This window comes from Zootoca vivipara, chromosome Z1, assembly GCF_965207765.1.
Source record: "Zootoca vivipara chromosome Z1, rZooViv2.hap1.1, whole genome shotgun sequence".
Classification (NCBI taxonomy): domain Eukaryota; kingdom Metazoa; phylum Chordata; class Lepidosauria; order Squamata; family Lacertidae; genus Zootoca; species Zootoca vivipara.
The window spans coordinates 72,899,223-72,957,960 of NC_142583.1; the positions used below are offsets into that span (position 1 = coordinate 72,899,223).

A 58,738-nucleotide genomic window follows, 5' to 3' on the forward strand; every position below is an offset into this window, starting at 1 on the left:
CTCCAGCTAGAAGAGCGGCAGACGGTGGTCTTCGGTCTGGGTCGGTGTCCTCGGGGGGCCTTGACTTTTTACCTGTAAAAGAAGCGAGTCGTTTGCGTCTCGACGTTCCCCGTGACTAATAAAAGCTGATCTCTGCCTAAACCAATATCTGGAACTTTCTTCATTCCCCCCCCCCCTCTCCTTTCCCCGCTCTGCCTAGTAAACACGTTTTGCGGGGTTTATTTTGATATCATTTCCGATTTCAACAAGAGACTTGAAAATAAAATGGCTTTTTAAAGCGCTTTTTAAAGTGGCTTTTTAAAGCGCTTGAAAAATGAAAGGAAAACGTCAAGAAAAATGTCTTGGTTTATTTTGGGGGTGTGTGTTAAATCTTTATTAATAATAATTATTGTCTTTCTTTCTCTGCAAGTCGATACAGGGAAGGAAGGAAGGAAGTAGCAGGGAGAAGCTTGAGCGCCGAAGTCCTTACGAGGCGCTGCAACCTTTGGGCCCAATTTAGAGGGAAGTTCTCCTGCGCAGTTCTCCCTCAGTCTTCGGAGGGAATGCACTGGAGCTGTGGGGGACCCGGGTCATTGCATCGGGGCTTGCGCAGGAGAACTTCTCGTTGGCGAGAGCCGGGTTCGAAACCGGCCTGCCTAGGTTTGGTTCACTCTTTCCCGGCTCGCTTTTTTAAAGCCAAGAACGAAGACGGCCTCTCCCCCGGTTTCTTTCAATTGGAGAGTTTTAACTGGTCTGGATACGCAAAGAGGCCGAGATTGTGCTCTGGGCTATACATTCTTGTGCACGCCTTGGACAATTTGGGCTTACACCCAAGTAGACCATCATAGGCTGGGCGAAGCAACTTTGGTTCCATCGTCATCTCCAGCAGAGTTTTTCGCATATATTTTAAATGCACAAAACGTAAACAACCGCACACTTCCAAATATTTTATAATTTTTTTGTGGAGAAACCATCCCAATCTCTGAAGTTAAGAATAATACTAGTAATTTAAGGCAGCGTTTTCCACAGTTTACTGCAAAGGGCCCGCTGCCTTGAATGCTGCGGGCAGGTCAAGCAAGGGCCATCCTCGGGCATTTCCTACGATGCAGCAAAAGCCCTCTAATAATTTCTAGGGCCTGAGGGAGGGTAAGTATCCGGGACAGAAAGGGATTCTTGGGATATATCCCTGGGAACGCTTACCAGGAAGCATGTAAACTGGATTTGCTTTTGAGTAAACATGCAGAAGAAACATGGCCTGTTTACTTGGCGAACGGAAAGTGAAATCTCCATGATCCTCAACTTGGCACGTGCATGAAAGCCGGAGCCACGCCAAGCCAGCTAGCGGAGGGTCCCAGTCTAGCTAAACCTGACCTTTACTGGCCTCCACTGAAAGCAATGGGGCTTCGGGGAGTCGAGACTGGCTTGTTCCCTCGACCGGGCTCCGAGTCCCGTTAGCTGGCTCAGGAGTCAGTCGGTGGAGGAGCGTTGCTGCGAATTACATCAGTGAAAGCAAGTTCATATAATGTATTTTAAGGCTGTGGCGTTTACCGCTCTGTAGATGCGCAGCCGATGAGGCCATACAAATAAAAGCAGAAGCGGGGAGCTGGACCTAATAGGCTGTATCATTTATTTCCAGAGTTGCTCATCTCCCCCTTTCCCACCACCCACAGTCCAGAAAGCAAATCACTCCGGGTGGAAGCGAAGGGGAGGGGAGAGGCACAAATCCCAGGATCACTTGTCAGTCAGGTGGAAGACTGTCACTCGAGAGGAGCAGGGATGAAAATACACACAAGCGGCCCATTTCGGTCCTGCAAAAACAGCTCCCTGTGTTGGAGCAACAGGGAGAAGGGGAAGCATTTGCAGAGATGGTGGGAGACGTTTGCGGGGGGGCTTATAGAAATCACTTCTCTCTGTAGACACACAATTCAATCCGCTCCCCACCCAAATAAACCCGCCTCACCCACATTATCCCCCTACCAGCACATATATATATATGCTTAGAAATCCGAAAAGCACCCTCGATTCCTCTGTCTCTTTTTCTTTCAAAAGGAAATGCTTCAGGATCACGCCAACCCTTCCATTTCCCTTTCAACCGCCCTGCTAATCATAATAATCACCGCTCCCCTAATGAAGCGGGAACAGAAGGCACCTTCCAAAGTGGGCGAGACGTTTTCACCCGTCTGTTGAAAAGAGCGACAACAAAAACACCCAGAAGCGCCATTCACCTCTCCATCCATCCATCCATTTCTCTCTCTGGAGGGGCCTTCCTCGCCCGCACGTCTGCCTTGGCGAGAGCAGGGCAGCGCCCGCCTGGTCCTGGCTCGGCCTGCTGAAACTGACTTTGCTGGCCAAGCATTCAGAGCCTGAAACTGACTAGCTGCCTTGTATTTGACAAGAGCAACAGCTTGAAAGTGGCGCACTTTAATTCACTTTACAGCAGGACAAAGAGAACGCATTCCTTCTTTTTTGTTTTGTGCTCACAGTTGCCCGAAAGGGAGCTTTAAACAAGCGCACCAATTGTTCCTTACGCTGCATTATTATTATTATTATTATTATTATTATTATTATTATTATTATTATTCCTTCCCTGGCGATGCTTCTTTTAACAAAGTCCAAACCCGGGGGGAGTTTTCCTCCTTTGCAGAGCGGGGGGTGAGAATGCGTGCAGAGCCGAGTGGCGATGCTTTGTTTTGCCAATGAATGGCGAGGGACTCGCGAGCAGGAAATTACGTGTGTGGCCGCCAGTCCATTTGAAATCGCTCCTTTCCCTTCCACGCCTGGCTCTTTATCCCCAGCTCGCTCTGCTCCCCCCTCCCCAGAGGAACATTAAAGTGCCAGGGACGGAATGTGTATGCGTGTAGGGTTGCGGGGTGGGGGAGAGAGAAGGATTTCCTTCCTTCAACAAATAAATCGGAATTGGGAATAGGAAAAAGCAGCCGCCACCACCAAGGGGTGGGTGGAGAGGAATTATGGATTGTCTCCTTGCCTTCCCTCTTCTTTTTCTTCTTCCTCCTCCTCCTCCTCCTCTTCAGCGCCGGCCGGATGCCTCCCACCTCCCCACCCCCACCCCCCTTTGCCCCCCCACGCCGAAATTCTCTCCACCCACGTTGCCAAAGACGCATCGATCTCCCATCCGCGGAAGGTCCAACCTGGAAGGTTGTGAAGTGCAAGGCGGGGGGAGAAGCCGGAGGGAGGGGGAGGGAGGGGGAGAGGGAGGGAGGGCTCGCTTAGCTGCGCTCTCGCCTCTCGCGCCTGGTCCTCCTTTTCTGCCTTTGCTCATCAGAGGGAGACGGAGGGAGAGAAAGAGAAAGAGGGAGAGGGAGAGAGAGAGAGAGAGAGAGAGAGAGGAAGGCAGGAAGGCAAGAGAGGGATGGAACCGGGCGGCAGGGAAGCTCTCGCCAGCAGGCCGGACCGGTGAAGTTTGGCCGGGGTTGCCGAGCCGAAGGGCACCGGCAGTTTCAATGGGGTTGGGGGCAGCTCAGGAGCCTGGATCCGAGCGGGGAAAGTTTTTAACTCTTCGCCTGCCCGATTGACATCCTTGGGCTCTGCACCTTTCCTAAAGGAGAGCATTCCCGGGAAAGCCGCAGCTTGGAAAAGGAAGAAACCAATCGAGGCGAGGGGTTTCTGGACGCCTCAAGACGGGGAAAACTGGGGGGCAGATCCGCCTCCCAGCACCATGCTGCTGCTGCTGCCGGCCTGGGTCGCCTGGCTGGGCTTCCCGGCCCCCGATTGCTGACCCTCCACTTTCGGGGAGCGCAAACGGGAGGCAGCAAGAGGAGCGGGGGAAAGTGGAGGGGGCAGCCGGCGGATGTTCCATCCCCGGGCCGGGGCGCCCCCAGGCATGAGCGATGGGGGGAGCGAGGCTGGCCGACGCGCCCTCCTCCTGGGGGACCCCGGCGGCGCCCCGGAGCGAGCCCGGGACAAGGAGGCGCGCGCAGGCGCGCTGGAGAGCGCAAAGTTGCGCGGAGGGGCTCCTGGAGGAGGAGGAGGTGGTGGAGGAGGAGGAATCAAAGACCTGACGGCGGGGACCTCGGCTGCCAGCCCCGGCTCCTCCAAGGAGTGCGCCCCGGAGACGGAGAGCCAGCCCTCGGCGGGCGAGGCGGACTACTGCCGCCGGATCCTGGTGCGAGGTAAGGGAAAGCCCCCCCCCCCTACTCGCGGAGGGGCGCGCAGCGGCTCTTGTACCCCGGCCTTCCATCCGATCCCAAACCCAACTCCTTCGACCAAAACACACACCTGCTGCATGTATCCCGACCCACCCCCCGCGCGGTCGCGATCTGCCTCCCCCTTCCCCACATCTGTCGCCAAAGTCCGGGTCCAGAGACTCCTTCACCTACCCCCATGTTGGACCCTTTTCACACGCTTCCTGCGCTACCTGATTGTTGTTGTTTTTTGGGGGGGATTTTAAAAACCAGAACACCTCTGTCCTTCTGCAAAGATGCGCACCTACCATCGCCCCCAGCCATACTCTGCCCCCCATTCCTTCTCCCTCTGCCCCTCGCTTCCTGCCCTTCCCCCTTGCTCTCCAGACCCCAAACCCCGCTGTGCGTTCGCTTCTCCTTGCCCCAACTCTGCTGCCAGTCTCCTTCGCCCTCTTGAGATCCGACCGGGTTTCGGCTGCCCAGTTCACTGTCTCCAACCGTGGCTGGGCTGCAATTGTGTCCTCCCACCGCCCAGCCAGCCAGCCATCATCTCCCCTCCCCCTCCGCATCTCACCCTCCTTGAATGCTTTCCCTTCTCCAAAAAAGCGGCCCTCCTCTCCCCCCATCTTTTCCTACTTCCCCTCACATCCCTACCCTACCCGCCCGCCCGCCCCCCAAAAATCTGGCCCCATATGCTCCTTTCCAGGACCCTCCCGATGGAGCTAGGAAGGGGCACGGCTAGCGATAGGAGTCCGATCGCTAAGGGCGCGGGTGGGCGGCTGATTTGGGCTGGGGGTTTTCTCTGGCGCGCGGGGGGGGGGGTTGGGACATTCCAAGCAGGCAATGGCACGGGGGCTGGGGGTGGCATTTGCAGCAGAAGCAGATGGAGACGATTTTTTTTAAAGGGAAACGGTCTTGCCCTTGTCTCTCTCTTCCCCGACTTAGCCCCTTTCCCGGAGCTGCACGTCTTTGGGGGGCAACGCGTGTGCGCGGATGATAATAATTCCAGGTGGCTGCCTTGGCTGGCAAGCTGTTGTCGCAGGAAAACAGCGTCACTGCAGCACCAGCAAGTCAAAAGCTATTTTCTCCCCCCCCCCCTTCCTCTCTCTCGCACACACATCCTGCACCGAGCTCTTGGAAGGAAGGCAGAGGCTGAAAACGTTCCCTTGGGTTCCCCTCTGCTCGTGACCCCCCCCCCCGGCTCTGCCCACTCAACCCTTTGCCCAAGGCTTTCGAGGATGGGAACGGGACCCCACAGAAAGTGGGTTGGGCAAGGGGGCGGGGGGGCCCTTTCACTGGAATCCAAGCCTGAGATTCCAAGCTGAAAATGCTTCCCCGAATTATTACCCTGTAGACGCACAATAGGCTGAATCCGAAGGAAGCACAAAGAATATTCTCTCAATTCAGAGCTGGTTTGGCTGAAGATGGCAGTAGCAGTTATGTAGGACTAGAAGATTCACACAGCCAGCAATTTGTCTCTCCCTTTTATCTTTCAATCTATCGGTCTTGGGGTGTGGGGGTGGGTGTGTAAATCCTAAAAACCATGACAATCTTCATTAGATGCACGCCATAAATCTCTGTCTTGGTTTGGCTTGTGTTTTCCCATTCTTTCTCTCGTCCCCCCCTCCCGCTTATCAGGTATCCTTGCTATGAGATTTAGTCTGGAGGCGCGTGAATCTATTTCTCACAAACACAACATTTCAGCTACATTTGCTACATTTTTTACTCGATTGACCCGTCCTCTTTTTCCGCCCGCCCGAATCTAATTATTTTCGTTTCGTGACGTTTCGTTGTTTTTCTCCTTCGTTGCGTTTCGCGATGATAGATAGATGAGTTGTTGTTGCTTGTGGAGAGTGCATGGGTGCTTCTCGCCCACAGTTGCGCTCAAAGGTGGGCAAAATTAAATAAAAGGAATCGCGGGTGAGAACTGAGAAATGCATCCATGCAACTTCTTGCTTTTCTTCCGATGCCTTTGGAGACACTCCGAAAGAAATCTCGGGCGGGCTGCAGGCCTTGCGCCTGGCGAGGGCCGGCTGGTGGTGACTTCTACAGCAGGGTCCGGATCCTCTCTAGAATTGGCCCGTTGCTCTTTGCAAAAAACACCCCAAAGGGCGGCGGGGGAGCCATAGCCAAGATGCATCCCCAAGAGAGCAGGGGCGGAGGGCGGGAGAGAAGGAAGGAAAGGAAAGGGCCGGAAAAGCCCTCCTTGTCTGGTGGGCCTGAAAAACCACGGCCCTTCATTGTTTGAGTTACTGCCGGGTTTTGCGCCCTAGAGACATCAGTCCTTCCACGTACACACACACACACACACACACACACACACACACACACACACACACACAACTTGCTTATCTCCTTTTGCAACGAGGTCTTCCCAACGAAACCTTAAAATATTTGAAGCGAATAGATGTATTCTCCTTGCAAAGATATTAAATATATTTTTGCAACGGCGGGAGCGAAAAGATCGGAGAGCTGTCTAAAGTGGCGACCGTCCCTGTGTCCCTCTCAAGCTCGCCCGCAACCCCTATGTCTTTCTCGCACCCACCCAAATTGAAGAGGAAGAACAGGCGGGAGAGGGGGTACGGCTTGAATTCTGCAGATTTGAAGTGTGTGTGTAGAAACATAATTTGCCCCTGAGAGATAGGCACGAAGCCTGGGCCTAAACGGCGAATATTTGCAGAAAATCCCACAGAAGGAGAAAGAGAAATGTGGGCCTTTCTTCTTCCTGGGTCCTGCCTATCCCTTGTTCTCCTGTCGCCGTCTGGGCCACCCAGCGAAGCCCCCAGCCATCTTTTCTTCATGGCGCCCTCGCTCTCATCCGTTTCTCTTTCCGTTCCCCCATCTTAGCCTCGAAGCCTGCGCGAATTCAAGGTGCTTTTTTAGAAAGATTTCCGCGTCACCGTCTCTTTCTCCGTCCTCCTCGCCTGCTTGCTGGGAATATATGGCCGATGCGTGTTTGAATTGGCGGATGGATGGATGGAAGGATGGCTAGATAACCCTAGAGCCATACCGTAGAGCTGAAGGCAAGTACTGTGCGTTTGTACACACCGCCGAGTCACTCTCGATGGTTAAACATGACGGATCCACACCGCCGCGCAGACTCCTGACATTTGCACGGAGAAAATTGCAAAAAAACAAAACAAAAACCGTGGCGCGTTCCAGAGCCACTGAGACAGGAATGTGCATTATTTGTTTAAAATAAGTGATTGATTTAAATTCACATGCACACACGTATGGAAACAAATTTAATAGGCAATAGAGAGAGGCTCGCTTGTACCCCAAGGCCTGGCCGTTTGGCACGCTTTGTTTGCAGTTATTTTCAATGGGAGTTGAAATCCACTTAGATCCAGATAACCTCAAATGGGTGATTGGATCTGGCCAGAAGGGGCAAGATCCAGTCGGATTCCCCAGGCACTTGGGAGAGTTTCGTTGGTTTCGGTGGGAGAGTCGAGTGTCTCCTATCGAAATCTACGCGAAGGCGCTTACTTTGGGGCTGAATCGTGCCCTGCTTTGGTTAGCCACCTTACAATGCAATTCTGCACGTGTCTACTCAGAAGTAAGTCCCATCGTTTCCCGTTAGGCTCTTTACCCTCAGGAAAGCGTGTGCAGGACTGCAGCCTTCGCGTTATCATAACCCTGCAGGGTGCGGTGGCTTTTGCCAAAGATAATATTTGTTCCACTGATGATTTTATTGGTTGTTTTTTTAAGTAGGGTTTGTATATTTGTATGCGTTGTTCACGTAAGAAAGCAGAAAGGGTGAGAGGTAATGGCAGGGGTTTGAGTTGACCTTCGCTGTCATTTGAGGACACAATCGAGGCTGAGAGGAAACAACTTTGAAAGTCATATTGATCCAAAGGCACCAATCCACCGGGAAGTAACCGGTAGAAGTAACTGCGCTTGTCTGTGCAGGAGACCTTCCGCGCTGATCTGCCCAGAGTTATCGCTTGGATCCCTTACACTGGAGAAACAGAGGGGAAATCTGGTCAGTAGAGCTGGCCTTGCTCAATAGAGCAGTTATAAAATATAGCTGGTTGTGTTTGTGTGTGTGCGTATTTGTAAGCCTCCCCTGCACCTTCCCCTTCTCTCAATTTCGCTTTCCACCTACATGTACCACCATTTGCTAGAGACAGTTGTGTAACCGAACATCTTAGGCCCGTGATCTTTTTATGTAAGTCGCATTAAAACGCGCGCGCACATGCTCCTCCCTGCGGTCCCCGAGTCTCGCTCACCTCTGCTTCTCCCTAACGCGGAGGCTCCCCTTAATTTTCTTCTCTAGAAAAATGCCCCTAACTACGAACCAACCTTCCTTCTTTCTCTTGCCTTCCTCTTTTAGTTCCTCCCTTCCCTCTCTGAAAGACACTTGTTTAAAAGCCACCCCACGTACCCTGTTTCTTTTCCTACTGACAGAGAACAGTAACAACAACAACAACAACAACAACAACAACAACAACAATATTACTTCCAGTAGCACCTCAGAGACCAACTAAGTTTCTCATTGGTATAATATTGTTATGTATTGCAACAAAAACATTAACACACATATATTCTTAGTAGGACCCCCACTCTCCCTCCCCCGGCTTGGTCGGTCAACAGATGACCTGCTTCTGAGGGCGTCTGGCCTGGCTCTGGCATCACACACAAGGGAGGGTGTGTGTGGCGGAACCAGCCAAGGAGGCCTCTTGTATGTTTCAGTTTCATTATGTCAATTTCGCCCTAGGACGTTATGGGGAGGTGGGGTTTGTTTCGTTTCCGCGAGGCACATGGCTTTGTGTAAGGGCAGATCTCAAATTTTGCATCTTGCGGGGGCGGGCTGCTGCTGCTGCTGCTGGGAATTTAGGGCGGGGAGGAAAGGGGACCCGAGTGTGTGTGTCTGTGTGTGTGCGCGCGCGCGTTTAATGTTTGCGTGCCTACGTGTGTGTGGAACTGGAGTGTGTTCCTGGGTTTGGCCTTATTTTAAAGCTGACGTTTGGAGGATGCACCGGATACCTTGACAGAAGCCGGGGTCATCCCGAGGGCACCAGGACGCTTATACTACAAGCTCCTGCGCTCCCTGCCAAACACTTTAGCAAGCAAAAGCCTGGACGCTCGTTGTGTTGGGACGTGCCTCATCAGATCCTAATCAGACTGGCTTGAAACTAAGTTATCGAGACAGATTAGGCCGGTAGGTGGGTCGGTAGGTAGGCCGACTGATTATTGCACAGTGGAATTAGAGGGGGAAACGAGGGTCTCATTGGTAGCTAGAATCCGCACTGGGCAGGCGCTACAGGCCGCAAAAGCCGGGCGACACTAAGTACTTTCAAGTCACATTGATTTAAACGAGAGGGTAAATTGAAATCCCACCCGTGGAAAGCGCTGAGCTCTGGATGGATCGGGCCCAGTGCTCGCTTGCCAGCAAAGCCAAGTGCTTTCGCCTACTTTCCTTGCCTACAAGACGCCCCCCAGAACACGTGATGCGGTTTTATTTCTGCTCAAGTTGTGTGCTATCTAAAATCCTGCCGTGTGTAAACAGAACGGTGATTTATTTGCAAATATCTAACATTGCCTTAGCGAGGTTTTGGGTGGGTGGGTGGGACACACGACTTCTTTAATTTAATTAAAAATTTTATATACTTTATATAGGACCCGTCCTATATCCACTGGTTTAAATCGCTTACAGTTCACAACTTTAATACAGTATGTGATTTTTAAAAAATGATAAAATGGAAATATTTAGGCCTTTTAAAATCACACACCACGAAAAGGCGTTTGAAAGTCTGTTGATTTCCTTCCGGGGATTGTGGCTGGACTTTACATCCGAGGAACCCAGCAGTGGAAGGCCCCTGGCATCCGAGGAGACCCTGCTCAGGAGCCCGACCAGCTGGGTTGGGCCCCAACTTGGTGTCGACCGAAGAGGAATAAAGGAACAAGCTCTAATTCTAACCATTTCTAGGGCGCCTTTCTCTGTTGCGCGAACGCCTGTCCCTTTTCGAAACCTGCTTCAAGTCGCCCCCGGTGCCATTTTGAGGACGTGGAGCCGCGTTTGGTCTTCCAAACAAGCAGCCAGAGGCCTTCGAGGACCATTTATCCCACACCACTTGCCTTCCCAACTCCTCGTCTCTTCCCCTTCTTCGAAACCGAAACGCGCCTCCCTTTTCCTGCAGCATCTGATTTTGATCCGAATTGCAAAAGTTAAAGGAGAAATGAAGAACCGGAGGAGATTCCGCTTCGCGCTGTCATATTTCCTCCATTTTGCCGCAAAGCCCCTCCACCCCCAGCTCTGACAAAATGGAGTCAAAAAAGGGGTCAGAATCACGAAGGGTGGTAATTCCATAAAAAGGACCCGGGCAGACAGTCCTAAGATCCCTTGGGATCAATGCCCAGAACTATGCAGGATTGTGATCAAGGCCCGAGGGCGCAAACGCAGCTCTACAACGCTTTTACGCAGAGGCGAAGACCCACTGATTTCAGTCACTTTCAAAACCACCGCAGGTTTATATATGTGTATCTGAGTGTGATTTATATTTATAACCTTTTTGGCGCAGCGACTCCAATACATGATCTCTATGGTTTCGAAATGTGCTTCGGTCTCAAGATCCAAGATTTGAGGATGTCTTCCTTCCAGAAATCCGGCCTGGAATTTTCTTCGGGAAGTAAATCCTCTCGCCCTCTTGCAATTTCCGCCCCTACTTTCTCCCTTTTAATTCCGATATAGATTTATTTGTTGGTGCATCTGCGAGAAAATGGAAAATTGTTGCGGATTCGGGGGATAAATGTACAAATTTCATATGAGGAAATATACACTCGGGGTGGATCTGTCCTCCAGGCCTGCTGCTCAAACCCACCCAGGAAACACCGCAGCGGTTTTGCGCAGTAATTTCCGCCGGGCTTGCGGAGACCTTCCCGCCCAGTCGCTTGAGAGCGCCGCTTCCTTATTTATATCAGATAATTTCATGAATTTCATATTCATATTCGAAAACTGTGTAAGAATAGTCACTATTAAATGATAGATCCCAGATTGTATATTTCTTTGTTTTTGAAACGATATAAATTGTGCCTGAGTGTGCGCGCGCTCGCGCGCGCGCTCCTACTTCCTATGGAGAGAGTCCCCCCCCTAACATGCTTTGCGGGGGGGGGGGAATTGAACACAATCCAGGGATGCAATTTATCCAGGGAAAAATTATTGGGCGTCACTGAAATAAGCAGGAATTCACTGAGACTCCCTTCATGCCTTCCTTTGTGGCATGAAAACAGAGCTTTAATTACTATTATTTCTTTCGAAATTATTTTTTTCCTATCTTCAAAAACTGCGGGTAACTGCTAAGAGAAAGCCGACTCCCCCTCTCCCCCCGTCATGTTATAACTGTTTTTATTTCACGTTTACAAGGGCACTATGAATATTTCTGGATAATTAATACACCCCAGTTTTGAAGACTTTTACTGAGTGATCCAAACGCAGCAAAGCAAAAAGCGGCTAGATATTCCTTCCAAACTTAAAGAAGTCCACTCCAAGATCAGTCAAAAGGATGGGGATATTTTCGTGGAAGCGAAGAGGGCTGATAGCAATGGGTATTCACATGTAATCAGAACCGAATAAAATCAAGTTTGCTAGGAACCTGCCAGTTACGAGTTTGCTTTTTTAAATATACACCAGCAACAACACCCGTAGCGGCGCAGTCCATTGGCTTATTTTATACTGTAGTGTATTCCCATGTGCCCGTGTATGTAGGCTAATCATTATATGGATAAATTGTGTGTGTTGAGAGAGAGAGATCATCTATCTATCTGGTGCTCAAGCAACATGAAAAGTGCTATACGTACATATGATAGTGCGGGAAATTCTGTAATACCACGCTGGCAGAAAATATACACATAGCGCACACACGACCTACAGGATTCGTGCACACGTATAATTTGCGAGCGCTTTTCTTCAGACGAGGCATCCACGCAGAACGGAAAGGACCCGAGGCTCGAAAATAAGCGCCAAGGGATCCAGTCGATCCAAGGCCTCGCGGCCACTTCTGTATGGGCCGGAGGAGCGATTTGCTCCACGAGAGGGCCTCTGGGCCTCTGCCCGGTCCACGGAGTCGTCGGGACGTCCCGTCCTATGGCCTAGCTTTGCTGAGCCCATCTCCCACAGAGGAACACCGGGCGCGGCGGACCCGGACCCTGCGAATCAGCTCTGCAAACTCCAGGGCTTCGGCTGGACTGATGAAAAAAAAAGAAACCCCCAAGAGTTTGGTAGCATCTAGAAAATGACATACAGTATATTTATTAGGGCAGGTATATTTCGGGGACCTCGTTACCCTTTGGTAAAAAGCAGAGCGGTACTAGGAATCTACAGGCTCCTCGCGGGAGAGAGATCTTTTCAGGGCCCTAATCTCCAGACTGTAAACTATTTTAACAGGCTTGAATCTTTAATTTTGATATTGTTGTCACCCGCCCTGGGGCCTTATAGTGAAAGACGGGGAAGAAATCCAACAAATGGCGTTATTATTTATTTATATTAGGATTATTCATAGGTGCCACGTACCGCGTTCTGCATTTGTAAGAACTAGGTATTTTAGTGTGGCAGCACCAGCACTCTGGAACTCCCTGCTTATTGATATCAGGCAGGCGCTTTCTTTGCATTTTCGGTGGCTGCTAAAAACATTCCTGTTTAGACAAACCCACCCAGATACTTAGAAAGTTGAGGGGAGTTTAAAATCGGCTTTTAGTCTCCTGTTATTTTAACTTTTGGAAAGTTTTATTGTTACCTTAAGTAACAAAATCAAGCGATGCGTAAAGCTTATGAAATTTATATTAATAATTATAGAGATAATATTTGTAATGATAGATAGATAGATGAAAGTGGTCCAACCCTTTCCACTTTCATCTGGAAATATTACTAGAGTTTCCTTCCTTCCCAGAGAGGTGATTTCGATCACAGGTGGGAAGTATTCAGTAATAAACAGGGAGATATAATAGACGATAGAAGAATAAAACAGAACCCACAGGCGAGGCGCCCCTTTCGATGCGCGAATATGTCAATATATGGTCGGCTGTCCCGCCACGTCCCTTGCTTTTTCTCGAAAGCGGATACACTTGGATGTCTCTGGACTTTCTCCTCAAAGTCAGATGAGATCTGGCCGTTGAAAGGGCCTGTGGATCGAAGCCTTTGCATTCTCCTCCCCCTCCGGCTTCAAGGGATCTAACTAGATAGCTGTCTGGGTTTTGCGCAGCGACCGCGTCATGTCCTCGTAACGGCCCCGATCCCCTGGAATGGCAAGATCTGCTTGCTAGGAGAGTTTTCCCATCACCCCCTTCGATCCTCGGCCCCATATTTCTCGTTTGGTGGGAAACTGATACAGTACCAGGAGAGACGAACTAGGGTCAGTCAAATCCAGACACGCGGATCACCAGTTTCCAGCGAGCGGGCGTTTGTGGATGTGGACAGGTAACTGTGAAGGTACCAAGGCCGCTGTCAGAGCACTTTTACTCCACGGACCTCCGTTCCAGGAATTTTGCATTTTTATTTTTATTTTACGCAATGTCTGCTCAGCGCCCGCTGCGCTAAGCGGCCCCTTTGCCCATAAAATACTCGTGTGTGCGTAAATAATACACCATCTGTAATTTATCAATCGATCGATCAATGTTTCCCTCCTCAAAAATCAAAGTTTTCACTGATCCTTCGGCCATAACTCCGAAATGCAAATTCCTTATGGCAATGGTTGTGGTTCCCACCACCGAGAAGAAACACCTCGTTTCTAGCGCAGAAACCATTATTTAGTTATGAAATTATTTGTATACCGCTAGGTCATCTCTCTCTCTCTCTCTCTCTTTCTCTCTCTCTCTCTCTCTCTCACACACACACACACAGGCGATTAACAGCAATTTAAACATCAAACCATGCAATAAGACCAGATACACACACACACACACACACACACACACACACACACACATGTATGTATAACATCAATTAAACATTGTGGAGAGATGTATTTTGAATTGCCTGCCCAGGCCTGGTGGAAAAGAAGAGTTCACAGCAGTCTTTAATAATAATAATAATAATAATAATAATAATAATAATAATAATAATAATAATATTTATACCCCGCCCAGACACTTTGGGCAGCTTACAGTACATATATAAAAACCTATAAGATGGCACGATTAAGTGGGGTAAATCAGTTTCCTTCTCCTCTGTTGTTAAGCAACTGATAGATCTCCCCAGACAAGCTGAATTCAAGAATTCGCTGGGAAATATCAGACAAGCTCTGCCGCCTTCGCGGTCCTGCGAGGGGGAAACTCTGCGCGGCCATAATTCCGGTTGGACAGCCGAATCCAAGCGGTTCCTGCGCCCCTTACGCTGTCTCCATTCCCAGTCCGGAGGAAGAATCCGCCTCCTTTGAAAATTGACAACAACCACAAGGTTTACTCAAAAAAGAAGAGAGGGAGTGAAAAGGAGGAGAGAAGGAGAAGCCAAACCGAAAATACTATTGCACCATCACCACGCACAAACACTCGTGGCGCCCCTACTTTTGAAAGATCTCTGTCTAGTTCTTGGCCCGGGGTGGGAGTAGCGGATTCACACGTGCGCCCGTGACCGCTGAACCTGGCGCATTCCCCCAGCTGGGAGACGATGGTTGCCGCTGGGTCCTTATTAGAATCATAGAATTGTAGAGATGGAAGCTTCTAGTCCACCCCCACCCCAAAAGTGCATTTATGGTGAAACGGCTTCCGGAAATTTTATTTCATTTTATGGGAAGCGATTGATGAATAACCCTTGGAGACCGTGGGCTTCACTGGGGTATTCCATCACGTGTGAAGCGCACCATTCAAATTTCATTACCCGCTTTACAACTTCCTGATATATTTGGGGCAGGGAGAGGGAGTGTCCCTGAGAAGCGAGGTGCGGGTCAGCTCCCCATGCCTGATTATTATTATTTTTTAGAAGAGCGCGGGGAATCCTCTGAGGCTGAGCATGTGCAGCTTGGCCTTTTAAACTCGCTTAAATTATAGCTCCATCCTGACTGTGGGAATTAAAAAGGGATCGGTTTCTGCAGCCTCGAGTACATTTCCTTTGGAATTAAGAGCCATTGTGTTGCACTGCAACAGTTGCAGGGCAGGGAAATATGTTTTAAAAGGAAAGATACTAAAAGGAGCATCTGTAGCTATATGTGCATTCCTGGCTGCTAACCGAGATGGCAAAGAGGCAGAATTCAGGCCGCAGCTGCACCGGTGAGCCTGGCCTGGAGTGTTCGCCTGGTGCTGCTGGCCGCTGCAAATTTTGGAAACGGCTGAGCTGCGAGGTCCTGGGTTCAGTCCTAGGGAAGAGTATACGGTAAAGGCCCCGACTTTACTCAAAGTAAGTGCAAGGTGGGGTGCTTCTTCTGTTTTGATTTGACCGTCTTTCTCATGAGCAAGCCCCCTTGAAGCGAATGAGAGATGCAGACGATGCATCTTTAATGCTTAGAATAGATTGATATAGCCTGCACTGATGAAGTGTGCATGCACACTAAAGCTCATACCAAAATAAAAACTTAGTTGGTCTTTAAGGTGCTACTGAAGGAATTTTTTAATTTTGTCTCTATATATTAGCATTCTATTAGGCTATATGTTTGAGCTTTGATTCCTGCATTGCTGCAGGAGTTTGGACCAAGCGATCCTAATTCTACAGTTCGATGATTCTATACCCCACCACAATGCACCCCAACAGGAAAAAAACAACAATTGCACCATAATAATAATATCAGCCACTTACTACACAGAAGGTCTCAAAGTGGCTTATAAAAATACCACACCTACAATCACCACAGGGAACTAACCAACTTCATTTACCAAGAGTGCCCATCTTGCAATATTATATAAAGGAAAAAGCCAGCCACACTCTGCTAAAATATGAACCCCCAAATAGGCAGGGTCACCCTAAAACATATGATCCCAATTAAAAGTCTAGCGTTTCTATCTTGTATTTTTATGTTGTGAACCACAGTTAGGGCAGTAATAAATTTAATAACAATCGTAATAATAATTAATAAAATGAATACTCATGAAAAGGCCTGTTCACAGCGGCCAGCTTCTGATCTCCACCTTCAGAGGGGGCACATGAAGAGGAGACTCCAGAGACACAGAGGGGCTGGCTTCGTTCATGTGGGGAGAAGCGGTCCTTCCTTGAGGTCCTGGACTCCTCTCAGGCACACCAAAGCTTTCTAAATCAAAACCAGCATTTTCAACTGAACCTGGAAACCAGTCATTTAACTCATGCAATTCAAGGCTGCTCTCTCTAAGCAGCCATAGAGCAGGATGATCAGGTTTTATATCACATCCGATATATATGTGGGGTTGGTGGAAGGGGCTTCACCAATTGACACCTTCAGCACCTCCAGTTTAATAATAATAATAATAATAATAATAATAATAATAATAATAATAATTTATTATTTATACCCCCGCCCATCTGGCTGGGCTTCCCCTGCCACTGTGGGCGGCTTCCAACAAACATTAACATACATCAAATATGACAGATTAAAAACTTCCCTAAACAGGGCTGCCTTTAGGTATTTTCTAAATGTCAGGTAGTTGTTTATCTCTCTGACGTCTGATGGGAGGGTGTTCCACAGGGCGGGCGCCACTACCGAGAAGGCCCTCTGCCTGGTTCCCTGTAGCTTTGCTTCTCGCAGTGAGGGAACCGCCAGAAGGCCCTCGGCGCTGGACCTCCATGTCTGGGCAGAACAATGAGGGTGGATAGTTACAGGTAGGTAGCCGTGTTGGTCTGAGTCGAAGCAAAAATAAAAAAATTCCTTCAGTAGCACCTTAAAGACCAACTAAGTTTTTATTTTGGTATGAGCTTTTGTGTGCATGCACACTTCCTCAGATACTCTTGAAATGAGGGTGGAGACGCTCCTTCAGGTATACTGGACCGAGTTTGGTATATTTGGGTTGTTGATTTTTTGACATGTACTGCTGGAACTGTGTAGATGAAGAAGTTAATAACATATTTGCAAATCTGCCTCTTCATGTATCTTTCTGTTCTTTACAGATGGCCAAAGCCACAGTAATTTTCAGTACATAAAATGCCAGTGGACAGCGTCTATTGGGAAGGTCTCCTGAGCAAGACCCATTGCTATGGATGGGAGATGTGTAGTAGTAGCACCTTCCACATGCATAGCATCCAGTGACTTGAAAGGGACTTGTGCAGGAGATGCTCCCAATTGACCATATCCAACAATTCCCCCTTAGCTACCACATGGAACACTTCAAGATGATTTGTTGATCGAGCATTCCTTATGATCTTTTTGCAGGGAATTTAGATATTTGTTCCTCCATGAGCATTTGTTCTGATAAGTTTGCAGGGAGGTTAGACAACAAAGAGTGTTAACTTCACACTTTCCAGTGTGGTTCTCCATCACATTCCTTATCACAAAACTCTGATCTCTTGAGATAGCAGGCTTGTTGTGCAAAAACCTCCTAATCAAGGGCCTATTTTCCTAGTTCGTTGCCAGTCATCTGTCTCGCTCAACTCTGCGGAATGAGCGACAAAATGTCCTGTTGTCTAGGCCAGACAAATAGCTGCAGAAGATTGCCTTGCTTCTGGAAACAACATTTGGAATCAATGGCATATTCTTCTGGGCTGTGTCTTTAGGATTGGAAGAAGTGGAACTTTAGTCCCACTAAAATGATCTGGGCTGCTCTCGATAGAGGTTTTTAGAGGCTTCCTCCAAAAATATTCTCTCTCTTTCTCTCCTCTCTCCTGCCCATTAGACTTAGAGACATTCTTCCTCCCCACAAGTTCATCCTTTGTACCCACATCCTTCTTATGGGGACATGTGGGTGCTGCCAAGTCATTGCTCACCGGCCACCCTCTCACTCTTGCGTTTTAAAATATTTTGCGTTTTTATATTGTATTTTTATGTTGTGAACCTCCCGGAGATCTAAGGGATGAAGGGCAGTATACAAACAAACATGCATTTTATGGACTTCCACGATGTTAAGAGAACCAGCAATTTATTTAAAAATTTCATTGTCACGACACTATAAACAAGAGCAGGCAGGCAAGAGAAGAGCATGATGAACATTTCAATCCAGATGAAGAGTTTTGAAAGGCAGGTGCAAAACTATCCAGCAGAAAAGAGGACCCTCTGCTAAGTCATAGAATCGTAGATTTGTAGAGTTGGAAGGGTCCCCCAAGGGTCATCTAGCCCCACCCTGTGCAATGCAGGAATCTCAACTAAAGCATCCGCGACAGGTGGCCACCTAACCTCTGCTTAAAAATCTCCAAGGAAGGGGAGTCTACCACCTTAAACAATGCCTCTGTTGTTACTAGGCTGCGGCCACTGCGGAAGGATAGAAAATCCAGGATTTGTTTCCAGGTAGATGGAGGCAGAAAATAACAAGCTAGATAAGGATAAAGCAGGCGGTGGGAATAGATGGGGAGGCTCAGATGGGAAGGGATGTTTTGGGGTGTCAGCTGAGCAAGGAATCTGATTAACAGATGACAAGTTGTTGAACTGGCCCACCTTCTTCTTCTTCTTCTTCTTTATTTGCATTTGTTAGTAACTTTATACAAAAGAATCTGGAGGCAACTGAGTAACAAGATAAAATACAAGCAGGTGAAATCAATGCTGTGAAGCCACATCAAATCAACAGCATGCAATGAAAAATTCCTATGATGCTCAGCCAACAATACAAGTCCTGCCTCCATCCTACCTATTAACTTAAACCCACAGAAGGGATTCTTTAGCTGTGATTCCTGCATTGCAGGGGGTTGGTCTAGATGACCATTGGGGCACCCTTCCACCTCTACGATTCTATGATTTTATGAAAAGCCCGAGAAGATGAACATACCTTAGCCCAGTGCCTTAAAACATTGCCAGGCTTGGAGCCATTACTGTACTCTTTTTGCTGCCTGCTTAAAACGTTTTTGCTCTCAACATGTAGAAGTTACGTTTGCTTTATTTATTTATTTTAATAATCTTTTCCAATATTTTAAAGACCCGCTTTAACAGCTTTTTAGCAATAATTTTCATCTTTAATTTTATATTCTTGTAAACCACTGAGACCTATTTGACACTCAAGAAGTATATACACTTTGTTAAATAAATAAAACTACGGTAAATAAAATAAATGGTGGCGGTGGGGATTTTCATTTAGCCCAACCAGGTTTGAGTGGAATTTGAGGAGCAGTCCTTGTGTGGGAGATCCTTGGGAGGGCAGGAATGAGAAATGCGAGGAGGGAAGTCAAGGTGGTGGAAGGGAAAGGGAATAGAAAACTCTCTCAATTTGTTTTGAGGAGATGAACTGAGAGCCCCTGAAGGTGAGAGGGAGCTAATATTTCCCTTGAACGAAGAAGGAAAGAATCTGGAAATAGATCGGAGCGGAATATTGTGAGATAGTTGGCGTATGAACTTGGATTAAGTTCTTGTACCCGTTTGTTGTTTCTTTTGCTGCACATTTTAATTGTGAGGTTTGCTTATGGAATTGCTTTCTTGCTTGCTTTAATTATGCACTTTTTTGTTAATTGGTATTTTATATTTGTAAACTGCTTAGAAGCCATTTTGGCACTTCAGGAGTATATAGAACAATAGTCCAAACATACGCAAGTCTGAGAAAACACACCGTGCAGAATTGAATATCTGAAAGCCCACTCTAATTTGTTTATTTATTTCATAAAATCTGTACACTGCTTGATTGTAAAATTTGAGATTTGGGATTTTGAGATTTGGTTGTTATCTCAAAAAAAGATAAAACAGTAAATAAAAATAATAAAAACAATAATTTAAGGCTTTTGGAAAGCTAAAATAACAGTAGACTTGAAACAGATTAAAACTCACACCAACCTTCTACGTACATAGGTGAACAGGCTTGTCTGAACAAACATGGGAAGTTCAGGATAGTGGAGATAGCAACCTAGGAGAGGGTACAGTTTTTGGCGGCGGCTGAGCTGTGGAATTTCCTCCCCCAGGTGTCTGTCTGGTGCCTAAACTGTACAGCTTTAATCATATTCTGAAGATGCACCACTTCCGCCTGCCTCTCTCCCCTGAGATAACCTATTTTTAGAGTCCACCTTAGTCTTCCCCATTGCAAATGGTTTTAACGGATCTTAATCTTGTATTTGTATATTGTGGCAACTCTACCTGGGACTTTATGGAGAAGGGCGGGTAAGAAATCAAAATCAGTAATGGTAATAATAATGTGGATTTGAAGATGCAAGCACATGGCTTGAGCCTTTCCAGATCCTCTGTCTCTTACGAAGTAAATGTTGTCCCTAAACCCAAATCCTTGTGGTGTGGCTCTCACTGAGACAGAAAGGTGTGTCTGCCTCAAATAATTCCCCATGCTCACATACCCTCCAATATTTGCCAAGGAGTGTGGTGGAGTCTCCTTGTTTGGAGGTCTTTAAGCAGAGGCTTGACAGGCATATGTCAAGAATGCTTTGATGGTGTTTCCTGCTTGGCAGGGGGTTGGACTGGATGGCCCTTGTGGTCTCTTCCAACTCTATGATTCTATGATTTCTTTGATGAAAATAGGGATGTCAAATATCATAATAATGTTAATAATAATAATAATAATAATTTTATTATTTATACCCTGCCCATCTGATTGAGTTGCCCCAGACACTCTGGGCGACTTCCAATATCTATCTATCTCGTTAAAAAAAACTTCAGATGTCTTCTAAAGGTTGTATAGCTACTTATCTCCTTGACTCAGGGGTTGCATAACTCCATACCCTCCAACATTTCCCCAAAGAAACTAGGGACACCCTAGGGAAAAATGGGACATTTCTGGATCAGATCAGAAACCGCAGCGGCTTCTGTAAATCTGGGAGTGTCCTTGGAAAATAGGGATAGTGGGCGGGTCTGTGGTCAACTTGCTAAGTAGGGGTATCGCTTTGTGAACTCCGGAATCTTTGCAGTGAAGTTCTGGTGGGGTTTCCAAGGCAGCTTATGAAAGGCTGATGGTGAATAAATGGGTTGTGTGCTATGCACACTGCAGTTCACTTATGTAATTGTTGATCTCTTCCCGTAAGAAATGGCTATCCCCCATAGCTCTTGAAAGCTGCGTGTATCAATTATATATATCTCCTTCAAATCGCATCAAATTTTCCATGACACAAACCCTCCCTCTCTCCTTTCCTCTGCAAAATTACCTCAAATGCTCGGCTTATCTTTTTCTGTCTCCCTGGACTGGCCGGGCCATCATACATTTTGCAAAGATGCAAATTCATATCACTAAAAATCTCCTGCTTTTACAGCGAGCTGAACCTGGGCTCATCTCATGTGGTGCCTCTGTTCATTCTGAAGCTTCAGTGTCAATGGCTTCAATGTACACATCTCAAATTTGCCCAAGGCCCTCAGTGACATTTGCACCGGAGGGTATAGCTAGCTCCACCTGCATTCATGATTTACTTACACATGTTGTTTCTGAAAGTTTTATAAATAACTTTAAGCCTGGTGCTGTTTCCGGGACTCCTTTTCTTTTGCACATTAAAACTTTTGTTTTTTTGCAGTGGATGAAACTTACTTCCAAGTAAATGGGCTTAGGGGGGCATATCTGGTGTACGTTCTCCTGCAAAAGTGCTTTCAAATGAGTGGGAAAGTCAGAAAAACTCAATTCCTGCATGGACTCCCCCTTCAGTCCTAAAAAGCCTCAGGAAAAGCATCATTTGGAGTTGTAATAATGAATCCAAAACTACTACTATATAGAAGAATTGGATGGGATCCAGACTTTGCTGTGCTTAGAGTAGGCCTATTGCATACCCTCCAAGTGTCCCTATTTTCCAGGAACAGTCCCGGAATTACAGAAGCCGTCCCGGTTTCTGATCAGATTGCGCAATGTCCCGGTTTTCCTTTTTCCTCCCCTCCACGTCTTGGAGAACAATTAAAAGTGCGTGTTTGTAGGTGCAACAACGAAGTTCCGTTCCTATGGAAAATAAAATCCCTGCACCAGATGAAGGAAATTGTGCAGCTGGCGTACAAAGCCCTTCCTATAATTTCAAAGGAAAAGGTCACCAATCCACTTTAAATTCTTTAACTCCAAGGCTTCCGCAGCCAGCCATTTCTTAGGAATCACCTTGGGTGTATATTCTTTTTTTGTAAATGGAGCCTTGCACCACAGGAGTATTTAAATAAATAAAAATACACAGCAAACCATGGTTCTGCCCCCCCCAAAGGCTTGCATCCCTAAAAAAGTCCTGGCTACGCCCATGCCTTAAACCAGGCACCCCCAAAATGCGGCCCTCCAGATGTTTTGGCCTACAACTCCCATGATCCCTAGCTAACAGAACCAGTGGTCGGGGAAGATGAGAATTGTAGTCCAAAACATCTGGAGGGCCGAAGTTTGGGGATGCCTGCCTTAAACTGTCTACTGAGAAGTACTTCCCACTGTATTCAGTGGAGTTTACTCACAGGTAATTTGGTAAAGACTGGGAAGCCTTACACAGTAACCCTAAGCATTTTTACTCAGAAGTAAGTCCCTACTCAGTTCAATAGGATTTACTCTCTGGTATGTTCCTGATCATTCTCACAGTTTCCATTACTACTACTACTACTAATTATTTCCTACCCTTTTTTCATTGACAGGGACTTAAGGCAAGCTCACAGCTAAAATTCCTTCAGTAGCACCTTAAAGACCAACTAAGTTTTTATTTTGGTATGAGCTTTTGTGTGCATGCACACTTCTTCAGGTATCTGAAGAAGTGTGCATGCACACGAAAGCTCATACCAAAATAAAAACTTAGTTGGTCTTTAAGGTGCTACTGAAGGAATTTTTTTTATTTTACTTCGATCCAGACCAACATGGCTACCTACCTGTAGCTAAAATTATATTTCATTCTGTTTATCTGTGGAAGGTGTTGTACACAATCCCTTCCCTTGCACAATTCTTCTTTGCAACGACCCTGGGAGGAAGGTTAGGTGGAGAGGTTGCAATTGGCTCAAGGTGACCGATATTCAGAGGCGTAGGAAGGGGGGTGCGTGCGGTGGGTGCGGTCTGCCCTGGGTGTCATCACTGAGAGGGGTGACAAAATGGCAAAATTTGTTTTTTTTTAAAAAAACAACTCCCGCTCCCACCACATGCCCCTTCCTACACCACTGCAGAAGCACTCTCCCTTTGAGTGATTTCCAGAAACCAGAAGCAATGCTGCCTCCATCTTTGCACATAGAGCTCCGGAGGCGCGCAGGGGGAGCGTGAGCCTGGGGCCACCTCGCTGCACCTCTCAGCTGTTCAGTTGAGGCGGCCTCAGCCTCCCACTCCCCACGCAAAGCTCCACAGGCACGCGGGGATCGCTGGGAGCGCGAGCCTAGGGGCGGGGCTGCCTCCTCCCGCTCTCTGCTCCGCTGCAGCCTGCAAGACCCTGCTGATCATGCTGGCTGGCGGGCCCCGCTCGCCCTTCTGCCGCTGCCGCTTCTCTGCCGCTCCCTGCGCACCTCCGGAACTTCTCGCCAGGAGTGCAAGCCTGGGGCCGCCTCGCCCGCCTTTCAGCTGTTCAGAGGAAGCAGCCCCAGGCCTGCGCTCCCTGCGCGCCTCCGGATAGCGGCCTGAGGCAGCCCCAGGCAGCACCGGCGGGCGGCCTGGTCAGCGCCCCCTCCATTTTGGCGCCCTAGGCCATGGCCTAGGGCGCCAAAATGGAAGCGCCGGCCCTGGCTGCAAGATGCACGCACCACACCGAGCATCTGAGCGGCTAGCTACACTGCTGCCGATATTGATGTCTACACGATCAGGGCCGGGTTTAGCTTTGATGAGGCCCCAAACTACTGAAGGTAATGGGGCCCTTTATATGTCCAGCTATCCTTTGTCAACAACAAATGGTCGCTGTTTTTAGTATTGAATATATGCTATATGGTAATTTATGGATGCAGAATGTATGCACCCTATATATAGAAATGAGCAAACCAGTGATATTTTAGGGAGCAGGCTAGCAGGCGGCGCCCATGACTTACATCATAGGAGCCCACACAACACAAAACAAAACACTGTTGCTGTATGTAGGCTTTATTTTTTTTTTATCTTCTAATTTGGAAATGTACATCCAGGATTTTTTCCCTTTAAATTTTTTTGGGGGGGCCCAAGAGAGTGGGGCCCTAAGCTATAGCTTGTTTAGCTTATACGTAACTCCAGCACTGACGATGCCAATGTGTGCGGGAGATCAAACACGGGAGAAGCTTCCTGATGTAGAATAGGATGTTCCTATTTTCATTGGAGAATTTTTTTCCCCATTGGAGAAATGTTGTTTTTTTTTTGGGGGGGGGGAGATGCTATTGAAACCTAACTGCATCTTAAGAGCTGCTTCTGACGCCCCAGTTAGCTGCCTGCATACAAAGGCAACTAGAGCGAGGAGCCCACAGAATAGGACCTTTTTGCTGGTGGCCCCACTGCTGTTATTTGATCCTGCTTGAAGTTTGACAGGTTCCATCTTTCTATCGGCTTTCAAGTCCTTTCTTGTAATGGCTAGTCTGCGATGGTGCCTGGGTGTTTTCATATGGTCATGTCAGTCCATGCTGACATGGACTTGAAAATAAAGTGTTGGGAATACAGCAGGGGGGGGGGAAGGGTTCAGCAAAATCTAGATTGGGACAGAGCAGGAGTGGGGTAAGGGGGAATTGGGCTAATTCTCATTGGTTGGTAAAACAGGGTTTGAATCCGGAAAGTATTAAGGAGCTGGCTGAAATCTCTGGAGACACCGATTCCAAGGAAAGGGGGTAGATTTAGTTTTGAGAGTGGGAATAAAAAGGGGGTAAAAGATTTTGAAAATTAGTTTGAATATTTTTGGGCAAAAGTGCAGAGAATATTGGGTAATTAAGGTAAAGAGAAGTATGAAGGGCCAATGGTAAAAAAGAAGTTATAAGTTGGAAGTAAGAATGTAATTTTAGAGCTGGAAACTGCAATAATTAGTGAATTATAAAGAACTCAAGGAGGGGGAATGAGGAAGTCCGAAATGTTTAGATTTGAAATTGAAAAAATATGATTATGTCTTTTTATTATTTTTAAGGGTTTTCTCTTTCCATTTTTTCTTTATTATCTATAATTAATAGAGCTAAATAATTATCTATAAATAAGAGAGCTAAGAGGTATCTTGATGATGTTTAGTTAAGACTCTGGAAATGTTATGGATTAATTATAAAAGAATGGTAAGGAAGATAAGTGAAGAACAATGAAGAAATAAGACGTGATGATATTGTTCTATATTTCTGTATTTTTTAAAAAAGTTTTTGTATTTTCTTTTTTCTTTTTCTCTCCCCCCCCTATTTTTCTTTCTCGTTTTATGTAAAACTCAATAAAAATTAATTTTTTTAAAAAAAGAATTGGACCTTTTTGCTGGTGGCCCCACTGCTGTTATTTGATCCTGCTTGAAGTTTGACAGGTTCCATCTTTCTATTGGCCTTTCAAGTCCTTTCTTGTAATGGCTAGTCTGCGATGGTGCCTGAGTGTTTTTGGTATGGTCATGTCAGTCCATGCTGGTTTTAGAAATATTTAGGACTGTTTTGAAATGCCTGTTTTTAGCTTGCTTTAAAAAATTGTATTATGTTTTTTTTGTGTGTATATTTTTGTAATCCACTTTGGGAAACGTTTTATTTGAAAAATGGTCTACACACACACGTATATATATATATGTGTGTGAATAATAATAATAATAATAATAATAATAATAATAATAATAGGAGTTAACAGGCCTACTACTTTCAAATATTTATTTAATGGCATCAATGAAGTGCTTTACATAAAATATCTCAAGGCCATTTCACAATAAAATCATCAGCTGCAAAACAATTACACAGCTTCATATGTAAAAACAATTACAACAATTTAAAAACAGAAACCTTTCACTGGTTAAAACAATTTAAAAATAATTTCATACATAAAAACAATTTAAAAAACAATTTTAAAAAAACAAGTTCATATGTAAAAACAGTTCCAAATCCAGTACAGAATACAGTTTGAGATGAAGAGCTCCACTTAAAAGGATTTTGGGGAGGCTAGCCATATTCTAAGCATGGCAAAATCAGGATCCAACCCTATATCATTAATTAGTTGTGGCTACCTTTCCTCCATGTTGGGAAAGATGGAGGGCACTAGGAGAAGGGGACGTCAGAGGACAAGATGGGTGGACAGTGTTCTCGAAGCTACGAACATGAGTTTGACCAAACTGCGGGAGGCAGTGCAAGACAGGAGTGCCTGGCGTGCTATGGTCCATGGGGTCACGAAGAGTCGGACACGACTAAACGACTAAACAACAACACCTTTCCTCCAAAGAATGTGAGGCAGGTTAACTTTTGAGGCAGGGCCTGCCTGAGAATTATCCCTTGAATGTTGTGTTAGAGTGACGATTCGAATCCGTATCTCCCTACTTGAAGCCCAGCACTTCAACCATTAAATCCCACTGGCACTACAAGATACATTGCCATTGCACACACAGAGAGAAATAAATATGTGGGGCATTTTCAGAATTCACACATGCCCCAAACAGGAACGAAAGGCGTTCTGCTTTCTAGTGTCTCCTATGAAAATGGCTTTTTCCTACAATCAGTTCATCAGTTTATCAATGTTTTTATTTTACAGCATCACACAATTGTTTTCTTTTAAGAATAATAGATCTGTCAACTCAGCCCAGGGCCTTGCTCAGAATAGAACACATATCACAGCATCCTGGATGTGGAGTGTATCAACATGATGATGATCAAATGATGATGATCATCATCATCATTTGTATGCCAGCCTTCATCCGTCGATCTCAGGGTGGTTCACTACCCCATTTGTAGCACAAAAGATTCCCATTCCAGAATCTTTCAGGCTTGTCCGCAACCTGCTTTCAGTCTAGATTGATTCTAGATCCCGCCACCCCTAAGAGTGGGGGTGGTGACTTGAAACATCCTCAAGTTGTCCATACTCTTTGCTCCCTGCACATGTCCCAGGTAAATGAAGAAGGAAGTGGGGGTCACGATTTCAGTCCAACCACAATGTTGTCAGATCCCACTGCTGGGACCACCAGCATCCGTTTTCAAATGCAGACACTGCAGAGCAATCACTGGTGGCTGGCAATATTTTGGCTTCTGTCATGGATTCTTTAGTTGTGATCGTAGAATTCCAGGGGGTTGGACTAAATGGCCCTTGGGGTTACTTCAAACTCTACAATTCTATGATCCTATCAATGACATAATTCTTGGAACCCATCAATTTGCACCCATCGTCCAAAACCTAAACGCAGAAAAACTTGTAAAAAGTGAAGAAAACTTGCTTCCAGTTGCATGCAGTTTCCGCCCCGCCTATTCATTATCCAAATCCCTTCCCCCTGAATTAAATGAATCCAGGGCACACAAGAACATTTATGCTTAGAGACACATGGCAGCGGCCGGGGGAGGAGGGGGGGGACACACCTCTTTGCTCTGCTTTTGGAATAGGATTGGCTGAGTCGTGCTAAGCGTTGAGGAGATTGACAGAAACGCCTTTCTTGATTCAATTTGTGCGCAATGTTGGGGGGGCAGGAAAAAAAGTGTGCGGCTTTGAGATTTGAAGGAGGAAATGTTTAAAAATGTCTTGGCATTTTGCAATGTAGGACAGCTGCGTCCCAGTAACTGAAGCGGATCAGCCTGCAGCATCAAACTGCAATGATATTGTATTTTTGGAATGAAACAGGTTCTCAGGATTTTATTTATTTATTTATTTATTTATTTATTTATTTTGCAGTAGATCTACACGAGTTGCTCCCATAGTAGGAGGGATGGCCCCTGGGGGCAATTCTGTAGTGGGCTGCTAAGAGGCAAAGGGGCAGCTTTGAAAAGCTGGTATGATAGGTGCCAAACTCCCTGGGGTCCTGGGTGCCCGAGCACCCACAAAATTCCCCATGAGGGGGCCGGGCACCCACAAATTACGGTGCCAGGGCCATGCATACCGCATGGCACCCACGGCTCTGGGCACCCATGGTCTCAGAGACAAGTTGGCACTCCAAGCTGGTATCACAGGTTCAAGTTCAGCAATTTTGTTGAATTAATCAAACTAAATAGATGCAAAGAAATGCAAAGAAATAGAGGGAAACAATAGAATGGGGGGGAAACCAGAGATCTGTTCCAGAAAATTGGAGATATGAAAGGAACTTTTCATACAAAGATTACCATAATAAAGGACAAAAGTGGAAAGGACCTAACAGAAGCAGAAGACATCAAGAAGAGGTGGCAAGAATATACAGAGGAATTATACCAGAAAGATATGGAGGTCTCGTACACCCCAGGTAGTGTGGTTGCTGACCTTGAGCCAGACATCTTGGAGAGTGAAGTCAAATGGGCCTTAGAAAGCACTGCTAATAACAAGGCCAGTGGAAGTGATGATATTCCAGCTGAACTATTTAAAATTTTTAAAAGATGATGCTGTTAAGGTGCTACACTCAATATGCCAGCAAATTTGGAAAACTCAGCAGTGGCCAGAGGATCGGAGAAGATCAGTCTACATCCCAATCCCAAAGAAGGGAAGTGCCAAAGAATGCTCCAACTACTGCACAATTGCCCTCATTTCACACGCTAGCAAGGTTATGCTTAAAATTCTACAAGGCAGGCTTAGGCAGTATGTGGACCGAGAACTCCCAGAAGTGCAAGCTGGATTTCGAAGGGGCAGAGGAACCAGAGACCAAATAGCAAACATGCGCTGGATTATGGAGAAAGCTAGACAGTTCCAGAAAAACATCTACTTCTGTTTCATTGACTACACAAAAGCATTTGACTGTGTCGACCACAGCAAACTATGGCAAGTTCTTAAAGAAATGGGAGTGCCTGATCACCACATCTGTCTCTTGAGAAATCTCTATGTGGGACAAGAAGCTACAGTTAGAACTGGATATGGACCAGCTGACTGGTTCAAAATTGGGAAAGGAGTACAATAAGGTTGTAAATTGTCTCTGTGCTTATTTAACTTATATGCACAATTCATCATGTGAAAGGTGGAATAGATGAATCCCAAACTGGATTTAAGATTGCCGGAAGAAATATCAACAACCTCAGATTTGCTGATGACACAACCTTGATGGCAGAAAGTGAGGAGGAATTAAAGAACCTTTTAATGAGGGTGAAAGAGGAGAGCGCAAAATATGGTCTGAAGCTCAACATCAAAAAACCAAGATCATGGCCACTGGTCCAATCACCTCCTGGCAAATAGGAGGGGAAGAAATGGAGGCAGTGAGAGATTTTACTTTCTTGGGCTCCTTGATCACTGCAGATGGTGACAGCAGTCACGAAATTAAAAGACGCCTGTTTCTTGGTAGAAAAGCAATGACAAACCTAGACAACATCTTAAAAAGCAGAGACATCACCTTGCCTACAAAGGTCCGTATAGTTAAAGCTATAGTTTTCCCAGTAGTGATATATGGAAGTGAGAGCTGGACCATAAAGAAGGCTGATCGCCAAAGAATTGATGCTTTTGAATTATGGTGCTGGAGGAGACTCTTGAGAGTCCCATGGACTGCAAGAAGATCAAACCTATCCATTCTGAAGGAAATCAGCCCTGAGTGCTCACTGGAAGGACAGATCCTGAAACTGAGGCTCCAAGACTTTGGCCACCTCATGAGAAGAGAAGACTCCCTGGAAAAGACCCTGATGTTGGGAAAGATGGAGGGCACAAGGAGAAGGGGACGACAGAGGACGAGATGGCTGGACAGTGTTCTTGAAGCTATGAACATGAGTTTGACCAAACTGCGGGAGGCAGTGGAAGACAGGAGTGCCTGGCGTGCTATGGTCCATGGGGTCATGAAGAGTCGGACACGACTAAACAACAACAACAACAACAACAAAATTTTAACTGGATTTTGAATAGACAATTAGTATGCAATTAATTGTGACTACTTTGGATTTTATTGTGTTATTATCTTCCTTAGTGAGTCAAGGAAACCTCTGTTATGAATGATGCTTTTTATAGGGTAGAGTGGGGAACCTGGGCATAGCCATGATTCATTTTAGCAGGGGCGGGCTTTATGCTTGGGGTGGGGGGAACAGAACCAAGTTATCTGTGATGCAATTGGTTGGTTAGTTAAGTATTTTTAATCATCTACTTGATTGCGGGGCAGCACCCCCCTGGCTATCTATGTCCAGGTGGGGGTGATTTTTTTGGAACCAAGGGGATTGGGACGAAGGAGGCAAGTAACTAGACAACCTTTAGAATAAATCTGAAGGCAGCCCTGTATAAGGAAGTTTTTACATGTTTAATGCTTTATCATGTTTGGAAGCCGCCCAGAGTGGCTGCAGTAACCCAGTAAGCAGTCAGCTGGGCGGGATATAAATAATAACATTATTATTATTATTATTATTATTATTATTGAATAGGACGTCTCTGTTTTCATCGGAGAAATGTTGGAGGGTATGGTATCGTATCAGTTTCATTATTATTTGCAGAATATGGATAGATATCCTTTCAAAATGAGAGCAAGAGCATCAAGTGATAGTAAGGACATTCCTAGCTGTGTTTTCCAGCGTATTTCTAATCAATGAAAAATTTGGCGTGGTGCCAGCCAATTTTGTGTGGTCCAGGGAAAAACGTTTGAGAACCACTGCCCTAGAACATTAGAAGCCAAAGGCCTGGTTTGAAAAGGAAGGTTCTCACCTGGCGTACGTAATTTTGTTTTGTTTTAAACCGCTTGCTTTTCAAATTTTATTGAAATTTTTCCTTTTTACATGGTTCCATGCTTTATGGAAAGGCAGGGGACAGAAGTCTTAAACAGACACAGGGAACAAGCATGCTTTCCCCAGGCCAGAGATGCTCCTTTGAAGAAAGGGCCCTTTTGTGCAAAGGATTTTGCATGAATAGAGGAATGGCAGGTGACGGTTTGACAGGCTACTTTCTGCCACGGCCCTGGTCTATAATTATCCAAAAAGAGAAAGGGTGCAATATTCCTCCTCCTTTTTAAAAGCAACAATAACAACCCAGTAACAATCTGTTATATGTAAGATGGAGACCCTATTAAAAGGGACAGGCACATTTCCACAAAACAACTGCCAAAATCTGCAAGCATCGCAGCAGAAACTAGAAAGGGGTTGAGGAAAATAATATATTATTCAGATGGGGAATATGATGTGGTGGATTTCAGTCTAGTACATGGTTTTTTATGCTTCATTTGTTTTACAATATGCCTTTATCTATTGAATTTATATCCCAGCTTTTTCTCCAAGGAGCTCCTCATTTAATCCCCACAACAACCTTGTGAGGTAGGTTAGGCTGAGAGGGAGGAGCTGGCCAATGGTCACACAAAGTGAGCTTCATTGCTAAATGGGGTTTTGAACTGGGGTCTCCCAGGTCCTAGTCTGACCCTCTAACCCCTGCGCCACACCAACTCTTCATATACCTTCAATTTTTAATATATCTTTATGCACTGCAGCGCTTAATCTTTTAAAAGAGATCTAAGCCATTTTGATAAAATAGTATAAAAATTCATGAAATGATTTTAGGGTCTGTTTTAACCTTCTTCTTTTGCACAAGACGTTTTATTTTATTTATTACAAACTTTTCGTTGAAATTGCTTTTAAGGAACAATGGCTAAACGTTAAGTTTTGTCTTCCAAGACAAATGCATCTACAGATGTTAAGGCTTTCAGGCAGTCCTCTCCGTATGGCATCGAAACAGACTTGGAGAATATTTTTACATTACAGATTAAGCTCCCATCCGCAGGGTATATAATATCCTTCAGATCAAGAGTGTTGAGTTAATTTCTCCATTATGGCTGCTGCGACTGAGATGGGAGGGAGATTACGGCACCATTTATTAATAAACGATATAAATTGAGGCCATCGTCTTGAAACTCAAGATTTTAAAGCGGCTGTGTCCCTTTTCAGTTTGTCCTTTTGCTGCTTTGGCAAGCTGACCCAAGAAAGGGGGGGGGAGGCAGGAATCTAGAAAGGTTTTAAACTGTTAAGTCATTATAATAAGTTATCAACCTTTCCATAGAAGGGGCTGAGCTGGGTGACTTGTGAACCCCCCTCTTCTATCTGCAAAGGCAGTCTAAGGAGAGGCTCAGAGGTGATTTCTGCGGATTTATTCCTCCAAGTGCTTTTTAGAAAGAGCAGCCCAGCTTGAAAACAGAGGCCCCTGAACTCTGGGGGAGCCACCAGCCCCTCAGTTCCATAAACTCATTCCCAATGACCCCTACACCCTACGAAAGGCATTTATCCAGGGGGTTGGACTAGATGACCTTTGGGTTCCAACTCTACAATTCTGTGATTCTGAGAGTGGTTTGCATTACCCACTTAAGGAAAGTCATGGGATCGGAGAGTTGGAAGGGACCATCTATTCCAACCCCCTGCAATGCAGGACAAGACAATAAAATTCAAAAGAGTAAAACTTTATTTTTGCAGTCATTCAAAATCCGATTAAAACTCTTTAATTCAACAAAATGGATGTACTTGACCCAGCAATAACAGCTTTTAAAACTCTGATACAGTACACATAATTATATGTGTGCACCCCCTCCCAGGTAATCCCATTGCCCCCCCCCCCCGGGAGTGGTACCTCCCACTTTGGGGGCCACCGATGTAAAGGAAAGGAAGGGGGCTGGAAAAAGAGGCAGTTTTGTTCCCAAGTGTAAGTTGGACGGGCAATCTTTAAATCTGTGCTTTAAATATTCATTTGTTCGTTAAACGTCTATCCCCTGCTCCCTCCCAAAGGAGCTCACGGTGCCAAATACGAAAGAGATAAAATAAATAAAACAAAAACTGTCTTTAAAACACTTAAGAACAGTTGCAGCTGTGTCCCACTATCTCTCCAAGGAGCTCATGTCCAATGATCTGCAGTGTAGGAACCCCCGCTGAAGTTGAGAAGTGTAGTTTATGAAGTATGAATGGGGGTGGAGATAATGGAAGGAAAGTTTTCTTACAGTGCCTCAATGCTATGCTAATACTAGGATTTAGCAGAATCTAAGAAGCATTGAACTGTGGAGTAGAAAGGGATCTCCAAGGGTCATCTAGCCCAACCCCCGGCAATGCAGGAACCTCAGCGAAAGCATCCGTGGCAGGTAATCCATTAACCTAAGGAGGCAGGATGGCCATGAGGTTCAAATGGGCAAAGGGAAGATATTCTTCACACAATGGATATTTGACTGATGGAACTCCCTGCCACAAGAGGTGGCAAGGGGCGCTGGGTTAGGTGGCTTTTTGAAAGGGTAGGACAAATCCATGACAAATAGGTCTGTTAATAGTTAACGGCCTGAATCCCAGTTGCTGGAAGTCACAGGGGCAACTGGTTGGCCGCAGTGAGAACAGGATGCTGGACTGGATGGGCCATTGGCCTGATCCAGCAGGCTCTTCTTATTGTTGAAACCATTCCAATCAGCTGGTCAATGTTGGATCAGCTTGGATCTCCCTGTGCAGCGTGACTTGAACTCAGGCCCCAAATCAAAACCATTAGAATGCCCGTGTTACGCAAATCCAATTTAAAAAACGCATAAACATAATAGGCTGTATAATAACTGTAAAGTTATTTACTAGAAACTACTTCTCAAAATTAGATACAGCTTCTCATACTATTCCGCTGTTCGGCGGTGGGATTTGCTGCCAAGGAGTGGGGTGGAGTCTCCTTCTTTGGAGGTCTTTAAGCAGAGGCTTGACAGCCTTCTGTCAGGAATGCTTTGGTGGTGTTTCCTGCTTGGCAGGGGGTTGGACTGGATGGCCCTTGTGGTCTCTTCCAACTCTATGATTCTATGAGAATCTTCTTCGTTTTTGAGATTTTGCAACTTTGGGCCAAACTAAAAAAATAAAATAAAAAAGCTATAAAACCTCAACCATTTTCGTGTCTGAATTTTCACTTTGTGAGATATGGCAACCCTATGTCAGGGCGTCGGGAGGAGCCAGCGATGGAGCTGAATGTGGCAGCCGTGTGGCTTCAAGGGCCGTTGACTCCTCCTCTGCTTTCTCCTGATGCTGCCACCGGGCTTCTTCGGCTCTCCTGCCCCTCTGGGGCAGGAGAAAGAGAAGGAGCCGGCCACTGGAGACATGCTGTGCTTGGCTCGCCTATTCACCTCCATGCTTTTTGAACATTGGAGGGCCTGCCATTAACCGTTAATATAACTCTATGATTCTACCAATGACAAACTTAGTTGGTCTCTAAGGTGCTGCTGGAAGGAATTTTTTAATTTTGTTTCAACTACTCCGGACCAACATGGCTACCTACCTGTAACTAGCTACATGGAACTTATTCGTGATAAGGGCACCACCAGGCATCATGGGAACATCAGAGGATTGACAAATGGCCAGCTGTGTGTGTGTGTGTGTGTGTGTGAGAGAGAGAGAGAGAGAGAGAGAGAGAGAGAGAGAGAGAGAGAGAGAGAGAGAGAGAGAGAGAGAGAGAGAGAGAGCGCTCAGGCCGCCCAATTCACCCCTTGCCACCCTAGTTTTCTGTTTTGCTTTTCCACCAGGCACCTTCTGCCTTTGTTGTTTGACTTGCAGTGTGTCATTTCAGCCGGCAGGTGTCCCTTTGCCTTGAGGTCTGTTCACATCCTTGCCTTGGAGGTACCGGTAGTGAAGCTGTTGTTTTTCCAACTGGGGCCAGGGAGGATGTCTTTACCCTATGCAAAGTGTTCACACCTTGGCCAGAGAGGAAACAGGAACAGCTTAAGGCGGAGCTTTCCAAACTGTGTGTCGTGAGGACTTGAATGCTCCCTGCACTCCTCCCAGGGCTGGAAAATGGTTAATTTAACCTAGGGCTTGCCGATCAGAAGGTCGGCGGTTCGAATCCCTGTGACGGGGTGAGCTCCTGTTGTTCGGTCCCTGCTCCTGCCAACCTAGCAGTTCGAAAGCACGTCAAAGTGCAAGTAGATAAATAGGTACCGCTACAGCGGGAAGGTAAATGGCGTTTCCATGTGCTGCTCTGGTTTGCCAGAAGCGGCTTAGCCATGCTGGCCACATGACCTGTGTCTGCGGACAAACGCCAGCTCCCTCGGCCTATAGAGCGAGATGAGCACCACAATCCCAGAGTCATCCGCATCTGGACCTAATGGTTAGGGGTCCCTTGACCTTTACCTTGCTAGTAAAACTGATTTACTGTGTCTAAAAAGTGTGCCGCCAACATGAGAAGTTTGGAAAGCTTAAGGGCTCCTATTGGTGTGAAGCTGGCTTGAGCCACAGCACATCAAAAGGCAGCATCTCACAACAAAGTACAGGATATATTTGCATTTTGGATAAGGGTTGGATGAACACAATGCCTTATGAGGAACGGCTTAGGGAGCTGGGTATGTTTAGCCTGGAGAAGAGAAGGTTAAGGGGTGATATGATAGCCATGTTCAAATATATAAAAGGATGTCATATAGAGGAGGGAGAAAGGTTGTTTTCTGCTGCTCCAGAGAAGCGGACACGGAGCAATGGATTCAAACTACAAGAAAGAAGATTCCACCTAAACATTAGGAAGAACTTCCTGACAGTAAGAGCTGTTTGACAGTGGAATTTGCTACCAAGGAGTGTGGTGGAGTCTCCTTCTTTGGAGGTCTTTAAGCAGAGGCCTGACGGGCATATGTCAAGAATGCTTTGATGGTGTTTCCTGCTCAGCAGGGGGTTGGACTGGATGGCCCTTGTGGTCTCTTCCAACTCTAGGATTCTATGATTCTATGAACACAGATGGGAAACCCACCTCTGGAAATGCATAAGGAGTGCGCCTGGAACTGTGGAATGTGTGGATCCAGAATTGGCCTCCACAGTCACCTACGGACTCATTGTTAAAACCGTGTTTATGGAAGACAATCTTACTCGGCTACGAGGAGGGATCGCCGAAGAAGAAGAAGAGCGTCTAAGGTATCATTCATGCCAGACATTTAAAGTGCTAGGATACTGCCAAAGATCTCCGGGAGCTGTAGTTTGCTAATGGCTCTGAGAGTTGTCAAAAAGTCCCTCTTCCTCCTCTCACAGAACGACAATTCCCAGAGTTTCCTGGGAAGAGGCATTGATTGCTAAACCACTCTGGGCATTTGTGGACTTCAAGCCACCACAACTGGGACGTATTTCGAGATGGCAGCAAAGCAATGTCTCTCTCTCCAGCCCACCCTTCATCCCAAAGGATCCCAGAGCAATATGAACCGAACTCAATTTCCAGAGAAGTGAAATCTGCATCCCTCTCTTGCAGGAAAAGCAACCAAGAGTCCTGCAGTGCTTGAAAGGCGAAGAAACGTTTATCGTCCCATTAGTCAAGCCAAGCGATTTATTACGGTCACAGACCAGTAAATACCCTGGCATAAGATTTCATAGACCACTGTCCACTGTATTAAATGCATGAAGTGTTCTCCTCGGTTGCAAGTCTACTACTCTCCATGGGAACGGAGGAAGCACTGTAGATATCAGAGGGAAATGAGATGCAGGAAAGTTCAGCCCAGGGAATTTTGTAATTAGCGGTTGTAGATTATAACAAACAGCCCTGCTGGTTGAAACAGAAGATGCTGGCATGGGGGAGCTCCTTAGCACAAGTAATGTGATGAAACTCCATCACGCTGAGTCCACAGGATATTGAGCTGGTTGATAAATTGCATTTTAGTAGTTTCACACTACAGTCTCCCTCCAATAGGGCCACTTTACATTCAACAAACCCAATAGAATGCCTTCCATATGACATCTAAAGCCACAACATCTTCAAAATGATGACGACACAACTTCCACCCTCCTTCATTCAAGGTTTTTAAAGAGACATTGGAAGGTGAGCTGTCAGGGATTATTCAGCTGTGATCCCTGCATTGCAGGGGGTTGGAGTAGATGACCTTTGGGGGTCCCTTCCAACTCTACAATTCTATGGTTCTGTGATTCGAGGAGTGTATAGAAACATGCAGCAACTCATCCCTTAGAGTCTCAGCTGTGGCCAAATACCTATTGAAAAAGACACATTGTTGCAATATGCCAGAAGGGGCGTGTTTCCAGCACGAGGGAGTTCCACAGCTGGGGTGCCACCACAGAGAAGGCCCCGTCTCACATCCCAAACCCTAGCAAAGGGCTTGCCTTGCAGATCTTAAAGCTCTATGGGCACTGCAGTACATTGCATGGAGCCCTGGCTTCCAAATCTCATGCTACAATAAATACATTTTTTTTAATACTCTATAAGGGATCATGAAAAAAGAAGATGAAAAGAATTGAAAGTAAAACGGACAATATCATAATGCTGTCATACAAATCTATGGTGCAAGCAGGGCTTTTTTTTCAGCCAGAACTTGCTTGAACTCAGTTCCGGCACTTCTCAGGTGGGCGTCATTGCCATTATAAGAGAACAAGGCAGGGGCTCGTGGTGAGATCCTGCACCTCTTTTTCTAGAAAAAAAGCACTGGGAGCAACCCTATTTGAAACTCTACACACAGCTTGGGCTGCCTCACCTCAGAAGGATATTGTAGAGTTGGGAAAGGTTCAGAAAAGTGCCCTCAAAATGATCGAGGGGGTGAAGTCACCCCCCCCCATGAAGAAAGGTTGCCGTGTTTGGGACTTTTTAGTTTAGTGAAAAGAAGAGCAAGTGGCGACATGATAGTAGTTTATAGAATGATGCATGTCAGGGAGAAAGTGGAGAGAGAAAATATTAAAAACCCACCCCACATGAAAGTGGTTCTCCCTCTCTCATTACACCAGCTCATAGGAGCCAACTCTTGGGGGGGGGCAATACAATATTTGAGGGGGCTGCCCCCCCAGTTTATGGGCACTGCCATTCAAATGGTATGCATGCACTGTGTCGTGTGATCGATTATGAGGGGTGGGGTCATACCTGCCAAGTCTCCCGCTGAAAAATGCGGGATCCGCAGTGGCGCGGCACTGGAAGTTGCGTAGAAGCAACTTCCGGGGCCGCTCTTCCCATGTGAGGGCACCGGAAATCGGGCAGAGCGGCACCAGAAGTCGCTTCTACGCACGCCCAGCAGCCATGGCAGGTATGGCCCCACCTGCGTAGAAGCGACTTCCGGTGCCGCTCTGCCCGATTTCTGGTGCCCACACATGGGAAGAGCGGCACCCAAAATGGAGGCTCCCTGGCAGGTAGGAAATCCGGGGGATTTCCGGGATTTTTCTCCATTCGGGAGAACAGCGGGAAACGGATTAAAATCCGGGGGTTTCCCGTGAAAAACGGGATACTTGGCAGCTAAGGGTGAGGCTTACCTGCCCCCCCAATATTTTATTTAAGTTGGCACCCCTTGTGGACATCAAATGAAGCTGAATATCGGAAGGTTCAGGACAGACAAAAGAAATTACAGGCAGAGGAAGCACAGAGTTCAGCTATGGAACTCCCACAAGAGGCAGGGATGTCCACCAACATTAAAAGAGGCAGGCCCGTCCTAGCCATAGAGGCTAGTGGCGCGGAGAACCACGGCACTGGGCGCTGGAAGGGCGCCAAGTGAGCACAGGGTTCCGGCGATCTGGCCAGAACTGCGCTTCACTAGCTGAGAGGCTGTGCCGCGTCTCCCTCCTTCTCCGAGGACTCTGCGCTGCGCCTCCTTCTCATTTCCCCAGCGCTGGGTCGAGCTTCGCCACCAGTGCATGCACAGCGCCCAAGCAGCTCTTACTGGTCCCGCGGTGCACGCGCTGGTGGCAAAGCTTGACTGAGCGGAACCCAGCGCTGGGGAAACGAGAAGGAGGCGCAGCACAGAGTCCTCAGAGGTGGCCTCCCGCTGCTGCCGCAGTCCGCTTGGCACTCCCGGGCCCTTGGAGAGGCTCTGGAGGGGGGCGCTGGAGGGACCTTAGCGCCAGGGCGCTGGATGGGCTTAAGATGGCCCTGAAAAGAGAATTTGAAAAAGTGATGGCGGAGAGGGCTGTCGATGGCTACTAGCCAGGATTGCTAGGCTCTGTCTTCCAGAGTTGGAGGCAGCCATGCTTCTGAATACCAGTTACTGGAAACCACAGGAGGGAAGAAGGTGCTCTTGCGTTCAAATCCTGCTTGCTGGTTTACCAGGGTCCGACACTGTGAGAATGGGGTGCTGAACTAGATGGGCCGCTGGCCTGATCCAGCGTGGGCTCGTCTCCTTTTCTGATGGCCTCCCCTCAAGGCTCTGCCTTTGCTTTTGCCCCCAGATGCCAAAGGGACCATCCGGGAGATCGTCCTTCCCAAAGGTCTGGACCTGGACCGGCCGAAGAGGACCAGGACTTCTTTCACCGCTGAGCAGCTCTACCGGTTGGAGCTGGAGTTTCAGCGCTGCCAGTATGTGGTGGGCAGAGAGAGGACAGAACTCGCCCGGCAGCTCAACCTCTCCGAGACGCAGGTAAGGTATGGGTGCATTTGCCGAAGAAGGCATCATCGCTCTTTTCCACCACCCCACACTCTGATTCTTCCCCTGCTCCCTTTCATTCTCTCTTCCTTCTCCATTCTCTCTCTCTCTCTCTCTCTCTCTCTCTCTCTCTCTCTCTCTCTCTCTCTCTCTCTCTCTCTCTCTCTCTCCTGCTACTTTCATGACACAATGGGACTCCTTTGTCTTATTTTGAGCTTTGCTGCTTTGACTGCATCAGTACCCACAAGACACACAGGATGAGTCACCCCAGGCAGGAAACTAGAGTCATGTGTGGTGTAATGGTTAGAGAGTGCTGGACCAGGATTTGGGAGAGGCCAGGGGGAGGGGAATTCTGTTCGGTCACAGAGATGCTGTATAAAAAGCCCTTGAGTTTTCCACGTCCCTAGCACTGGAAGCATGTCCTGAGGGCTGAGTCCTGTGGTGTCCAGAAGCAAATGAGCTTCTGGATCTTGTGAAATATTCAGAATCATAGAATTGTAGAGTTGGAAGGGACCACCAAGGGTCATCTAGTCCAGCCCCCTGCAACGCAGGGATCACAGCTTAACCAATCCCTGACTTATGGCCACCCAACCTCTGCTTCCAAATGAAGGGGAGTCCATTACTTTCTGAGGGACTGCATTCCACCATCAAACAACTCCTGCCATAAGGAAGCTCCCCCCCCCCAATGTTTAGTCAGAATCTCCTTTCTTGTCATTTCAATCCATTGGTTCAGGTCATCGCCTCTGGAGCAGCAGAAAACAAGCTTGCTCCTTTTCCCGTGTGATGGCCCTTCAGATATTTGAAGGTGGCTCTCATCACCCCGCAGTCTTCTCTTCCCCAGGCGAAACATCCCCAATGCCCTTAAACATAAGGCTTGCTCTCCATCCCCTTTATCACCTTGAGGAAGAAGAAAAAGGCCACATCTCACTGTGGCACCAAACGCATTTGCAAGGCCGGCTCAAGGCGTTTTGCTGTCTGAGGACAGTAGAACACTTGAGCCGCCCGTTCTACATAGCGTAGTGAATCCTACCGTACTTCAATACAAGCAATGGGGCACTGCGCAGCACCCTAGGAAGACCAGCAGGCAGTAGCGGAGGAAGGGGGGTGCGGTGGGTGCAGCCTGCCCCGGGTGTCCCCCCTGAGGGGGGTGACATCGCTGCCCTGCCTCCCTGGGACGCTCGCCCTGTCCCCGGGTGCACAGCACATAGCTGCCAAGTACCCCGTTTTCCCCGGGAAACCCCCAGTTTACTTACCTTTTCCCGGTGGTCCCCTGTATCACTTCGTCTCCCGTTTTTCTCCGTTATTTTCTCCTGCCATTTTTTTTCCTTTCCGATTTGCCCTTCTATGGGCACCAAAAATGGCCACTGCCGGCTTCAAAAGTCGCATTTACGCATGTCCGGAAGTGCATAGACTTCCGGTGTCGGCGGCAGACATTTTTGGTGCCCATAGAAGGGCAAAGCGACACCGGAAGTTACGTTGACGCAACTTCCGGTGTCACACGGCTGCCAGTCCCGGATTCTGCAGTCCGGGACTTGGAAGGTAAGGCACAGCATGTGTGCTGGAGCAGCTAGCTCTGCCTCTGCCAGCGGGGTAGAGGACAAGGTACAGGACACACATCTACCTTCTCCAACAAAAGGGTCTGGTCAGAGAGCTCAGGAGGAAGAGCCTTCCAGCCTATGATGCCTGAGGCAGTTGGATCACTCTGCCTAATGGTAGGAACGGCCCTCTGCATTTGTGCATGTAATAAGTCTTCAGGGGCATCCCTGGGAGAACCAGGGATTTATTTTTGTTTATTGCTTATTCACATGCCAGCTTTTCCGCCAAGGAGCTCAAGGCAGCACACATGGTTCTCTCCCTCCTCATTTAACCCCCCACAACAACCCTGCCAGGTAGGTTAGGCTGAGAGGAGTGACTGGCCCAAGGTCACCCTGTGAGCTTCATAGTGAAGAGGGGATTCGAACTCTGGTCTCCCAGGTGCTAGTCCGTACTCTAACCTCTATACCATGTTGACTCTTCAAAGGATGATGGAGGAGGTGGCCCTGGAGAGAAGCTTCCAGGCAGAACGCGACTCTAGTCGGCTGAGCAGCCCCAAGCTGGCAGAAGTCACATTCTTATTTTATTTATAGCTGCACAACGAGGTCTGCTCTGTTAAAAATTAATCGCAATAATAGCAATTAACAATTCATTACCATGAGCAACAGAGATGATGGAACGACACTTTGCATCTTTCACACACTCTGTGGCAAAACTCCCGCAATGTGGAAATGGCTTTCATGCAGGAATTGCTCTGAAATCTGCACTCAGACCTTCGCCCTGAACAAGCAGGAACTTTGCTGCTTTGTCATGTGTGGAAAACGTGCAGCTTCTTAAAGCATCTTTATGTAGGTAGATAGAGCCAAATAGCAGGCAGGTACAGATCTACTGGCAGATTTCATGTGACTTGATGGGCGCCTTCGTAGGAACGTATGGCAGGTTTTGGACGTTCTGATGATAAGAATATATAAGCCAAGCCTGGGATAAGAATGGCTTATGGGCCGGTAACTGGTTGAGGATCAGGAGGAAGAGAATTTGGGCATCTCCAGACTGCAGGACCCTTTTTCCCACCTTTTGCTGCAGGGTTGGGGGATACGGTATATTCTGCAATATATTATGGATGCAATAATAAAAATACATTAGTGGTGGATCATCCACACTTCATTCCCTTTGTTAGTTGTTTTGTGAGGGGCTCTTTTGCACTATAGCACAAAAAAAGCTGAAAAGGTTATGGGTTTTCAGCAGCAAGTTAAGAGAAATGCGCTGATTGGACACAAAGCAGTATGGCGACCACTCTGAAATGTTGGCAGTCGCAAACAGTATTGAAAATGAGGTTGTGTATAACCACCCTAGGGTTACAGGACTTCCAGGTTTGAATCTCCGGGTGGATGAGACTTTATTTAATTGAAGAGGAGGAGCCGGCTGCAAATTATAGGAGAGGCATTCTGGGGTCCTGAAATCTCAGGGTCTGGGCTGCTCCAGACCTGGCAACCCTAAACCACCCTGATATCACCATGAGCACAAGTAATCATGAATGCATGATGAATGGGCACCCAGAGGGACCCAAGGAATAAATGGACAGTATGCACAGCCCTGCTGGATCAGGCCAAAGGCCCATGCAGGCCAGCATCCTGGACTAGGCCAGATACCTATGGGAAGCCCTCGAGGAGCACCTGAGTGCAACAGTGGTGTAAGAAGTGGGGTCTCTCAAGGGCCCTGAAGTGGAACTGGTAGTTGTTATCTTGCTCATGAATGACCCAGAGTCAGGGGTGATCTGAGAGGTGGCCAGGCTTGCTGATGACCCCCAAATTGTTCAAGGTGGTAAGAAGAAAAAAGAGACTCAAGAGGCTCCGAACGGATCTCTCCCAAGTGGGTGAAAGGGCATTAAAAGGGCAAATGTGGTTCAGTTGGGAAGAAAGTGTACCCATCAGGACAAACACCCCTAACATCTCAAATAGACACTGATAGGGTCTGAGCTGGCAGTGACTGACCAGGAAAGGAACCTTGTGTTCTGGGTGGACAGTTCAGTGAAAACGTTGCAGTAAAGTATTGCAGCTGTGAAAAAGGTGAATTCCAAAATATTGGAGCATTGGAAAAGGGCAAGCGAAATGAGCAAGGAGTGACTCCCCTATGGGCAAACAAGCGTACCCTAACCTTTGACCTGGAAGCCCAGTTTCCCAGAATCTGCCTCTGTCTGTCTGTATCTCTGTGGTGGGGAATTGCGAAGAGGGCTGGCTGTCCTTGAACTCAGATCCCAGCCCAAGGTGCAACGCCTGTGCCCCCTCCCCACCGGATCTGGGGGTTGAGCAAACACTTCCTTTGAATGCCTCTGCTCACACAAACTCGCCTTTTCACATGCTGATCAAAGCAGGCTTGGGAGCCTTGCAATTACCGCTGACGCTGTTTGGGGTTGCAGTTCCAGCTTTTGTTTCTCCCAAAGCCATGAGAAAATGCGCTAGGGCTGCCTCTCCCTCCGTCCCTCTGTGTGTGTGTGTGTATTATTTGTGTGATGGGGGTCATTTCAGAGCGCCCCCCCATCTCAATCTCCTCCTTCCTCCCATGATGGCTGATGTGGTTTTATTCCTCCACCCAGACCCAGTTAATTGAGGGGATGGGGAAAGCAGAGTGAAAGGGGGGGAGATTCAGAGCTTGGCTGCTGATGGAAATAATTATACGCCCAGCCTTTCTCTCCAGTTCCCCCGGATGCCTAATTAAGTCTTCTCACTCTGACAAGACCCTTTCGAAAAAATAAAACAAATGTCTCCGGACTCTGCTTTTGTTGTTGCGACAACAACAAAAAGAGAGACACCAGGTTTTGTGCCTCTGCCTCGCTCTGCCTTAAGACAATGAGCCGCAGGTGGCTTTCCCCCTCCCTGCCCAATCAGGGCCCCCAGGTGAGGCCCAGAACGCCAAATGTGTTTTCCTTTCTTTGGGCGAGAGGCGATGGGCGACATGAGACCACCAAACGTGTTCAGAGAGAGCCAAGGAGGCAGGAACAGAACACGTCGCTAGCAGTGTAGAAGCCAAACCGCCCACCTCATGCTGGGAAGAACAGAAGAGGAGAGCCTGCTGGATCAGGCCAATTGGGTGTGTGTGTGTGCATCAAGTCCAGCATCCTGTTCTCACAGTGGCCCACCACCGGTGCCTGTGGGAAACCCTCCAGAACACTCTCTCCTCCTGCAACCGGATTGCCAAGGACAGGAGAGAATGTTTGAATTCCCAGGCTTGATTCTCAAGAGCGAGTTGCCAGGTTGGTGGCCCAGAGCCAGAAATAAAGGCCTGCGGATTAGCTGCCAGGTGAAATGGTGTGATTTCTTGCATGTGACGTCTACTCAAGGGGGAAGAGGTTCTCCATAGATGGGTCAGAGGCCCTTTGATTCAGGAAGTTAAGTTTGAAAGTTGGTGTTGAGTTCAGGTCGTGTTTGCAGGCTTCCGGAAGGTATCTGGTTGTGAGAACAGGATGTTGGACCAGATGGGCAATTGGCCTGATCCAGCAGGCCTCTTCGTATGGGCTTCGGTTAATACCAGGGGCTGCGCTCCTGACTGCGCCACTCACCAACCTCCCCCCCCCATTCCTCTCTCCCATGTATCTAACCCCCTAGAGTATCCCCTTCTCACCCCACACAACTGCTAAGATGACTTTTCCTCTTCCCAATCCCCCTTCTACATGCAAATCCGGGATTGTGATGTGGCATTACAAACCCACCAATAGGGGCTGTGCTCTCACTTCATGCAAATCTAGGATTTTCAACGCAGCACAGCAAATCCTACAATGGGGACTGCGTGATGACCGCCTTACGTTTTTATGTATATAGGAAGAAACGTACCGGTCTCAAAAAGGAATCTCATTGGGGAAGGGCCATAACTCAGTGTGAAATGTCTGACTTTCAGAAGGTCCCAGGTTCAGTCATAGGAACGGAGAAAGCTGCCTTGTACTCCTTCAGACCATTGGTCCATCAGGATCGTCCACAGTGAATGGCAGCAGCTCTTCAGGTTCTCTCCTAGCCCTACCTGGGGCTGAACCCAGGACATCCTTCCTGCAGGGCAGATGCTCCGACACTAAGCCATGGCTCTTCCCATCCTCAGTTGGGGCTGGGAATGTCCCCTGCCTGAAACCCTAGCCTAGAGGGCCTGTGCACAGGGGAAAGTGTTCTCTCCCTCTTTCATAACATTAGAACCCGTAGACATCCCATGAAGCTGAGTGTTGGAAGATCGGGACGGATGAAAGAAAGTCTGTTTGGTGTTCAACACCATGCCCTGATTTTCTCTCAGACTGGTTGACACTCTACTTAGCCACTCTTGTGCTGTCCAAGCGGTCGGCTTTCCCTCTTTCCCTCAGGGTGTGTTTGTGTGGCCCAGTCCATTTGAAACACAGGTTGAGTCTTTGAAGCACCTTCCTTGGCACCTGCCTCTCTCCTCCTCCTCCGCCATCACTCGCCCTTTCTGGAGTCTCTTACAATCCTCTTTAGACCTCGTTGACTCACACAGATTAGTGTCGCCCAAGCCCTATTTATAGCATCGCAAATCCCAGAAGCAACGGTGATTTTGCCGTCGGGCTGCTGGCTGCTCTGTATCCAGCAAGGCCTGGTACATGGAACGCAAACCCCCAGTTTCATTGAGATTTACTTAATCGTTGAACTTTATACGCTGCTTGATTGCGAAAACAACCGCCGCTGCCGCCACTTCAAAGCGGTTTGCAAAAAGGATAAAAGAATAAAATTACAAATAGGAAAAAGTGGCAACTAATTTAAGACATGTGAAAAGTTAAAATAACAATAGGCTGAGGCAGCCCTGGAGGTGGTGCAAGGGGTGGAGGCTAGGCACCCATGGGTACCCACAGCAAACATTTTGCGGGGGCCTGGGTCCCCAGGGGCCCCTGGAGATGGCACCAGTGGCTCCATCTTCCCTAACAGACCTCTCCCCCCTCCCCAGATTAGATTGCCACAAATTTAGATCCTTTAAAAGAGGATCAGACAAAATCATGGAACAGAGGGCTATCAATGGGCTCCTAATCAGGATGGCTTTGCTCAGCCTCCACAGAAACCAGAGGAGGGGAGAGGGCTCTTGTGCTTGGATTCTGCTTATGGGTTTCCCATTGAGGCATCTGGTTGGCCACGGTGAGGATGGGATGCTAGACTAGATGGGCCATTGGCCAAATCCAGCAGGGTACTTAAGAACATAAGAAGAGTCAACCAGATGCCTGTTGGAAACCTGCAAACAGGATCTGAGCGCAAGAGCAACTTTCCCCTCCTGTAGTTTCCAGCAACTGGGATTCAGAAGCATGGCTGCCTCTGACTGCGGAGAGCAGAGCAGATTCTCCTCCTCTCTGAATTTGCCCAATCCTCTTTAAAGACCATCCAAGTTGGTATAATATTGAGTATGATGCGTGGTTGAAACTATGGAATCAAACATTGAAGTTCACTGCATGTACCGCCCTGAAAGAGAATGTTTGGAAGATGATGTATAGATGGTACTTAACACCAGCAAAATTAGCTAAAATGTATAGGATGAGTAATAAAATGTGCTGGAAATGTGATGAGAAGGAGGGAGAGTTTTATCATATGTGGTGGAAATGCGAAAAAGTTAAAAGATTTTGGGAAATGATATATAATGAACTGAAAAAGATTCTTAGGTATACCTTTCCCAAAAAACCTGAGGCATTTTTATTAGGTCTTATTGGACAAGAGATTGCAAAGGAGGATTATATAATATTTTTGTATGCGACAACCGCGGCTAGGACTTTGTTAGCCCAAAAATGGAAAACTCAGGATCTACCGACGATTGAAGAGTGGCAGACAAAAATGATAGACTATGCAGAATTAGCAAGACTGACTAGCAGGATCCGGAACCAGGGGGAAGGAAGGTTCCAAAAAGACTGGAGTAAATTTGTGGACTATATGGAAAAAAACTGTAGAAGTTTAAAGACACTTGGAGGACTGAAATAAATCCTACGAATTGACTTTAAACGGATGGAATAAAGGAACTGCGAGATAAGAGTTAAAAAGAAAACCAAATGAGGGGAGGGAGGGAAGTCAAGCTTGGCAGAGCATTGGGAATGAGAGATTTGGGAAGAGTTGTTAAAAAGACAATTGTGTGTGTTGTATGTTTGTTTTGTTTATTGTCTTTAATGTGTTTATTTGGAAAACTTAATAAATTGCTTTAAAAAAAAAGACCATCCAAGTTGGTGGCCTTCCTTGCTTCCTGTGGCAGCGAGTTCCATGGTTCAACCACCTGAGGTGTGAAGAAGGGCTTTCTCCTGTTCTCGCCGTGCTGTGTTGACATGGACTGGCAGGATGCAGAGGAGGGGTGGGAGGCAGCCAGGAAACTCCCTAGGGATCCCCCAGGGGGGGAAAGGCTCTGAGCCAGGGGGTTGGTGGTGGGTTGACAAAGAGTGCTCAGACTGAGAAGAAGCAGACTGGCAGCAGGAGGAGGAGGTGTCAGCAGCAGGAGAAGTGACAGGGTTTAGTGAGCAGGAGGAGGCTGTGGCAGAGAGCAGTTCAGACTCTGAGGCTGAAGAGAAGGTTGGAGGGGAGGGTGGCCAAGAGATTCTAGGAGGGAAACTGGAGACAGGGCCAGTCTGCCGCTCCTGCTTCAGCCAGCTCCCTTTCCCTCTGGTCTCCTAGAAGCCACAGAGGAATGAAACAGGCAGAGCAGAGGGGGGGTTGTGAGCCTGAGACTGCATGGGAAGGACCCTGGAGAGGAGGAATCCTTGTGGGCACTGGGAAGACAGGGACCTTCAATCCTTGCAACTGCTTCAGGGGGGCAAGGTCTCCTAGACCAGGCATCCCCAAACTTCGGCCCTCCAGATGTTTGGGACTACAATTCCCATCTTCCCCAACCACTGGTCCTGTTAGCTAGGGATCATGGGAGTTGTAGGCCAAAAATCTGGAGGGCCGCAGTTTGGGGATGCCTGTCCTATAAAGTGGTGGTTGTTTTTTTTGAAATCATTTTTATTTGATTTTACGAATACCAATTTATAACAATCCAAATATTTATCCATATATAGAGATTGCTCTGAATCTCGATACTCCCCCCCCCCACACACACACCATCCCCTCCTTGGCTCCTATTGGCAACATTTACAACTGCATATTATTCCATAATCTATATTTTGTATCCAACCATATTTTCCATAGTATTTGTTGCATTACAAGTGAGATTAAAATCCTGCTCATGTTTTCATCTGCTTGCAGTGGTCTCTTAAATAAATTATAATTCCCCTCCCCCATTCTTTTTTTGAAGTTTTTGCCCTCTTGGTTCCTGAGTTTTCCAATCAGCTCAGCTTTGCTATTTCAGCGTAGTCCATTAGCTTAGCCTGCCATTCCTCTCTGCTAGGGACTCTTTCCTCTTTCCATCTCGGGGCTAGTAGCATCGGAGCGGCAAAAGGGTTGCTGAGACCACAAGGACTGAGCTGTGGTTGTTTCCTTGACTAAAGATTTAGCGTCACTGGCCTTGGGTGGCTTCTTGTTTTCATTGCTGACTTACGCCGGACTCCAAGCGGGACATGTGTTGTGACCTGACCAAAACCCACCCATGGCCTCTATCTCTCCTGCCAGCTGACGAGTGTTGGCCAGCATGGGCGTAGGCAGGGTGGGCAGGAGGGGGCAATTGCCCCCCTAGAAGCAGGGCCGCTGGCCAACCTGCCCCGCTGCCCGCCTGGTGCCGTCTGCCTTCTCCCTGGCTGGCTGTAGGGCGGGTGGAGGGAAAGCCCCAGAGCTGCACAAAGCGGTTGCCTGGCTTTCCCTCCGCCCGCCCCACAGCCAGCCAGGGAGAAGGGAGCTTTCCTTGCCCCACTGTGGCCCCTCCCCCCGCCCCTTGGCCCTGCCCATTGGCCCCGCCCCTTGTCCCCTAATTTTCATCCTGACTACGCCCCTGACTGTGGCCCCTCCCCCCGTCCCTTGGCCCTGCCCCTTGGCCCTGCCCCTTGCCCCCCCCAATTTTCATCCTGGCTACGCCCCTGTTGGCCAGATCCAATATGGCTACTGTGTGACCTGCTCTCACCTCTCTCTCTTCTCTCTCTCCCTTCCCAGGTCAAGGTCTGGTTCCAGAACCGCCGCACCAAGCAGAAGAAGGACCAGAGCAGGGACTCGGAGAAGCACGCCACGTCCACCTCAGAGTCCTTTGCCACCTGCAACATCCTGAGACTCTTGGAGCAGGGCAGGCTCCTGTCGGTTCCCGGGGGCCCCCCCAGCCTGCTCTCCCCTGCTCCCAACCCCGTCGGCAACCCCTCTGGAAACGGGTCCTCGATGGGCGCGTCAGGGAACACTTCGCCAGGCCTGGGTGGCGGGGGCAGCCCTCCGGGGACGGGGGCCTTCAGCTTGCAGGTCCCCTCACTGGCCGCCCCCTCAGCGCCCCCTCGGCTGCCGCCGGCCCCTCTTTGCTTTGGCGGCCCCTTGCTGGGGACCCTCCACGAGCTCCCCAGTGGATACGGACTGGGCACCTCCGCCTTTGAGCCTTACACGCGGCTGGAGAGGAAAGACAGTGCGCTAGCCAGCAAGAAGCCAAGCCCTTAAAGAAGAGAGATCATTAACGACAATTAATTAATTAATTAATAATAACAACGGTGACGAAGGGAAGCAGAGTGTCAAAAGGACGCCCCCCACGCCGCCATCCCCCTGACCGCCCGTCCTCCCCCCACCTCACGTCGAGTCCCACGCCCCCAACCCCAGCAGGGGCTTCTCTTTCGCAAGGGTGTGTGTGTGTGTGTGTGTGTTTGAAGACTGTTTACCAAATGTCAACCATGTGATGTGTGCCTCTGCGTGCGTGCCTGGGTGTGTGGGTGAGTGTGCTCCTTTCACGGAAATTAAACGACATCGACAGACAAAGCTGGCTCGGTATGGTGACTACTTTGGCAGGGGCGAATGGACGTACACGGGGTTCGTAGGGTCGTAGAGCTGGGTGGCAGCGGTGGCAGTGGGGGTACCTGAAGGTCATCGAGTCCAACCCCCTGCAAAATGGGGGGGGGGAGAGAAGAGGCAGCTTTACCCAAAATGAGGAAGTTGGTAAAAAGGAAGTTGAGAGGCAAAGCCATTGGGGTCAAATCACTCCGAAAGGTTAGGGAGTTGTTTAAGAACAGAACATTAGAAATTCAAATTGAGTGTACACTGGAATGGTTGATGACGAGGGTCAAAAAACCATTAGAGGCAAGAAAAAAACCTGAAGTCTTCTACAATTTAAGAGAGCAAAAAGGAGCACAAAACTCTGGCAAAAAGTGTAAGCAGACAATGACGGATGCGTCAAAAGACTTTGAGGAATTGCTGAAAGCATTAAAACCAACAACTTAAAGTTCCTTAAATATATTAGTAGCAGGAAACAGTCTCAGTTGGCAGAATGGGCCCTTGGTTGGGAAGGGTGTCAAAGTGCCCGAATTCTGCTTGCTGGTTTCCCACGGGGGCATCTGCCTGGCCACTGTGAGAACAGGAGGCTGGAGTGGATGGGCCCCTGGCCTGATTCTGCAGAGTTCTTCTCATGTTTTTAAGGCAGGAATTGCAGCTAAATGGCATGGTGTGCAGGCTGCCCTCATGAGGTTTCCCCTTGGCCCATATGGACCCAGGTAAGGGCATTTGTGAGTCTCTCAGGATCAGTCTGCACAAGCGCTAGAAACCCTAGTCCAGCAGCCCCACCCCAAACATTTTGCTCTCTGGATGTTTTGGACCACAACTCCCAAGCCCCAATCTCCTTGAGAATGCCAGGTTGGGAAAGGCTGTCCTAGGCCCCCTCTCCCATTTCCCAAGAAGCAAACAGACCAAGGGGCCTCAGTTCACAGGCAGAGCACCTGCTTGGAATGCAGAAGGCCGAAAGTCAAATCCCCTGCGTTTTCAGTTAGAAGGACCAGATAAGAATGTAATGGGGAAAACCTCCAGTTGAAAACATGGAGAGCTGCAGCCAGCCAAGGCCGGCAATACTGAGCTCGATATATAATGGGGGACCGTGCATTGAGACTTCTGCATTGCAGGGGGTTGGACTAGATGACCTTCAGGGTCCCTTCCAGCTCTACCATTCGATGGTTCTAAGTAGCCTAACCTGGTGCAAGCAGCTTCCTATAGGGACCTAGCTCATTGGTAGAGCCCGTGCCCTGCATGCAGAAGGTCCCGGGTTCAATCCCTGCTGGGACATATTCTTGCCTGAAATTCTGGAGAGCTGCTGCCAGCCAGTGCAAGACAACACTAAGCTAGATGCACCAATGGCCTGACTCAAGACAGCTTCCTGTGTTCCTCCTATACAGTACAATTGCATCATGACCGGGGGTTATGTTCTGGAGATGGCACATATACCCAAAAACACCACCTGAGTTTCCTGCTCTGGCTCCCCTTGCTGTTGGTCACCCTGCCGTCCGCCCTATCAGCCCCAACAGGTTTCAGGAGCGAGCCAGCACTAACGCACACCGAGCAAGTTGGAGTTAACTATTATCAAGAACACAATGTGCACAGACTTGGCTGAGTGTCGGGCCAATGAACACCGCAGCTTATCCCCAGCTGGTCTTGCTCCATGGATAAGTAGCTGAGACAAAAGGTCCCAGCTTTCCCATAATCGTCTAAGTCCCCTCCTCTCTAGGTTCCCCCTCCCCGAGCAATCAGAGACTGTGCCTGCCTGCAGCCAACCTCTCCTCCCTCTTCATCTCTCTTCTTGTTCTGGGCGACAAGTGGGAATGGGAGCTTGTTTCAGCAGGAGGGAGAGACACCAGCCTGACTCTTCATCAGCCAGACTCTGCCTCTTGACCTCCCTCCTCTCCTGCTTCAGCTTCTGCCTCTGATTCTGTCCTTCTCTCTGCAACAGACTCTCCGCGCTCACTAAACCCTGTTGCCCCTTCAGCTTCTGACACCCCTTCTTCCCAGTCTTCTCCCTCTGACCACTCATCATCGTCCCGCCTCTCCCCAGGCTCCGAGCCTTCTTCCCTTGGTGGCTCCCCAGCTGGTTCCTCCCGCCATTCCTCTGCATCCAACCAATCCGTGACAACGGGCACCCGCCCTCCCTGGATGTGATGCCCGCCAGTTGGTTAGCCCTGATGTGCCAGGCTTTTGACAAAGAACAAATGAATCGTGGCATGGTGGGTGGGTGGGTGGGGGCACCTGGTTCAAGACTGTGTTGTGTGGAAAGGGGGCTTTAACCCTTTGCTCTCGTTGCCATCTTGATTTGAATCAGCTCCCCCCCCCTTACCACCTACTTGCAATGGGAGGAAAGAGGCAAAAAAAAAAGAAGTTTAATGCCCTCTACCTGTAACTCTCCCTGCCAGGTTATGCATTTTTCAAAAATATCTATATGAACCAGCAACACAGAGAATAAAATATAGCAACAATTCAAGATAGTGCATTAACAGTTACAAAACAGTTACAAAACAGAACAGAAAAGCACGCTAATGTCAACAGGGCCAACCAATATCTCGTGTTAATAAATGCTGAAACACTGGTGGCCACCAATTTGGATGACTTTAGAAGAGAATTAGACAAATTCTTGGAGGAGAGGGCTGCGATGGCTCCTAGCCAAGATGCCTGTGTCCTGCCCTCCGCAGTCAGTGACACCTGTTGCTCTTGTGGGAGAGTTGCTCTTGTGCTTTTCTGCTTATGGGTTTCCCACGGAAGCATCTCCAGAACAGGAAAGAACTTCCTGACAGTAAGAGCTGTTCAGCAGTGGAATTTGCTACCAAGGAGTGTGGTGGAGTCTCCTTCTTTGGAGGTCTTTAAGCAGAGGCTTGACAGGCATATGTCAAGAATGCTTTGATGGTGTTTCCTGCTCGGCAGGGGGTTGGACTAGATGGCCTTTGTGGTCTCTTCCAACTCTACGATTCTATGATTCTATGATCAGTCTTTATTTAGTTGGTAGGGGGCAAGGTGAGATAACCTGTTTGAGTCAGTTTGAAATCAACGTCCTGCTTCCACATCCCAGGATAGACAATCTGAAGGGGAAGAACAGAGCACAATGTCCCATCCTAGATGATTTACCTATTTTTATATATTGCATTCCCAGCCCACCTCTCTCTGCAAGGAGCTCAAGGCGGCACACACGGTTCTTACCCCTCCCCTCCTCTCATTTTATCCTCACAACAACCCTGGGAGTAGGCTGGGTCGATTGACTGTGGCTGGCCCAAAGTCACCTAGTGAGTTTCCTGGCCAAGTGGGGATTCGAACCCTGGTCTCTTCCAGGCCCTAGTCCGACACTCAGCAGGGCTGCTGCCAACTAACCAGCCAGGTGGACGCTTGGCCTGGCTCAGAGTCAGTACACAGCAGTTTCCTATTCAACAGGGTGAGGCATTTCGCTGTATGAGCTTAGAAGAAGTTCAGGAGAGCCTGTGAACATTAAACCTGTTTCCTTCTATGCTCTCTCTTGCGCCTCTCCATCTATCTCACCCATAAAGGTCTACATCTTCTTCTTCATCATCATCACTATGCAATCTTGCAGTGGACCTGCCCCCCTGCTGAAAAGTTTTGCTGACCCCTGGCTTAGATGGAGAAGAAGATCTAGAGCAGGGGTCCCGAAACTAAGGCCCAGGGGCCGGATGTGGCCCAATCGCCTTCTAAATCTGGCCCACGGACGGTCCAGGAATCAGCATGTTTTTACATGAGTAGAATGTGTCCTTTTATTTAAAATGCATTTCTGGGTTATTTGTGGGGCCTGCCTGGTGTTTTTACATGAGTAGAATGTGTCCTTCTATTTAAAATGCACCTCTGGGTTATTTGTGGGGCATAGGAATTCGTTCATATTTTTTTTCAAAATATAGTCCGGCCCCCCACAAGGTCTGAGGGACAGTGGACCGCCCCCCTGCTGAAAAAGTTTGCTGACCTCTGATCTAGAGCAGAAAGATGATCACAGAAAAAACCAAAGGAGTAGTATAGCTATTGAGATTATAGTTCCCCAGAAGCAGAGCAGAGCAATCGACAGTAAGTCCTGATGTGAAATCAAACCCAAATAAACTGTTTCTACATTGGGAGGGGGCGCGGGGCTTTTCAGCCTGAGTTTGTCTCTTAACATAAGAGACATAAACTATCACCACGTAGCTATGTGTCCATGGGTTTAGCTTTACCCCTGGAGACTCGCAAAGAATGTGTGAGCTTTCCAGATATAGCAATGAATAAGGCCTTCTCGAACCAGGTATCAAGAGAAAACCCAAGTTAGAATTACATAATTGTAGAGCTGGAAGGGACCCCAAGGGTCGTAGTGTCCAACCCCCTGCAATGCAGGAATCACAAATACAGTATCCCCAGGAGATGGCCACCCAACCTCTGCTTGAAAACCTCCAATGAAGGATAGTTCACCACCTTCCAAAGGAATTTGTTCCACTGTTGAACAGCTCTTATTGTCAGAAAGTTCTTCCTGAAGTTTAGTCAGAATCTCTGGAGGTCCTCTCCTCTGGAGAAGGAGCAAACCAAGCTTGCTCCACCTTCCTTGTGACAACCCTATAGATGTTTGAAGATGACGATCTTCGGTTAGTCCTCCATTCCTGGGTGGTGGCTAGTCAAGCATCAGCAAGTAAGTGCGGAACGAGAGATTTGACTCGGAACCATTAAGGAAAATGGAATGGATGAAAAAGAAAAAAGTCCACGCAATCCACATGAGATTCTCCAGTGGGTGGGTGAAAAGTACAGTGGTTGCCCACCGCATGATAACTCACCATGAAACACAACTCTCTAGGAATCCCTATCCCAGTGGAGAGCTGAGTGGGGAAGCAATTGCAGGGCTGTCAGGAGATGAGATAAGGCACTGAAAGTTTATCTCATAAGCAGGGTAAAGTGAATATCATAGACTCACAGAGTTGGAAGGTGTGGGAATATTTAGGAAGGTAGGAGGGGATATATTGTTTTGATATTATCTCTCTTCACTCACGCTAGTGAGAAAACAGGAGCGCACATTCCCTTGTAGCTTATAGTGAAGCCGTTGACTCTCTAGAGCTTGTTAAAACAATAATTAAGCTTGTTAAATAACTTTTTAATAATTTTCAATTATAAGACTCCAATATGCACCATATTATATTAATACCAAAGAGCAATACCAATTCAAATACAAATCAGTTACATAGCCAATTATAATTTTTTGTGGCTTCCCACATGCTGTACTCCAAGGTCTAATTCCCTTTAATTCTCCCTCCAGACTATTGCTCAAACCAAATACAATCCACTCTTAATAAAACCCCTTAAACCACAGCTACAATACCGGTAATTAACTTCAATTCGCATTAACACACACCGTGTATAATAATTTGTAAATTCGCAAGTGAAGTTCTCCTTTCTTCTTCCTGTGTGAGGTTTTAATTTCCATCAATTGTTCCTCTAATTCTTTATCAAATATTATGTCCATATTAGTTATTCCTGGTCCTTTTCTGCCTTGTGGCTTTTTTTGACTCAAAGTTACTCTGGAGAGATCTCTCTCTTTGCTCTCAACTCTTCTGATTGCAACTGCAAAATTCCACTTTTGATTTCAGGCAGGGAGTCACCCAGCATCCTGCCAAAGGCTAAGCCCTTTTAATTAAGCAATCCACTCTGGCTTGTCCAGTCTGGCTTGTTCCTGGTAAAATTCCCCTTTATTTCCCTCTTAAAATAAGAATAACACAACAAGGTCTTCTTGAGAAATGACAAGGAAGTTTTACTCACATTCAGTTCACAGCCGTCATCTGAAGGCAGGCTTTATCTTGTGGTTACAGTTTCATTTGTAGAGAAAAGAAGTCTGAGCTAGGTCTCAGACTTTCTGCTTGTGGCTTCCTTCCATCCTCAGTAAGGATGAGCCATGTGCTGGCTAAGAGCCAGGAGCTCCAGAGATGCAGAAGCGGAAGTCCAAAAGGGAAGAGAGCTGCATGACCAGCCCTTTTACATGGTCAGCTAGGGTCACATCCATCTACCTCAGGCATCCCCAAACTGCGGCCCTCCAGATGTTTTGGCCTACAACTCCCATGATCCCTAGCTAACAGGACCAGTGGTCGGGGAAGATGGGAATTGTAGTCCAAAACATCCGGAGGGCCGAAGTTTGGGGATGCCTGATCTACCTGGTCACATCCGAGGGGAGGAGGCTCCAGAGCAGGTATGACAGGAAGTCCTCCCTGTCTGGAGCCACATTCCCCTGTGTATCCACTCTAGGAAACTGGAAAATGTTGTACTTGACTGCTCTTGCAATACATCCCACAGAAGGGACCCCCCAAGTGTTGCTGCTCCAGAGGGCCTGGAACCATCTTCTGCTACCAATTGTTGGGGAAACGCCCTGGGGGTGCTTGCAAGCCCCCGAATCTCTGAGCATTCTCCAGTATGCGCAGCTCTGGAAAAGGCATCTCCCTTCTCTTCCTGTGTGCTTCCAGCAACATACATCATAATGATATATGCACACTGAGCTTCTGGCAAAACACAGCAAGAAGCGTGAGACATCCTAGAGCTAATCTACTATTTATTTGCACACTATGTACAGACAAAAGCATAATGGCGTCCGTTCCCTTCAACAAGAACTAGTAAAAGTGCAAGTTCATTACAAAGTACATTCAGCGGAAGAGAGAAGACTGCCGTTCTGTTCTCACACTCTCTCACAGTCTGTGACCCTTTTTAAAACATCTAATGCCCTTTTAAAACTTGTAGTGAAAGGGGAGATTATTGGGTGTTTTCATTTTTGTTATGTATTTTGTGTTTTATATTATGATTTCTTGTTGTGAACTGCCCTGGGATGTATGTATGGGTATAGAGCGGTATATAAATTGAATGAATGAAGATGAAGATGAAGATGAAGATGAAGATGAAGAAGAAGAAGAAGAAGAAGAAGAACCTCGTGTTTTTCCAGATTCCTGGGACAGGACATTTATCTGACTCAAACAACCAAAATGGCTTTAGCAATAGTTTCCCCACACACACACACCTCTCACCTGGGGCACTTCCTGTCTGTCTCTCTCCCAATGAGGGTCCCAATGGGTCAACAGACTCTTGGCAGTTTATGAGCAGCTTAACACCTTTCACTTCCCCCCCCCCCGACTCTCACCCAGAGGGGCATGAACTGTTCACCCACAACATAAGCCCCCCACCATTGTTCTGAACAGCAGCAACAGAGCAAATGAACAAGGGAGAGGGACAGCCCCGAATTTACAGAAACCATCCCAGTTTCTGATTTGATCCCAGAATGTCCTGCTTTTCCTTAGGACGTCTCTATTTTCATCGGAGAAATGTCGGAGGGGATGGAGTTATGCGACCCCCGAGTCAAGGAGCTAAGTAACTATACAACCTTTGTTGGCAGGCTTTAAATTAAATAAAGGGAAAACCAATATGTTGGTCAAAAATATGGATAAAAAGGAAAGTGATGATTTACAAAAGAGGTATTATGGTAGCAAAAAAGGTAAAATATCTTGGAATTTGGCTGACATCTAAAAACATAAATTGATTTAATGCTAATTATGTGCCAATCTGGAAGGAAATTAAGAAGGACTTGGATATATGGCAAAGGTTGAGTTTCTCATTGTGGGGACATATAGCAGTCATAAAAATGAATGTGCTACCTAAAATTCTATTCCTTTTCCAAATGCTCCCGATCATCAAGGGAACAGGACAATTCAAAGAATGGCAAAAAAATCCTCTCGAAATTTGTCTGGCAGGGAAAACCACCAAGAATCAAACATAAACTCCTCATAGATAAAAAAGAGAGAGGTGGCTTTGGTATGCCAGACCTGAAGATCTACTATGAGGCATCCTGTTTAACTTGGTTAAGGGAGTGGATAGTTTTGAAAGATACAGAAATATTGGATCTGGAAGGATTCAACAATAGATTCGGGTGGCACTCATATATGTGGCAACACAAGGTGAAAGCCCATAGAGGATTTCTCACCCATGTATTTAGAAAACCAATCTTTGAAGTGTGGCAAAGGAACAAAAATCTACTTGAAAGGAAAACACCTACCGGTAGATGGCTGTCCCCAACAGAAATCCTAACAGTTAAAAAACTAAATATGGACAATAGATGGATTACATATGAGGAATCGATAATAGAATCAGAAAAAGGATTGAAGCTTAAACCATATGAACAGGTGCAGGATAAACTGACAGGTTGGATACAATATCACCAAGTTTATGATTTATTTAATGAGGATAAAAGGAAATGTGGATTCAAAAATAAAAAAGTCTAAATTCCGAACAGAGTTTGTGGATGGAAAAGGTAAATATTTGTCAAGGATGTATGACTTTCTGCTAGAATGGAATACCAAAGATGAAGTGGTAAAAGAGGCTATGATAAAATGGGCGATTGATTTGGGTCATAATATCGAATTTGAGATGTGGTCTAAACTGTGGAACCAAACTGTAAAATTTACAGCATGTGCGGTACTGAAGGAAAATATCATGAAAATTATGTACTGTTGGTACTTAACTCCGGTCAGACTTGCGAAAATGTATAGGATGAAAAATAAGAGTTGTTGGAAATGTAAAGGAAAGGAAAGGAAAGGAATTTCTACCATATGTGGTGGTTATGCGATAGAGTAAAGAGATTTGGGAACAAATTTTTAATGAACGAAAAAATGTTACAATACACTTCCGCCCAAAAAAACCTGAAGTGTGCTTAATTGGGCTGATAGGAAATGAAATTAAAAGAGAAGACCAAAAACTGTTTCTATATGCCACCACTACAGCCAGAATCTTGCTAGCTCAGAAATAGAAAGCAACGGACATACCAACAATTGAAGAATGGAGAACAAAATTATTGGCAAAAATGACTGGAAGGATAAGGGACCAAAGAGACCAGAGGTTTCAAAGGATTGGAATAAATTAATTGAATATTTAAAAAAATTATGACAAAGATATGAAGACGCTGACAGGCTTGATATACCTGCAATTATAAACTTTAGAATCTCTAACCATAAGTAAGAGAATAAAAAAATCCTTCCAGTAGCACCTTAGAGACCAACTAAGTTTGTCATAGGTATGAGCTTTTGTGTGCATGCACACTTCTTCAGATACCAACTTCTTCTTCATAGGTATCTGAAGAAGTGTGCGTGCACACGAAAGCTCATACC

The 58,738-nt window shown here is 47.3% G+C and overlaps 1 protein-coding gene across 1 annotated transcript; it reads left to right on the forward strand.

The window, feature by feature from the left end:
- Positions 1-3,260: 3,260 nt before the first annotated feature.
- VAX2 (ventral anterior homeobox 2) lies at positions 3,261-49,601 on the forward strand. The gene is made up of 3 exons (XM_060279111.2): positions 3,261-4,109; positions 39,053-39,240; positions 48,810-49,601. The coding sequence occupies exons 1-3, from the start codon at positions 3,788-3,790 to the stop codon at positions 49,290-49,292; spliced, it is 993 nt and encodes a 330-aa protein (XP_060135094.2). The 5' UTR covers positions 3,261-3,787; the 3' UTR covers positions 49,293-49,601.
- Positions 49,602-58,738: the final 9,137 nt, after the last annotated feature.

Bases quoted from the DNA above. Each gene is read 5' to 3' on its own strand.
- VAX2 (XM_060279111.2), top strand. From the start codon at position 3,788: ATGTTCCATCCCCGGGCCGGGGCGCCCCCAGGCATGAGCGATGGGGGG. The intron at 4,110-39,052 runs GTAAGGGAAAGC...TTTTGCCCCCAG, and splicing joins CCGCCGGATCCTGGTGCGAG to ATGCCAAAGGGACCATCCGG. The intron at 39,241-48,809 runs GTAAGGTATGGG...CTCCCTTCCCAG, and splicing joins TCAACCTCTCCGAGACGCAG to GTCAAGGTCTGGTTCCAGAA.